The sequence below is a fragment of the Podarcis melisellensis genome (assembly GCF_964234715.1).
Source record: "Podarcis melisellensis genome assembly, chromosome: 6".
NCBI lineage: Eukaryota > Metazoa > Chordata > Lepidosauria > Squamata > Lacertidae > Podarcis > Podarcis melisellensis.
In genome coordinates this window covers 11,811,366-11,883,421 of record NC_138538.1, presented here as the reverse complement: position 1 = coordinate 11,883,421, position 72,056 = coordinate 11,811,366, and the positions used below count along the sequence as shown (strand labels likewise).

At 44.3% G+C, this 72,056-nt stretch overlaps 1 long non-coding RNA gene across 1 annotated transcript; it reads left to right on the top strand.

The window, feature by feature from the left end:
- Positions 1 to 37,842: 37,842 nt before the first annotated feature.
- Positions 37,843 to 62,811, top strand: LOC309373256. The gene is made up of 3 exons (XR_014169908.1): positions 37,843 to 37,953; positions 56,525 to 56,650; positions 62,704 to 62,811. It is a non-coding gene; the product is annotated as an uncharacterized lncRNA (long non-coding RNA).
- Positions 62,812 to 72,056: the final 9,245 nt, after the last annotated feature.

Below are 72,056 nucleotides of genomic sequence, written 5' to 3'. Positions count from 1 at the left end.
TAGTGACAGATGATAGCTGGAGGAAGCGGAGCAACAAATACATTTAACGCCCTTCTGATCACAGTAAGCATGTTGCAACAGAAGCCAAAGTAATTAGACCTGTTGTTCTGAAGGGGCTCTTTTTCCACTCTTCCAACTGGTCTGGTGGAATGGAGGGAGATAGTACTGAGGAGCACAAAGCCCTTAATGGATTAGGCAGTTCTACAAATCTGCAAGGATTTTAGAAGGGGGGGGGGGAATAGTTTACAAAAAAGAAGAAGAAGGTTTGAAATAAACACCCAAGCTAAGAGGAAATAAAGAAAAAGGACAGATATTGGATGTGTTCTTTTATGGAGGGCTGATCCTAGATTTAAAAAGCTCCTTGTTCACAGTTAGTTGGTCTGATCCAACCATATCAAATACCCTCAGGTTCAAGACAGCAAGACAGTTCTCCAGTGGTTTCAGCACAGATTGCTCTGAGTAGGGGATGGGGAGAAAATCAATCCAGTTAGCACGGAAAGGCAAATCTATCAAATTTGCACTTTCTGAAATAATATGGTGACTGAAGCATGGCCATCCTTCAAAATTCACACTTCCCTCAGTTTTGAAATGCAAGTCTCCAACCAATGTTTACCATAAATAAATAAATAAATAAATAAATATGGAAGGCATAGATTAGGGGGAAGTGTGCATAAAAATCAGCATCTTAAAAAGCAGAGACATCACCTTACCAACAAACGTCCGTATAGTTAAAGCCATGGTTTCCCAGTAGTGATGTATGGAAGTGAGAGCTGGACCATGAAGAAGGCTGGTCACTGAAGAATTGATGCTTTTGAATTATGGTGCTGGAGGAGACTCTTGAGAGTCCCATGGACTGCAAGAAGATCAAACATATCCATTCTTAAGGAAATCAGCCCTGAGTGCTCACTGGAAGGACAGATCGTGAAGCTGAAGCTCCAATACTTTGGCCACCTCATGAGAAGAGAAGACTCCCTGGAAAAGAAGGGGATGACAGAGGATGAGATGGCTGGATAGTGTTCTTGAAGCTACCAGCATGAGTTTGACCAAACTGTGGGAGGCAGTGTAAGACAGGAGTGCCTGGCGTGCTCTGGTCCATGGGGTTACGAAGAGTCGGACACGGCTAAACAACTAAGCCACAAATGTGCATAAAAATTAATGCATTGGTGAAAATAACCTTAAACATGCATTGTATGTGGGTGAATTGCTTGCAAAAATGTGCCCATCACTGAAAACAGCTTACAAAGCTGGACTAAGCTTGCACTAAAATGCTAATGATTTTCATGGGGATATTATTATTATTATTATTAGTAGTAGTAGTAGTAGTAGTAGTAGTGAACTGTTGCAGAAATCTAAAAGACAGAGTGGCTGGAAACATATGCTGTCCAACTTTCCATGGCAGGAGAGGGAGAGAAAGAAAGAGAACATTATTTTGCCTCCTGGGTTCCAACATGGCCCCATTCACAGGAGACCGATCGATCCTTTTCATCTTGGCCTGGCTATAAATACATCCAGAGGAGTGCTGGGTTTTTCCTAAGCAACAGTTAGCTGTGGCCTTTCTTTGTAGTTCTTCTGTTACTGCATTTTTAAAAATCTGTGTTTCTTTCTGCCTGCTGCACGAGGTTACTGTTGGGTGGACCAAAGCCAAAGAATATTCACAAATGGTTCCTCAACATCCTGAAAAAGTGACAAGGGTTCTGTCCTGGGCCGATTGTTATTCAACATCTTTAAAAATGACTTGGGTGAAGGAATTGAGGGGATGCTCATCAAATTTGCAGATGACACCAGTCTTGGAAGGTTCAGTGCAGAAGACAGAATCGGTATTCAAGAGGACCATAATGGGTTGGAGAACTGGGTCCAAACTAACAAAATGAAGAGCAATAGGGACAAATGTAAGGTTTGACACTTAAGCAGCAAGAACCAGCTGCACAGATATAAGATGGTAAACACCTGGCTTGCCAGTAGTAAGAAAATGTTTATTTTCAAACATATGAATAAAACAAATACCAAATTTAAAAAGTCAGTTTGTTCCCTTTGATTCTGGTGAAAATATTTGCCAAGAAATGTAATTACCATAGAAAATTATTCTAAAAACATTTGGGGGGGACAACCCAAATGGATGGGTTGTGAGGGCGATCTGGATGTGAGGGCCATCTGGCTGCGACATCTGTCACCCCATTGATCGCCAGGGTTGATTCGGCTGATCTGGCTGGCTAGGCGGGTGTCCCCTTCCTCCCTCACCGCTCCATGTGCGTCCCTCCCGAAGCTGCGCGCTCGGTGGAAGAGGACGACCATCCCAGATAGAAGGAGTGTACCGTTCTTCGGTCAAGGGTATACAATAGCTGCGCTCCCCTGCTGGAACCTCCAAACAAGCTCAAGTAGTACAAGTGAAAAGGATCTAAGAGTCTTAGTAGATCATAAGCTTAACATGACTCTACAGTGTGATGCAGCAGTAGCAGCAGCAAAAAAAAGCTAATGCTATTCTAGGCTGCATCAACAGAAGTTTAGTGTCCTGATCAAGGAAAGTAATAGTACCACTCTATTCTGCCTTAGTCAGACCCCACTTGAAGTACTGTGCCCAGTTCAAGGTACAATATTTTTTCCCCCATCCTGCAAAATGCAGACCACCTAGAGGCAATCTTTATTATTATTTATATATATATAATATTTCATTGAGGCTTTTCATAATACAATGCAATAAAAAACCAAATTAATCTAATGAAAATGAAAACAGAAAAAGGAAGAGGAAGAAAAATGCAGTCTTCTCTCACAGGTAAATATTAACTCTTGTCTAACACAGAAAATGATGGACCCTCCCAACTCACACCTGGGAGCTTCCCTTTCTTCTGTTCCCTCTTACACAGGGTTCTTCACCATCCATTCATCCATCATCTTCATCTGGCTTGGGCACCTAAATCTAGGAAGGATATTGACAAGTTGGAACGTGTGCCATGGAGGGCAACCAAGATGATAAAAGGTCTGGAAGCCAAGCCTTATGAGGAACGGCTGAGGGAGTTGGGTATGTTAAGCCTGGAGAAGAGGAGACTGAGAAGAGATATGATAGCCAGCTTCAAATATCTCAGAGGCTGTCACATGGAAGATGGAGCAAGCTTGTTTTCTCTTGCTCTGGTGGGTAGGACATGAACCAATGGCTTCAAGTTAAAAGAAAAGAGATTCTGACTAAATATCTGGAAGAACCTCCTGACAATAAGAGCTGTTTGACCATGGAACAGTTGCTCCCAACTCTACAATTCTATGATTCTATGCTTCCCCCCTGCCTGGATCTAACTCCCAGTCAACAACAGAGCAGATGGTTGGGCTCATGGTCTGTGGTGTAGCTCAGACAGAACCTGGCTGGATGTGACAGGTCATACTGGCTTTTCAGAATTCCGTACTGTTTACCCATGGGTTTACTGGCCTGTCTAGTATAACAAAGGCAGACTGGCAACCCTACAGATTCCTCAAGTGTGGATGCAGCCAGTGAATGACCATGTTTCTTTTCCTTTCTTCATAGTGCCTTGATCTTTTCTGATCTTTGGAAACGTCAGGCCCTCTCTCTGCATACTGCAACAACTTAGTCCAGCTATGCTGCTGCTGCATATGGCGCAGTGTCAACAACTCAGTTATTATCACTATCATAGTTTTAATCAGGAAGTGATGATTTTGCCTTATACAAAGTCAAATTATTTGTCCACCTGCCCCAGTTATTGTCCATTTTTCACCGGCAGTGGTTTCCCAGGAACTCAGGAAGTGGCTTTTCCTTGTCAGGTCAAGAAAAACAAAGAACTTATTTATGTATGCTACAACAGCGGCAAGAGTCTTGATAGCACAAGGATGGAAGAACGAGGAAATCCCAACGAAAGAACAGTGGCAAGAAAAATTGACGAGCCACGCAGAGCTGGCTAAATTGACATAGAAATTGCGGGACAAGGACAACTGTGACTTTACGGGAGAACGGGAGCTTTCTACAATTTATCTAAAAAGACAACAAAATGAATTGGACTCCTTGGCAGGTTTTGAATAAACATACACAAATTTATTTGTTGATAACATGGTAGATAGATAATGTAAAGATATGTATAATTTTATAACATGCAGAGAATAATATGTGCTGGGAAATCAGAGAGAGGAGCTGAGGGAAGTCGCTGGGGGGGGGAGAGGGAGGGTTTGAAGGGGGGAAGAGGAAAAATGAATATGATATGTTTCGATAATTTGTTATGTTGAAATTGTTAATAAAAACATTTTTTAAAAAAAGGAAGTGGCTTTTCCCAGCATCTGGTAAGCAGTTCTGAAAGCTGGAGATATCAGGGACTGAACCAAGGATCTTCTGCCTGAAAATCGTGTGCTGCACCATCAAGCTATTATTTGGGGGATCATGAATCAAAAATATATGTACATTGATCCCCCCAAATAGTTCCTAGTTTTCCCAGACTAAGGACCCATGTTATATACTTAAATGGCTCAGGACAGCAATATTTCAAAGACCGCCTCTCCCCATATGAACTGACACAAACCCTGCAATCATCATCTGAGGCTCTTCTTCATGTGTCTCCTCCACAAGAGGGGAGTGTGCTCTTTTGCTCGGGTCATGCATGTAGGTTTCCCACAGGTATTTGGGTGGCCACTGTGAGAACAGGATGCTGTACTAGATGGGCCATTGGTCTGATCCAGCTCTTCTTATGTTCCTCCCTATCCCGGTATTTTCAGCATAATATCGGAAACCTGGATTTGACACAGAGAAAGCAAAATGGAATGAAGCAGAACAACTCTCTAAAGACTTGTCTACAATATGGCTTTCCAGATCACAAATATCTTTCTGCTCCGTGATCAGAATACTGGAACAATACTCCACAAGTGTGGTGTGTGTGTGTGTGTGTGTGTGTGTGTGTGTGTGTGAGAGAGAGAGAGAGAGAGAGAGAGAGAGAGAGAGAGAGAGCTGTTCTACCAACTTCAGCAAAATGAAGCCTGATTGCTAGTCTATTTGCCCTTCTCCAGATATTTAGAGAGTGACCATCTGGGAAGTTAGTAATAATTAGACATTGTTTAGCCAAAGTGTGCCAGAATTCGAGTGTCTATACAGATTTGCAAATTGAGCTGAGACTTACCATGCATAATAAGGCGACTCTTGCTGTTGTAGCACAGTGTGTCTGCAGCTAAATGCAGGAATGTCATTCTCATCAGGAAACTGAATTTAGAACTTTATAGTGCAGGGGGTGGAGAAAGTGTGATCATCCAATTGTTGCTGGAATGCAACTCCAATAATCTCTGACCATTAGCCATTATGGGAATTGGGGTACTTTTAAGGTTCTGGGGCAATTTCTGAGGCTCAGCATTCAGAACTTTGGATCCACAAGGGTTGCACCACTTGGCTCCTTCTCCTCCACCCTCCGATGCTAATGGCACACCCCTTGCTGATGCCTCCAGTGCCACCCCCTGATGTTGGCATTCCCCCTCCCTGTACCAGCTTCCTTTTCTCATCCTCCTTGTCCTCGCCAGGGCAGGTGAGAGAGAGTCAGTGGAGGGAGGCGGGCAAGGGAGGAGACTTCAGTGGCAGAGAAGGAGGGGGCACTTTTGTTTTGCCTCACCAACAAAATGTGCTGGGTCGTCCTTGGGAATGTATTTTGAAGTGAAGCTGTCTCACCTACTTGGAGTCAGGGGGCTCAGAGTGGCCTCTCTCAACAACTGAAGAGGAGTAGCCAGGGCCGGATTTAGGTTTGATGAGGCCCTAAGCTACTGAAGGTAATGGGGCCCTTTATATGTCCAGCTGTCCTTTGTCAAAAACAAATTGTTGCTGTTTCTTTGTTTTGAATATATACTATATGGTAATTATGGACCTAATAGGTATCTATTAAAAAGCAGAAGCAGAGACATCACCTTGCCGACAAAAGTCTGTATAGTTAAAGGTATGGTTTTCCCAGTAGTGATGTATGGAAGTGAAAGCTGGACCATAAAGAAGGCTGATCGCTGAAGAATCGATGCTTTTGAATTATGGTGCTGGAGGAGACTCTTGAGAGTCCCATGGACTGCAAGAAGATCAAACCTATCCATTCTGAAGGAAATCAGCCCTGAGTGCTTACTGGAAGGACAGATCCTGAAGCTGAGGCTCCAATACTTTGGCCACCTCATGAGAAGAGAAGACTCCCTGGAAAAGACCCTGATGTTGGGAAAGATGGAGGGCACAAGGAGAAGGGGGTGACAGAGGATGAGATGGTTGGACAGTGTTCTCGAAGCTACCAGCATGAGTTTGACCAAACTGCGGGAGGCAGTAGAAGACAGGAGTGCCTGGCATGCTCTGGTCCATGGGGTCATGAATAGTTGGGCACGACTAAATGACTAAACAAGAACAACAATAGGTATCTGAAGTGATTTGTACATGCAGAATGAAAGCACCCTATTTATTTACATCATAGGAGCCTACACAATACAAAAAAATGTTGCTGTACATAGGTTTTATTTTATTTGTTTTTTATCTTATATTTTGGAAATGTGCATCCAGTGTTTTTTCCCCTTTGCATTTTTTGGGGGGCCCCAAGAGAGTGGGGCCCTAAGCTATAGCTTGTTTAGCTTATACATAAATTTGGCACTGGGAGTAGCCAATGGGAAGAGGGTAGGAATTCAGTCAGGCTCACCTGAAACGTCAGGTAGGTATATTCGTGAGGTGGCTCCTACAACAATATGCAATCTTTCACGGTGTAAGAACTGTTGGACATATTGCTATTATTATAGAGTTGGGGGACCCCCTCTCTAAACCCAATAAATTAATAAAGAATAGGATTTTGGTTACTTGGGATATGGATGAAATTAGAAGCTGCAAAACTGTGCCAGACAAGGAATTCCTGGGCTCGCTTATTCTTGGCTGGCCTAGGGAAGAGCAAATCTGTTATCATGACAAAAGGGCTGCCTGAGACAAATCCTTTGGCCTGGGGAGACAGATGTTGCCAAAGTGGTGGGGGGTGTTTGAAGGGATAGGAAAAGGGACTTTTTGAGCAAGGTGTTCTGGGAAGAAGAAGGAAGAGAAAAGACTGAGATCCATCTTGGGCAGGCTGGCTGAAGGCCGGCCGCACTGCTGTGGGGGACAAGCCCCTTTTGAAATGGCCATGCCTTAAGCTCTGGACTCCCTCCACGCAGACTGAAGGTGTAAATAGGTGAATAAATCATGTCTTAAAGCAATGGCAATCTGTGCCATGTCTCAATTCTCCAAAGGAACACAGACCCTGGGTGAATGCCTGGAACCCCCCTGGGCTCTTGCCACCCCTCAGTGGAGAGAGGGGGAGGCATTCAACTTTTCCAGCAATCTGTTAGGGCTGCTCCAGATGACCTGTTTATTCTGCATTCAGTCTGGCCTGCTTGCACCTATTCTCCTTGGGGAGGCCACTTTGCCAAATATTCACCAGCAGAGGACTGGAATTGTCCCACAATTCGGGAAGACAGAAAATAAACATTTCAAAAGATTTTTTTTTTTAAAAAAAGAAATGTTCTTATGTAAATTTCCAGCTTATCCCTACTTTTGCCCCATTGTCCTATCAGGTTCTTGAAGTGCCAAAATAACCTGTTTATTTTCTTTTTCTTTTATTTCATTTCTCCCTTGCCTTTCTGCCCAGAGGGCCCACAAGGCAATTTGCCAGATACGATAGTGATGGGACTGTGCATATGAAACTGTGATAGCTATATCACACCATCCTCAACATTCAGAAAGAAAGAAAGAAAAAGACTTTCATAGGTCTCCAGGCTTACCTCACAGGGCTCTTGAAAAGAGAGATGAGGATCCATTAGCATATTTATTTTTGAGGTGATAAAATCTGCACATGGTGACTTTAGCACATTATTTTCATGTGGGGAACTATTTTTGAGAAATCACCCCCACATAGGAGGGGAATGAAAAGTTACCACTTCAAGAGGAATGCTGGTTGTTGAGCATTTTCTCTGACACAGTCGTTTTTCATTTTCTCCTGTGAGAGCTGTTTCATACAAAATGGCTCCCCACACGAAAATGAGGTGGCAAATTTGCGAATTAGCCCTCAGATAACAGCTGCAAAACATTTAGCGTGCTAAAAGGGAGGGGGGGGCTGAATAAATGAAAATATAATCTTTTTGAGTCTCATTAACCAGTCTGAAGAAAAAGGGGGGGGGGGACTGTGTCAAAGTCATTTCCTCGTTTGGCCATTACATACAGGGAACATTAGCTGGTAGTTTGAGAGGGGCACTTTGCCTACCCTTCAGTTTTAACAGAGACCTGGACCTTTTCCATATCAGCCAAATTTAATAGGTACAGATGGTGATACAGCAATGAAAGCTGCATCTATTGAACATCTGTATTTCATGCAACTGTTAAAGGCACACAATCCTTTCTTGAAGGAGGGGACAGGAGAAAGAAAAGCTGCAGGCCTGCTCACCAGTTGAAATAATAATGTACGTTCCAGAATCGCTATGACAAAGGGTGTGACTTCTCTGTCCTTTCTGTCACATGGTAGGTACATTTATGTGCTCTAACCAGTGCTTGGTTGGCTTCAGTATGAGATCTATGCCACCGATGCTCTAGCTGCTATCCAACTTGCTTCACTGCCCACAGCTCACTAGAAAAATCACAGGCTCTGCAGCACTGGGGAGGGCACTCGGTATTTCAGATAATAATATTGCACAGTTTGAAGTGACTGGGTGCATAAAAACTGTTCCTTTTGGAACAAAGCATTGTCCAGTCCCATTAGATATTATTCAGAAACTGTACTTGCAGAACTTACTTCAAAACCAAACATCAAATGGTACACCCAAAATGATTCATAAGATCATGTTCAATGTCCAGCACAGCCTCAGCTTCTTAGAAATAACCAAACATCAAATGGTACACCCAAAATGATCCATAAGATCATGTTCAATGTCCAGCACAGCCTCAGCTTCTTAGAAATATCTTTAACTTATAATCAGAACTGACAATCATAGCTGTGTCTCTTGTAGGCTCCATTTTGACTGCATTCTGGCCCCAAGGCTGTATGCTCTGGAGAGCCATTCACACATCCTGACTCCATGGAGTCTGGGAACAAAGAAATCAAAGGCATATCCCTTCAAAATGGTGATTTGCAATTCATCACCTCTCATGTGATCTAAGGTTAAACACTCACATGTTAGCTAACAGAAAACAACAATACTTAATTATAAACTCGGTTAAAGCTCAGAAAGACCTTTTCCCTCTTAATTTAGCTTCAGTGGACTCTTCCAGTTACCGTAAACCCCTTCACCAATACACATAGCCATTCACAATTTCAGTGTCAATTAAATCAAAAATACTTAACACTCAGGAGTGATTGTGACAGTAGTCCTCTACCTCTGTACTCTCTTATTAATATATTAATATCCCACCATTCTCCCAGTCTGGGATACAAACTAGCTTACAACATAAAGCAATGTACAGAGCTACATTATATTGGGGAGGGGATGCATATGAAAATGAGCAACGTGCATGAAAATACATGCCAATTTCCATGCCAATTTTTGAAGAAAAACCTGCAAATTGATGCTGAAAGGAAGGGGGCAGAGGTCTGGAAAAATTAAGAAACAGAGAAAGGAAAAGTGAGAGATTCGTCTGTCCGTAGCTGCAGGACTTGAAGTGTTTACATTCAAACCTTTAATGATGTAGAGAGACACTGGGATTGCTGAAACAGGGTACTGCAAGGATGCCCACATGGTTTTGGCACTGGGATCTGATCACAAATAGATTTTTGCCTCTGTTGCTAAAGAGGCAACACCTCCCACCTCCCAGTTCCAGCTCCATTGTTCTTGTTCATGTTTGTAGCCACAACTCCCTCACTCAATAGCAAATCTTGTAGCACGGTGGCGATGAAATCCTTTTCACACATGCATTCAGCAGGCGCATGAATAACAGTTGATTCCATTAGTAGTTCATTGTGTCAACACTCGTTTCCTAATAACAATAATCTATGATGCTGCCTATTGATTACTAAAAGTAGGATCGAAAAAAGAGCTTTATGCTAAAGGTAGTGGAGAAACCCTTCACTAACCTTGAAACTTTTTTGTGCTATGCATAAAAGATGCTCTTTCCTCCTGAATAGTCACTTGCTTTCTTCAACATTTTCCAAAGGCAGGTTTTCTCCCCTCCTTTTATTCTTGCCCTTTATCTAAGTGTGTCTATTCAAGCAAGTGACGTTCTTCTTCCCTCGAGCCAGAGTCCTAGTATTAGCTCTCACAGGGAGGGGGGAGGAAGCTCTGAGCTTCACAGAGAGTGGGGTATAAATATAATCAACAGATATCAAATGCTGGTATTTTCAGAAAATATATAAACATGAATGCACCTACAAAGCTGCCATTGGCCTGTCTGCTCTGACTAATAGCAGCTCCTCAGATCTTGAGGGGTCTTTCTCAGCTTGCTTGCACTTTTAGCTGGTGGCACAACCTTAATATATCACATTAAGAGGAGGACCACCTGCTGAGGGCCTGAAGGGCCGCACCCTGCCTCTTTCTACCTGGCGTGGTGTGGGGCCTGACAGGCTTCACAAGGACTGTGGTGGCTGCTTAGCACCAAGGGCTCCTCTTTTAAATTGTTTTTAATTTTTATCTGTGTTATTTTAAATGAGACCATCTTGGCTGTGAGCCCTGAAGACCTGCACCCTGTCTTGGTGGCTTTTCCCCATCTGGCTTGGGAGAGTAGAGTGCGGACTGACTCCAGCTACAAACGCTGTTGAACAGATTCTTGGGCTGGAGTATTGCTGTTGCTGTTATTGATATTATTGACATAAGAGTAGGGCTTTGCAGCTTGATTTGTCTGAATCATGAATCACAAACCCAGCTGGGCCAATTTGTAGCAAAAAGGTAAATTTTAAGAAGGGAAGTAAAGTTCCACACGTAAGGAGCAGCAAGGGAAAACGGGTGGAATCATTTCAAAGGGTAAGGTCTGCTGAAGAAGGTAAACCTGGAAGAGTGAACACAGCAGGAAGGGTTATATTGGGAAATAAATAGGGAGGAGCAAAACCATGGAGGGTTTTGAAGGGGTGGATAAGAAACCTGGGCATGATCCAGAAGTGAATGAGAAGCTAGTAATGTAAGGCAAGGTGGTACATCCCATGGTCAGAGTGATGAAAGAAGTGAATAACTTTGACTGGATTTATATATCTCCATGTGTGGGCCTTTCCCAGTCCACAAGATGATATTCTATAATTTAATTAGTGAATCCTACTGCCATGCACAGCTCCAAATCACCTTCAGAAGTCTTTGTCAGTTTGCATTTCTTAGTGCAGAAAGTGTTGATCTGATGTCTAGATATCTTTCCTATTCTAAATCATTCAAGAGGGTTCTGGAAGTTTCTGGAAGTTTCTCTGTATGAAACCAGCTTCATGATTGTTTGGGTTATACCTTAAGGTTACCAGACGTCCCCATTTCTCGGGGACAGTCTCCGGATTTACAAATCAGTCCCCTGACAAAATCCATCTATTTAGTAGGAAGTTGAAAAGTGTCCCCGGATTCATTGGGGGGGAAATCTGGTAACCTTATTATACCTTCAGAGAAGCTGAGTACAGCTGGCTTGAACTGGTTCTCTTATCTCTTCCAGTTAAGGTCACATTGACTATAAATATAGGCCAGAAGGAACCTGGGTTTTACTTTTTCTTTCTATCTCTTTGTTCTGGTGTGGTGTTCTGTACATAAGTTTATAAGTTTGGTAAGTGCTGCAACTCCATTTTTATGGATTGTGCCAATCCTGAAAGTAATGGATTTGTGACCATTATGCTTATTTGCCTTCAGTAGCAAGTAATGTGCTTCTGGATGAGGTAAAATTGCCTCTGGTCTATTTTTGGGAACTCTGCTGCGTGTTTAGGCTTTTTCCTGCTCCTCATAATGGGCGTCAGTCTTTGTTTGCTACTACTTCCCTAGATGGACTGGCCTGTGATGTGGATTTGTTAGACCATCTACAAGATGTGGATGCACATAGGTAGCTATCATAAAGTTATTGTTTTCTTTCCATAGCAGTGTTTTCAACTGGAAGAGATAGAGCACAGAAACTAGGACAGTTCACAGGTACCAGCTAAATCCTAGGTCCTGAAAAGAATCAGGCCAACCCAAGAATTGTCTGGACTGGGCTGAGACAGCCCCAGATCACCCTGGAGCATATTGGGTCCCTGAAGAGTGAACCAGAGTTGTCAAAAGGCAAGTGGTCTGGTGGTGAGGAGGGGGAAAGCGATACAAGCAGGCAGCCTGTATGAGTCGTCTTCTTTCCTCCCCCTCCTGATTGCATGTTTAGTTAGGGCTGAAAAACTTAATTAAACACTTTGTAAGGACCCCAAATCAGTTTGGAGCCCAGATCTGAGGTGGGTGAGCCCCACCTTGTCCTGGGTCAGATTGGGGTCTCTATGAAATGACAGACTGGGCCCCAAACTGGACAGGCCTTGTGCACTGCCTAATGGAAACTCAGAATTATTTTGCGTCTTCCATTTGCATCTTGAGTCTTCCGTGTAGAGTGAAAATGAATGAATCAATCAATTTATTTTGATCACTAACCAGAGTAGAGTAAAAATGGTATCACCACTGGGCTGGTGTTTGTTTTTCTTGGAGGTAATGGAAAATATTTACTGCAATCTGGAACTAGCCCTGCAACAGAGTAGGAAAACAATAGCCAAGTTTAGTTATACGATTCCATTGAAAGCATTCTGAAAGTTGCTATGGTTTTCTTTTTATGTCCCAATCTCTTGACTATTATTGTACATGATACTTGATCCAGGTATTGGTAAACCATACGTGGATTTCATAAGGACCTTCCAAACAAGCATAAAAGGGCAGCTCCATACCATACCATGTTTCAGTTAAGAGGAAGCTAAGAAAACATTCAAAAGTACACAGAACCCTTGCCTGTATATTATTTCCATAACTGTGTATGGAATAAAAGTTACCCATAGAATTTGTGAAGGACACAAGGTTCCTCTTAAGTTCCTTTTCATGAAAATCTCATTATCTTTCCCACTGCTCCTCTTTTCCTTTCTTGTTTTCCTTTCTTCTTAGAAGAGTCCTCAGCAAGTCAAATTTCAAAGTCACGGTGAAGAGGATTCTAATGTAAGCAGCCTTGATGAAGCAAGTCTCTTTGGCGAAGCCCTCAGCATCTGGTTGAGGAACGCTTCCCATTTGACATCAGTTAGAAACACAAATTGAGAGTTGATGATTCTATTGCATGAGTAGCATCTGACAGATCTAAACAGAGAATGGAGAGCCACAAATCTCATTCTAAATCCAAGAGATGAGAGCAGCAAGTCTTAGAGGGGAGAGGCTGAAAGTGGAGGTGGAATTCTCAAACAAATTTGTACTCGACTCCAAGTTCAGTAGGACTATTAGCATTGAAGCTGAAACAACTTTTGTGATGGCAGAGAATCCCCTTACTCAAACTTATTTCTAAAATCTGGATTTTATGTTATTCTGTTTTTATTCATTCCTAACTTTCCCAGTTTGGATTTAGAGAATGTAATTTTATTTTAAAAGGCATCAAAGAAGTGAATTTGAAAAGCTGATACTGAACATCAGAAGAAGTTTATCCCCCCCCCCCTCCACACACACAAAAAGGTAATTTTGAAATTGAATTACAAAAGCAAAATAACCCTGAAAATATCCACAATGGAAAGCATGGATTTTATTTCTAGCATCCAATATTAAAATTAATTTACCCAGATTTTGAATTTATGTGAAACTTTGGACCCGCTCCAGTGGAAGTGAATCTTGGTTTTGTGAATAGTTCAACATGAAATATGATCAAAGGCCAATGCAACCAGGACAGCCTCATTTGGCTGGTAGGAGAGTTGGCCAGTGATCAGAGAGCATGTGCATCCTTTGAGATGAATGTGGCTCATTTCAATCTGCACCAGGAGGAAACGGGGGGGGGGGAGCTGGGGAAAATGAATGCAAATTCATTGTGAAAGACATCTATATTGTGTTCCCAAATATGGGATATTTTGTTCCTCATTAAAAGCTAGTGATTTATGCAGAATTCAGGAAGCAATGAGGGAGTTGGTAACTGTCTGCCCCAGTTAAGAATGGGCATAGCCATCAACGATGTGAGGGATGTCCAACTCCCAAGAGACTGTGATCTACTCACAGAATAAAAAATGGGCAAAGGAAAAAGTTGCTCACCAGAAGATCGCCCAGGAAACAAAAACCTCGCAGCGATAACTCCGGCTTCTGTTTTAGCAATCATGCACGAATGGAGGCCGGGGTGAGGGACAGGGGCCGGATGTTCTTTTCCCCCCGCAAAGGATAAAGAGCCTGCGATCGACTGCTACCTCCCGGGGTTTGACTGGTCGATTGTAGTCGACCGGTTGGACATCCCTGAACGATGTCATCCAGGAGGTATTTTGGATGATATCACATACCTATTATCACTACTTCTTTGAAAACATCATGTTGTTGTTGTTGTTTAGTCGTTTAGTCGTGTCCAACTCTTCGTGACCCCATGGACCAGAGCACGCCAGGCACTCCTGTCTTCCACTGCCTCCCGCAGTTTGGTCAGACTCATGTTTGTAGCTTTGAGAACACTGTCCAACCATCTTGTCCTCTGTTGTCCCCTTCTTCTTATGCCCTCAACCTTTCCCAACATCAGGGTCTTTTCCAGGGAGTCTTCTCTTCTCATGAGGTGGCCAAAGTACTGGAGCCTCAGCTTAACAATCTGTCCTTCCAGTGAGCACTCAGGGCTGATTTCCTTAAGAATAGATACGTTTTATCTTCTTGCAGTCCATGGGACTGAATAAAAACATCATAATAAGGCCTTATTCTTCGTACCAGCCCATTGCAAAAGGGTATTGGATTCTACCCTGAAACATGAACCTCCACAAAGGCACTTTAAAGACACTGTTTGGCAAATAAATGCCACATGTATCTAAGGGCTGGCATTTGTTTCATTTAAAACATTTTAATGAAGCCCTTAATTCAAAATTCCATGGAAGTTTTATGACACATAAATAACAATATAATAGAACAACAATATCCTGTAAGTACAGCAAAAAAAAAAAAAAATACAACATCTGGACAATTCTGCATGGATTGTTATGAAGGACCAACAAAAGCTTGAGTAAGCAGGAGGTGCCAAAAACCCAGCAGAATAGGCGCCTGTCTTATTTCAGAGGAAAGATGACTCCACAACAGAAGAGATTCTGCAGGATGCCGCACAAACTGGAGAACCTCATTTTGAGACCTCAGCAACTAAGCAGGTCTATACAGTATGTTCTTTTGAGGAACCAGGTCTCAAGTCATTTAGGGGTTTTACATCAGCAATGGGCTCTTAAACTGTTACCTATTTGCCCATTCTCAAATGGGCAGCCAATGTCGCTCTTTGAGCAAAGGTACCACATTCTTGTGGTAGGCTGTGCCAGCCGGCAGCTGCATATTCCATAGGCCACAGCTCCCAGACCAACTTTAAAGGCATCCCCAGATCTAGCGCATTGCAGCAATTTAGGCTTGAGGTTACTAATGCATGGATCAACGTGGCCAGACTATTCTCGTCCAGGCATTGACATAGTTGGCAAAAGCTTTAAAAGGCACTCCTAACCGCTATGGCCACTTCAACCTCCAGAGATATATTCAAGAGGGCACCTAGACTGATTTACCTGCTGCTTAAGGGGAAGTGCCACCCAACCCAGAACAAGCATTCTGCATGATATCCATACCTGGAAACCAGTTACCCACATTGTCTCCATCTTTTTTCTTTCTTTCCTAATTTTATTGAATTTGCTTAGTAACGTACAATTATTATATATATTCTATAAAACAAAGAATACAAAACACCATTCGTTCATACTACAATGCATAACTACATAACAATATATATGGTTTCTGAACAATGTCTCCATCTTGACCTCTACACTTTCACCCCACCTTGGAGGCTGGGTAGGAGTTTGCAATGCTATCACAGCAAGTCTCTCAAGGCAAAAAGAAGAAGAAGGAAAAAAGTAGTATAAACACCAGCAATTGGGAAACACTGGCCTACAAGCACTCCAATTGGAGAGCAGCCTTTACCAAAGGTGTCATGGACTTTGAAGATGCTCACACTCAGGATGAAAGGGAGAAACATGCTAAGAGGGAGGCACGTTTGGCAAACCCTCACCGTGATCCTCCTGGGAAACTATGTCCCCACTGTAGAAGGATGTGTGGATCCAGAATTAACCTCCACAGTAACTTACGGACTCACTGTTAAGATTGTGTTCATGGAAGACAATCTTCCTTGGCTACGGGTGATCACCAAAGAAGCTATCACAGCAGGGTATGGTCAAAGTTTTAAAACAAAGAAAGGTTTTCTTCTTGGTGGAAATATATTATATGCCTCTGATTACCTTTACAGAAGTAACCTTAATGGGGTTCATTTTGAATATTTCACACAAATGCTACATACATATGTGCGCGCGCGCGCGCACACACACACACACATACACACAACCGTGTTATTTTCTTATCGATACCCTCCATGCTTTGCCATCCTGTAGCACCTGTTGAAGGATCACTTCCCACATTTTCTCCAGCTCCTCTCTCTTTACAAGAGCTCTTGGGGCATTCCATTGGTAAACCACAGACAGGATAACAGGAGACAAGGCGTTTAGCTCTTCACCAGGCACTTTCTACCTGATTAAATCAAGTTGCATTGTTCGCAGAAATGTCACGCTGACAGACTGGAGAGGGATTCTACCAATCCGGAGAGAAGTGTGCCATATGAAACTGCAAACTTATTAGGATGAGTGGAAATGGACATTTTCACTGACAGTTTCAGAACCGTTGGAAAAAACACACCTCCCTTTTCCAATGATTTCACAGCACTCCTGACTAAAATGCCCACCTGTCCACAAGAAGCTAAATGGGACATGTGGACTTCGTTTAAATACATTTCTTAGAACTCAACGTGCAATTCTGTGCATGACTATTCAGATGTACTCCAGGTAAGTGTGCATGGTATGGTTTGGGAACATCAGGCCAGGGGTAAATGTGACCAGTCCTTTTTGCGGACAGAGAAAAGATTTTCTATCTCCCATAATGCTAGAATTCGTGGACACCCAATAAATGTTGGAAGATTTGTGGCCAAATAAAAGAAGTGCATCTTCACACTGAGCATAGTTAAACTATTGGAACTCGTTCCCAACTTTAAAATAAGTTTGGATAAATTCACAGAGGAAAAGGCTACTGATGACCACTAGACAAGATGGCTTTGCTCTGTCTCCACAGCTGCAGGCTGCAATGCTTCTAAATACAGTGGTACCTCTAGTTGCGGACACGATCCGTTCCCGGGTGCCGTTTGCACCCCAAAAAGTCCACAACTAGAGCGGCGCTTCTGTGCATGTGCAAAGTGTGAAGAATGCTTCTGCACACACGTGTCAAAACCCAGAAGTATACACTTCCAGGTTTGCCACATTTGCAAGCCGAAAAGACTCAACATGAACCTAACACAACATGAGGTATGACTGTACCAGTTGCTGGAAAGCACAGGAGCTCTTGTGCTCAGGTCTTGCTTGCTGATTCTAGGAGCTGTAGTTTGTTAAATTACTAAGGTTTATTACTGAGAGGTCTAAACCCCTCGCATAGCTATAGTTCATAGAATCATAGAGTTTGAAGGGAATCACAGGTCATCTAGTCCAACCCCCTGCAATATGGGAATCTCAGCTAAGGCATCCATGACAGATGGCCATCCAACCTCTGCTTCAAAACCTCCAAGGAAGGAGAGTCTATCACCTCTCATTAGAGTCTGTTCCACTGCTGAACAGCTCTTACTGTCCGAAAGTTCTTCCAGATGTTTAGTCGGAATCGCCTTTCTTTTAACTTGAAGCCAATTGTTCAAGTCCTAAGCTCCAGAGCAGAAGAAAACAAGCTTGTTCCCTCTTCCATGCGGTTTAACAAAAACATGGATTGAAACCACATGGATTGTTAAACCAGAGTGGCTTAACAAACAACCCCTCTTCACAGGGAACTCTGGGAATTGTGGCCCTGGGAGGGAGGGGAAGAGGGGCTTCTTGAAAATTCTTAGCACCTTAAAGAGACTACAAGTCCCAGAATTCTTTGGGGATGCCCTTCTTTAGACTCTAGGGCAGGCTTCCTCAAACTTGGCCCTCCAGATGTTTTGAGACTACAATTCCCATAATCCCTGGCCACTGCTCATGCTAGCTATGGATCATGGTAGTTGTAGGTCAAAAACATCTGGAGGGCTGAGTTTGAGGAAGTCTGCTCCAGAGCTACTTCTTTCTCTGCTTCTACAATGTGAGGCAGAAGGAATCATGGAGATCCTTGCAGGGATTTCTGCCCATCATACTAGGTTTAAGGGAGAAACAAGAAGTGTGTTTTGTGTGGCAGATATATTGGCAATGTAGCTTTTGGATATCCTCCACACCTTCTGACCTTCTATGGAAGAAAAATAATCATTATCAAAGAGTATTCAGACTTGTAAGCCGCACAGCTTCTGGTCATCATGAGTGTGAGGTCAAACACCGATATCTATAGCCTCTAGCCAACTGCAGAAACATCCCCATGTTATCAGATTTTCAGAATATTCTCTGCCCAGACTCAATTTGATTGAACATGGAGACTGCACATTGACCCGCATAAACCGCTATTGTGCTATCATTTAAGTGGGGTGGATGGGTATTGTGAAACATAGCAACTCATCCAGTTACAGGACATTATTGGACATTATGCTATTCTATGGGGAAACCATACAATGAAAATAGCATGTTGCGCTTGTCATGTTGTGGTCTAAACCACCGAGCCTCTTCGACTTGCCGATCGTAAGGTCAGTGGTTCGAATTTGTGTGATGGGGTGAGCTCCCATTGCTCTGTTCCAGCTCCTGCCAACCTAGCAGTTTAAAAGCACGCCAGTGCAAGTAGATAAATAGGTACCGCTGTGGCGGGAAGGTAAACAGTGTTTCTGTACACTCTGGTTTCGGCCACAGTGTTCTGTTGTGCCAGAAGTGGTTTAGTCATGCTGGCCACATGACCCAGAAAGCTGTCTGTGGACAAACACCGGCTCCCTCAGCCTGAAAATGAGATGAGCGCCGTAACCCCAGAGTCAGCTTTGACTGGACTTAACCGTCCAGGAGTTCTTTACCTTTCTTAGTATCATTGAGCTATAAGCTTTCATGCAATTACAAAAGTCAAAATGCCACAGGGCACACACAAACCTTTGCCTTTCCTCCTCCAGCTCTTTGGATCTTTGCCACTACGTGACCATTAATGAAATCCTGGCGCTGTCAACAAATCAATGCGTAGTACACATGGCTTACAATTTTTTCTCCATTTATCTCTCTCTCTCTCTTTAAAAAAGGTAAGCATATTTTTAAGACCATACTCGTCTGAACTGTGAGCTTGACAGAGCAGAGTGTTGCGCACTGCATTTATTTATTTATCTCTCTGAGCTGACACGTTGCGTTGTGGAAAGTCACTTCAGATTGTGTCACTTCCCTCAAATTGTATCCCATAATGAAATGTGACTGATGCAAGCTGACATCACATGCCACCCCCGGGATCCTTCAGCTGAAAAATTTGAGTTAATTTGTTTTCTCAAAAGCTGCAAGATTCTAAAGATTAAGGTCATGCTCCATGGAAGAACTTCATCTTTGGTGGGTCGTAATTAAAAACTGAGGTCCTGGTGAAATTCACTAAATTTGCTTGGGCTCGGATACAGACTTCGGGACTTGTAAAACTCACCTGTTTTCTCTATGAAGTTCAAAATTTGGATTGAAGTCCAAGAAGATGGGGGGGTCATTTCCCCTCCTACTCTTCCTCCCTCTCTCTCTTTCTTTCTCTCTTTCTCTCTCTTTTTTAAATTAATACAATGATACCTCGGTTTTAAAGGGATGCAGGTGGCGCTGTGGTCTAAACCACAGAGCCTAGGACTTGCCGATCAGAAGGTCGGTGGTTCGAATCCCCGTGACGGGGTGAGCTCCCGTTGCTCGGTCCCTGCTGCAGCCAACCTAACAGTTTGAAAACATGTGAAAGTGCAAGTAGATAAATAGGTACCGCTCCAGCGGGAAGGTAAATGACATTTCCATGCACTGCCTTGGTTCGCCAGACGTGGCTTAGTCATGCTGGCCACATGACCCGGAAAAACTGTCTGCGGACAAACGCCTGCTCCGTCAGCCAGTAAAGCAAGATGAGCGCTGCAACCCCAGAGTCATCCATGATTGGACCTAATGGTCAGGGGTCCCTTTACCTTTAACTTTACCTTTACCTCGTTTTAAGAACACCCTGTTTATGAACTATTCGGTATATGAATTCTGCAAAACCGGAAGTAGCTTTCCAGTTAGTGAACTTTACCTCGGTCTATGAATGGAAGCCGAACGGTGGAAGGGCACTGGTGGCGGGAGGCCTCATTAGAGAAAGTGTGCCTCAGTTTAAGAAAGGCTTTTGTTTCAGAACGGAATGAATTAAGTTCATAAACCGAGGTACCACTGTACAACATTTTCCAATTAACAGTCAATTAACACTGGACTTCCCCTGATGGTTTCCCCAAATTTTCAAATATTGCTGCATATTGAACGAATGAATGGATCTTTATTTGCATCAGCCATCAGCCATTAAACAACAGTACGATATACAAAGAATAGAAATAAAAAGTCAATTATATAAAATACATTTTAGGGTTTTGAATCAATAGTTAAAGAGTGGATCTTATTCTAATTGCCCCAGCTAAAAACCTTGCAACCTTTGCTGTCACCTGCTCATCTTGATCTGCCAAGAGAAAGGACAGTGTTGCAGTGGCTGGGCGACCCGGAATGGACAATAAAAGAGGGGTGATAGCCTCATTGCTCAAGTCTTTATAAAGAGTGGAAGGCAGAAGGGCTTGTGCCACTGATTCGGTACAGGGACATAAGCGTTTTTCATGTGGAATCTGTTGGAATCGTCCCTCAAATACAGCCAAGGGCAATACATTCAATCTTGCGAGAGAAAAAGTGCATCTATATTTTAGAATTGCTAGGTTATGCAGATAACCTGCATATTATAGTTATTCCACACCTTATCTCCACCACAATTTTCTCAGATATCTTCCTACTACTTTTCCTCTCAAGCCTTCCTTGTGTCCCAAATATCTTCCACACCAGCCTCCCAATTAAGAACATAAGAAGAGTCATTGGGCTAGGGATTTGGGGTGTAATATTCAAATGAAATCTTGGAAGAAGTTATGGAGAGAAGAAATTAAATTTACTGCATGTTGTTTGCTGAAAGAAAATTATATGAAAATGATGTATTTGGTACCTTACACCAAGTAAAATTGCAAAGATGTATAAAATGAGTTCAGAACTATGTTGGAAATGCAAGGAGAAAGAACAAACTTTTTACCATATGTGGTGGTCTTGCAATAAGGTAAAGGCTTTCTGGGAGATGATTTGTAATGAATTAAAGAAAATGTTTAAAAATACATTTGTTAAAAAAATGTTTAAAAATACATTTGTTAAAAAAAGCCAGAGGCCTTTCTGTTAGGTATAGTAGGTGAAGATAGACTATTTATGTATGTGTCACGGAACTGACATCAGAGCCAGAGGTGGAGGCAAGGCTCCCAAGCGATGCCGGAGAAGGGCCCAGCAGGGAGAGAGGGAGCTCATCAGCTGGGGAAGGAAATCAGCGTAACACCAGGGATAAGGGGGGGGCAGATGGGGGAATCGGCGAGGGGGCTCCAGGACTCCTCGCCGGAGACCAGCAGGGAGAGCACGGGTCCTGCGCTACCCACACCCACCCTGCGCAGAAGACGTCCGTGCAGGGAAAGTAGGCGTAGACTTGGTGTTCAAGTAACGCCCACTGACGGATTCTGCTAGCAACCTAGCCAGGAGTGGCGGCAACTTACGCACGAGCAACCCCATATAACCATTACAGTATGCAACAACATCAGCGAGAGTATTGCTAGCCCAGAATTGGAAAGAAGAAGAAGTACCATCAAAAGAAGAATGACAGACAAAACTGATGGACTATGCAGAGATGGCAAAATTGACAGGGAAGATCCGAAACCAAGAAGATCAGGTATTTGAAGAAGACTGGAATAATTTTTTACATTACTTAAAGGACCACTGTAAACATCTAAAATCACTGGCAGGAATGTGAAAATGCTTGTAATGTGAAATGCTTATCATATGGTGTTTTTAAATGGAAAAAAAATAGTAATTGGATAATTTAAAAGGATGCAGATAACTTTGTATTATAGAAAGGACCCGTGGAGGGAAGTCCGGTGGTTCTAAGGAACCTTTTATTTTTTGGGATGTGTGAGATGGTTAATGTAAAGATATACAAAAATGTGAAAACATATAATGAGAGAACATACGAAGAGTCTGCTGGATGATGCCAACGGCCCATCTAGGCAAGCAGAGGCAGCGTGGTGTAGTGGTTAGCGCTAGAGGACCTGGGAGACCTCAAGTCCTCATTCAGCCAAGAAACTCCCTGGGTGGGCTTTGCCCAGTCACTGTCTCTCTGCCTAACCTACCTCACAGGCTTGTTGTAAGGATTAAATGAGGAGGGGGAGAACCATAAGCTCCTTGGAGGAAAATGTGAATAAGCAAGAAAGTTGTGCCTTTCTTGGGGCTGGCCACTGAAAACAGTGCTTCATATCAGCTCATAGTAAGACTGACCCTGATGAAGGCTGCTATAGAAGTGACAATTTAGAACAAAAAAGCAGGCGATAATCCTTTTGGAAGAAAGCTGTGAATCAAGTCATAACATCATGGCTATTGTCATTCCATTTTGCAGAGACCGCCAAATGTTCCCCTCAAATAAATGAAGCTGAAATGGTTCACTCAGTTGTGCTACAATAAGCACGCTCTAATATTTCTTTGTTCTGCAAAATAGGCCTTAATGCGCACATCAGAAAAGGTAGACGGCTTGATAAAATGTCTAGGCTGTATAATGCTATTAAAGTTGTTATGAGGGAGCAAAACAGAATTTCGTGTCAGATCAAATTGTCTTGAGTTGCAAAAAAAAAAAAAAAAAAAAGAGAGGAAAAAACAGAATCATGGATATTATTAGAGAGGGAAAGTGTACACTCTGGAAGCACAAGTAGCACCAGGCATATTATTCCTGTCCATTTAAAAATAATAAATATAATCTATATAGTAATATGGAACTCGAGGTTGCTAGTTGGAGACCATGTTAAGGGGACAAAGAGGTTTGAATGTGGTCTGCCAGTGACTACAGATAATCATAGTTTTAGAGGAAATTTGCACAGAAATACCATTATTATTTTTAAACACACACACACATACACACAGAGATTTTTACTCCCAATCCTCCCATTAACAGGAACAGCACAATTGCATGTATGTATGGTTTATTTTAAAGAAACAGCAGTAAATTCCCATTACCTACCTATCCCTATGAAGTTCTAGCAGGCAGGACTTCAACCTAGACACTTGCATTGCAGGCAACACAACCTCCAATGGTGCTTAAAGGGAAATGATCCTCAGCCTTCTCATCCCACCAATTTCCTTCATGGCTGTTTCTAAGTGAAGGAGAGGCAGGAAGATGAATGAAGAAGTCTCTCGCCTCTCAAGGTTCATATGGGCTCACTACCTGCCATGTCGTACTACTTATTTCAAAATAGTTATCTACCTCTCTTTAACTGGAGGCTACTTCTTCTGACCCTTGAAGCCACCATTGATGGGTGGCTTCCTGCACCTGCATCTTTTGTGGTCAGCATCGCATGGGGGGCGATTGGACCTCACCCTCTGAAACCAAAAGGTGCAAACGGGTTCTTTGGAACCTCATCTGTGGTTTGCTGCAAAAAATGCCTGGTGTTACTTCACCAGATATCCCAGAGATGTCTCTGGTAACACGGGAGCCTGGAGTCCCCATAACATCTTTGGACTTTGTGACATTAGGGTCCTCACCTGATGAGGAGTCACTTTGGGCAGATGCGCCGAGTTCCGCCCAACATTGTGGGGCCCGTCATGTGTTGTTGTTGTTGTTTAGTCGTTTAGTAGTGTCCGACTCTTCATGACCCCATGGACCAGAGCACGCCAGGCACTCCTGTCTTCCACTGCCTCCCGCAGTTTGGTCAGACTCATGTTTGTAGCTTTGAGAACAGTGTCCAACCATCTTGTCCTCTGTCGTCCCCTTCTCCTTGTGCCCTCCCTCTTTCCCAGCATCAGGGTCTTTTCCAGGGAGTCTTCTCTTATCATGAGGTGGCCAAAGTACTGGAGCCTCAGCTTCATGATCTGTCCTTCCAGTGAGCACTCAGGGCTGATTTCCTTAAGAATGGATATGTTTGATCTTCTTGCAGTCCGTGGGACTCTCAAGAGTCTCCTCCAGCACCATAATTCAAAAGCATAAATTCTTCAGCGATCAGCCTTCTTTATGGTCCAGCTCTCACTTCCATACATCACTACTGGGAAAACCATGGCTTTAACTATACAGACCTTTGTTGGTAAGGTGATGTCTCTGCTTTTTAAGATACTATCTAGGTTTGCCATCGCCTTTCTCCCAAGGAGCAGGCGTCTTTTAATTTCGTAACTGCTGTCACCATCTGCAGTGATCATGGAGCCCAAGAAAATAAAATCTCTCACTGCCTCCATTTCTTCCCTTTCTATTTGTCAGGAGGTGATGGGACCAGTGGCCATGATCTTCGTTTTTTTGATGTTGAGCTTCAGACCATATTTTGTGCTCTTCTCTTTCACCCTCATTAAAAGGTTCTTTAATTCCTCCTCACTTTCTGCCATCAAGGTTGTGTCATCTGCATATCTGAGGTTGTTGATATTTCTTCCGGCGATCTTAATTCCGGCTTGGGATTCATCCAGCCCAGCCTTTCTCATGATGAATTCTGCATATAAGTTAAATAAGCATGCCATGTGTGTGTGGCATATTTAACATAACATGTGCTTTGGCCCTATATTGTGATTCTAAACCAAGGGTCAGCAAACTTTTTCAGCAGGGGGGCTGGACTATATTTGGGGGAGAAAATGAACTAATTCCTATGCCCCACAAATAACCCAGAGATGCATTTTAAATAAAAGGACACATTCTACTCATGTGAAAACATGCTGATTCCAAGACCGTCTGCGGGCCAGATTGAGAAGGCGATTGGGCCAGATCTGGTCCCCGGGCCTTAGTTTGCCTACCCATGTTCTAAACACACAAAGCTGCCAGTTTAAGACCAAACTGGAGACCAGTACATTCACAGCTGTTTCCATGAATAAGGAACTATGTTGTTTTGCTTGCTTACAACTTACCCTTCATACAGTACATCCAAATCCAGACCCAAACCCAGATGAGGAATACATGGGACTGGTAAAGGTACCTCATGCTGTCCTGGTCTTGTGATGCCTTATGAAGCAACTGAAACTTCTTATATTGCTAGAGGAATCTTCATCAGAACATAAGAAGAGCCTGATGGATCGGGACAGTGGCCCATCTAGTCCAGCCTCCTGTTCTCACAGCAGCCAATCAGATGCCTGCGAGGAACCCTGAAGCAGGACCTGAGCACAATAGCATTCTCTTCTCCATGGTGACCTCCATGGGTTCTCCCGTGACCCATATCTGTTTAGAATTGTTTTTGCTACATGCTACTCCTGCACTCGTATAATTTCCAGTGTTAAATCAAAGGAGACATGGCTGTGAGAGTGGTCTTCTACAATTCCTCCAACCACTCACTATGATTTCCATCTTCCTTTCTTTTTCATATCTCAGCTCATGCAGGCCTATTACTTAGTTTAAAGTAAAATTGGAAACATTTCCTCATCTGGGAAAACACAGAATGTATAGCCCCTGTAGCCATAGTTTTATTAGTTTTTAAAACATTCCCAGTGCTGGGTTTTTATATCTCTTTTTTTTTTTAAAAAAGTAGAACATAGTTCTGTTAAATTGGCAACAAATGCTATTGATAAAAAAAAATTCTACATCCATTGGATTAGGCAATATTCTGATCTTGTGTTTGAACGAGGAGAATGCCACTGGGTTTTGAATGCTATTTCTGTCATTTTGCCACAACTCGGAAGCATTCACATCTGAAAACATGACAAATCATGGTGAATTTAGGGGAAAATGTATATTCAATAAATCCCCCAGGTATTTTGCAATGCAACGTATAAAGACGGTATCAGAATGCTTTCAGTCAGCAAGCGTGGCATTTTGCGAGGAAGTCATTTGCATTCATTACCTTTTATACCAGCTTATTTACTGTGTTTCTGAAAAATCATTGATGTATCTGTGCCAAACACAGAAAATAACTTATTAAAGCTTGAGGAAACTATTGATGAGATTGGGGAAAGGATAGTGTTGTTGTTTTTCCATCAATGCTTATGGCTACACTTTTCCAATCATAGCAGAATTACAGGAAAGTAAAATGTAAGACAAACCATTCAACGGGCCTGTCAATTTCCCCATTTTTAAAAGAAGACAGACAAAGAAAGGAAGCTGCCTCATATTGAGGCAACTGCTCCATTTAGCTCAGTACTGCAAAGCCTCTTTAGGGTTTCAGACGGTGTTCTCTCCCAACCCTACTTTGAGATGCTAGGGGTTGAATCTAGGGAGCTTTTGCTTCCAAAGTGGGTGCTGTGGCCCTGCCAATTAACTTTTCAAAAATGGTCTTCCTACCTTCCATTTTGACATTGACTGACCTGGCATTGTCATTGTTCCCTTCAGCTCAACCTCCCCTGGCATTTCCTGAAAACATGAGCATCACTTTGGATTGACTGCTAGTGTCTCCACAACGTCAGTGTTCTATGAGACCACCTCACCTGCCAAGCCTGTCCAACCACGCCTTCCCTTGGCTCCACCCATGCCAAGTACTTCCTACCTGTTCTACTCAAGCTTAGTCCATAGAAGGCCCTCTTGTCAACCATGATAACTATCTGGAGCATCCAAGTACAGAGGCATCAGACTTCTGGTTCTGAATATCTGATATTGCCGAGAAACAGGAAGAGAGGGCTTCCTGTGCAAGGTGGAGTCTGCGCCCCAAACACCAAAGTATTCCTTGTCCCCACATTTTCTGAAATGCTATGGTACACCATGCTGGAAATGGCTTGTGAGAAGGTAAGAGGAGCTTGCTGGATCAGGTTAATGGCCTATCTAGTCCTGTTCTCACAGTGACTAACCAGATGCAACTATGGGGTTGCGGTGCTCACCAAGGGAGCCAGCATTTGTCCACAGACAGCTTTCCAGGTCATGTGGCCAGCATGACTAAACCACTTCTGGCATAACGGAACACAGTGATGGAAACCAGAGCACCTGGAAATACTGTTTACCTTCCCGCCACAGCGGTACCTATTTATCTGGCATGCTTTTGAACTGCTAGGTTGGCAGGAGCTGGGACAGCAACGGGACCTCACCCTGTAATGGGGATTTGAACTGCCAACCTTCTGATCAGCAAGCCCAGGAGGCTCAGTGGTTTAGACCACAGAGCCACCTGCGTCCCTGGCATCCAGACACTGACCAAGTCCCAATCTGTGTGGGCCATGTTCAAACCTTATGCCTTGCATGGAATTTGGAAGCACATCAGGTTCACCTGATAGGCAGATACACTCTCACTCCCCTCCACATTTATGAGCCAAATTGGGGAGAAAACTCTCCAATCCAGCCCCTACTTTGGTCAGGGAGAGGCCAGGTTCAAACTGGATTCTACCTAACTCCAAGCTTTGTCTCTTCACCACTACTCTGAATGTTCAATAAGACTCCAATATCTCTCAAGGGCATTGGACATATCATCACTAGGTCACTGCTGAATGTCAGCTAAGTAGTATTCAAAGCAAATTTGGAAATCCTCGCTAGGGTAAAATACCTGAGAAAAAGGAAAGAGGCTAAACGTTTTTCAGTCAAAAACCAGGAAATTTCACTGCAGTGTTCTGTGCATCCTGTTTTTGTTTTTGTTTTGTTTTTTAAATGCACTGGTCTTTTGAAATAAACATCTGGTCTGATGCCATCAAATGTATGCCTATAGCAATCTTACAGTAGAAGCAGCATCTCTGAATGCCTCACTTACTCGTTCCAACTGGTTTGTATAGAAACCTCCCTGAACAGGATGTCAACATTTCTCTGTGAGCATGAATTTCCTAGAACTTCAGTGAGCTTTGATACAGATGCTTCTAATGTTGTGCCAGTATTATCAGTGGAAAAAAGGTAGCCAATTTATCATTGTTTAGTCATATAAAAACATTGGATTCCTAAGGCATGGAGGAGATAAGGGTATTTCACACTCAAAATAAAAGTAACAAAATCTTTGCAGGTAACGTTGCCATAATCTCCCAAACCAGATCACTAACCGTGAACAGAGATGCAGGAAGAAAAGTCCTGCTGAGCAAAGGATGGGTAATTTTAGAGCTTTTTGTCACCTACCTGGACAACTTTTGTCTGTTTCCCTCTGTGGTGGATCTCTTCATTCTCCATTTTGCCATTTTATTGTATCATATTTTTATTTACTTTATTTACCTCATTTATAGACTGTTCTTTCTTGAATACTTTCAATCCCAGAGCAAGGAATAAATAATAATAATAATAATAATAATAATAATAATAATAATAATAATAATTTATTTATACCCTGCCCACCCTGGGCGGCTTCCAACAGAATATTAAAATACAATAGCCTATTAAACATTAAAAGCTTCCCTAAACAGGGTTGTCTTCAGATGTCTTAATAATAATAATAATAGGAAGTAACAAAAATAGACAAGAAGATACAAAAATTACAAAATCATATAAGCAGATGCAATAAACAACAAATTATCAATTGTGTTGCAAGGTAAGCAAACAAAACTGCAAGGACAATTTAAAAAAAAAATCCAATATAATCACATGCCTAAACAACCAATGGTCTTCGCAGCAGTTCCAACCCCATTTTCCACTTATGACAATGTTCCTGGTCCCTGCTTCTCTGTCTCTCACACGAAAAGGACCACACTCTGTGCCAACACTCTCTCACTCTGTGGCTTTTGGGCAACTGAACACCTTTCACCTCCACTCTCCAGCCCATCCAGGCTCTCACACAGAGTGATAAGAATTGTTGCCCACAGGCACCTGTAGCAATAATCTCTCACAATAATCTCTCTGTTCAGAAGCAACAGAGTAAAACATACAGAGAGAGACAGGAGAGGAAAGCCATAAGCCACAGCTGGTGTCCCAGGTTTAGTAGGGTTCCTAGGGAGTGACATGCAGGTAGCCTTGCTGCTCCTCTCATCTCTCTTCTCCTTACTAGGCCTGGTTTGTTGGGGTGCTGGTGAGGACAGCATCCATAAGAAACTACCGTTTCAAGGATTCTCCATGACTCTTAAAGTAGTACGATAACGCTTTAAGAGTATGGTATGGGTGTGACCCATGTTTTTCCTTGAACACTTCTGTTGTTATCTGGGTCTCTGAAAAATTTTAACACAGTGAATCATACAGAGATGCAGTTGACAGCCTCTTGCTGCAGATGGCATGATCTTCGGTTGACAGGAGCCTTCTGTTATAATTTTGATTGGTTTCTCATTGCACACTAGCAATTGCAAGAACGCTAAGTTTGTACAATGAACTCAAGGTTTCAAACTGGGGGTTTCAGTAGCCACTGTACTCCCTGCCCCACCATGGCATTTCCCCAGAGGAAGAAACTGCTGGCATGTTGTCCACTGCTTTGCAATGAAAATGGACAACCAGTGCTATTAACCCTACTAGGGGGTCAGGTGAGAAAAATGGGCCAATAGGATTCCAGCTGGTCCCATACTAGTGAATAGTTTCTGGGTTGGTATGTCTCTGTCCACCTTTTGGAAACTTTTTGCCCTTCCCTAGGAGTCCCACCAGAACTTGGTTCTGGTTGGTGGGTTGTGATAGCGTTGCTAGTAACTTCCCTGCACTATAGCAATCAAAAGTTCAAATGATGAGTAATTTGAACTGTTTATGTCTCAGAACAATGGTCTTTTCATAACTGTGTGTTTGCAAGCACAGAGAATAATAGAATCACTAGACTGTAGAGTTGTGAGTGACCACAAAGGTCCTATAGTCCAGCCCCTTGCAATGCAGGAATATTTTGCTCTGTGTGGGGTTCAAACTCACATCTGTGACATTAAGCATCTCATGTTCTACTGACTGCACTATCCCAGCTGCACCCAGAAGCATGAAATGAAATCTCTGTATGTCTGTCTGATGCTGGGCCTCAGTTTAGGGCTCTGTATTGTGGAAAAGAACCTGATGTTGGGAAAGATGGAGGGCACAAGGAGAAGGGAACAACAGAGGACGAGATGGTTGGACAGTGTTCTCGAAGCTACCAGCATGAGTTTGACCAAACTGCAGGAGGCAGTGGAAGACAGGAGTGCCTGGCGTGCTCTGGTCCATGGGGTCACGAAGAGTCGGACACGACTAAACGACTAAACAACAACAATTGTGGGGAGGCTTTGTGATTGGGGTCAGGTGTAGGATTTGCTTATCGTGTGACACCAATATTCAGCATTGTTCATGTGTGTCAGGATTTGTGAGCTCTTTGACGCCTCATGTTGGGATAGGCTGGAACGTTCTGATCTAGTATCAAGTATGAGGTAAGATCTAGCATAATGTAAACCTCTTAGCAATTTAAGTGGTATATAAAATTTTAAAAAGAGAAGAAGAAAGTGAAAGGAGAAGATAAAACTGTGAATCCTAGTTTAGTTCCTCAATCTGAGCAGTTTCTCACTCAGGCACGGGCTGAGTTACTCTCAAGCTGTTCATCCCATCTAAAGACCAATCCTGACATTGTGCCCTTACACACAGTTAGGGCATTACTGAACCATGATTATCTCTTGTTGAGATCAACAGTAATTCAGGCAGCCTGTACAACAGCTGAAGGCCTCGGCCAATTGTCCCAAATTGTGAATATACTTTCAGATGCCGTTCCTGACCCCATCTGCTACCCCCAGCCTCTGCTTGACAAGAGGCAACCTAAATTGAGTTCATTACCAGTCATGAATCTTCTGATGATATTGGAGTTTGACCACTGGAGTCCCTCTTTACAGCCAGAGTGTTGTGTTTTCCTTTGCCTTGCCTTGCCTTCCCTCTCTGAAGACCTATCACTAAAGTTGCAGCCTCAAATATATCCTCCGGGAAATCAATAACAAATCAAGCCAGCTATTCACTCAGATTTATTGGCGTAACCAGGTGAGGCTGCCAAAAATCTCCAAGAGTGGGTTGTTGATTACCAAGGAGGCAGCATAAAGCCACTCATGGCTGAATTTCAAGCTGATTTGATAAACTTCACCTGCAGCCCCTGGTAATGCGAGCGCTAAGTCAAATGGACAGATCCTCAACTCGGAGCAATACACTTTATTCTGCTTCCTGCATGGGCCTGTCTGGAGAATGCCTTATCCGTTGTGGGCCAGGGAGGCCTCCTCAGATACACTTTAGGGATTAGAGCACAACTGATTAGAACATAATTGAATATAATTTTAAAATGCAAAAGCGCAGCTCTCATTCTCAAAAATGGCATTGAATATACAAAGCTGCCTTATACTGACTTCGACCACCTGTTGAAGTCAGCATTCTGTTTTACTGGCAAGCCGTGGCTTTGTAGGGTTTGAGACAGTCTATCCTGGCTTTAGTTGGATATGCTAGCGATTGGGCCCTGGTGTTTTCTCTCTCTACCTTCTCTGACTCTTGATCCTCATTGAGAGAATCAGGTCCCATCTACTGTAAATGATTAAAGCAGCATCATAGCCTTGGGTTGTTAGGAGATCTCTATTCCCTCACAGAGCTACAGTGACCAGAGTTCTGTGGAAATCAAAGAAGCATAGAATCCTAGAGTTGGAAGGGACCCCAAGGGTCATCTAGTCCAACTCCCTGCAATTCAGGTATCTCAGCTAAAGCATCCATGACAGGTGGCCATCCAACCTCTGCTTAAAAACCTCCAAGGAAGGAGAGTCCACCACCTTCTGAGGGAGACCATTCCACTATTGAACAGCTCTTGAAAGTTCTTCCTGCTGTTTAGTCAGAATCTCCTTTCTTGTAACTTGAAGCTATTGGTTTGAGTCTGACCCTCTAGACTCACAGCGGTTCTCAACCTATGGGTCCCCAGATGTTGTTGGACTACAACTCCCATCTTCCCTGAGCTCTGGCCTTGCTAGCTAGGGATGATGGGAGTTGTAGTCCAACAACATCTGGGGACCCACAGGTTGAGAACCATTGCGTCTAGAGCAAGAGACAACAAGTTTCTTCCCTCTTCCATGAAGAGAGTGATTTTTAAACCACTCTGGGAATTATAGCTCTGTGGGAGGAACAGGAGTACCCTGACAACTCTTAGCACTCTTAACAAACTAGAGTTCCTGGGATTATTGTGGGGAGGGAACTAGTGAATAGTATTATTGATATTTTACATTATTACCCACCCTTCAACCTGAAGACCCACAGCTTCAAACAGTTTACAAACTTACAATTAAAAATGCATGTATTGTGATAGTGCTTTAAATGTGTTGTACAAATGAGGCCTTTATTTGACAGGGGAAGGACTTTGTGGGATCCAGTGTGTGTGTATATATATAATCTGATTGAAATTGTGGCTTCATGCTATGCTCAGCATATGAAAAGCAGCTCTATAATGTATATCATACCCTGAGTGGCTCTACACACAGGAAAAAACCACTATAAATAAATCAGAAATTAGATCGTTATAGCAAAAGGGGGGAACCCTATGGAAAATCACATAGAAAAATATTCCGCTCTCTGGCACCATCGAGTGTTGCATGTCTACAATGCATTCAATTCATTGTTTTTTGACTAATATAGCTGAGTTCTCTATCGAGAATTCTTAAGTTTCACCTGGAGATGCAGAGAAAGCTGGTTGAGGTATAGAATCACTCTCACCAGTGTTTGCTTCTCTTATTTAGCAGCTTGTTGTCCCTGCTCCACTTCTCTCCCAAGCCCTTGGAACAATGACCTGATTGCATAAAGAAAAGGTAATCATAGTTCAACCTGGTGCCCTTGACGTAGCTCCACTGCAACTTTCATCAGCCCCAGCTGGCATGACTAATGCTCAGAGATCATGGGAGCTGTGGTCCAATGCTAGAGAACCTCTAGTCTGTGGGACAAATTAGGCCCAGTGTCACTCCCATGGGGCCATTTCCCCTAACCATGCCTGCCTGCTCCACACCTGACATATTAATGTGCATGGGGGGTGGCAGGTACTGAATGGGGCCAATGGAAATGGTCATCCAAAACATCTGAAGGTCACCAAGTTGTTGAAGGTTGCAGTGAGAAGTAGTTTCATAATAACATAATGATGTACAAAGAGCTTGCTGGATTGGGTCAGTGACTCATTTATTCCAGCATCCTGTTCTCACAGTGGCCACCCACAATGCCTGTGGGAAATCTGCAAGCAGGACCCAAGCAGAAGACTCTTCTCCTTTCCAGAGTTTTCTAGTAACTGGCTGTGGTGTTTGCCCTCCTAGGTGTGTGACGTCATACTGGGTTCATAAGGAAAGGGTTAACTAATTGTAAAATGACTAACCAATGGGAACCCAAGGGGAGGAGTTAGAGTTGGAGTTAGGGTGGTTGAGAAGACAGTCTGGAGTTAGGAGAGACAGAGAAGATAAGTCTGTGGGCTGGGCTAGACTGGTGTGAGAGAGTGAGAGAATTTGTTAAGAGGAGTCAGTCAAACAGTTGAGATAATCAGTCAGAAGGTATTAGGAAGGTATAGGCTGGTAAAGAAACTAAAGTTAAGATACTGACAGGAATATTATCTGAGAAACCATAAACTTGTTAACGTTTATAAAATAAACTTGTTTATTTGGTTCACTTTTAACAACTCAGTGTTTTACCCAAGAGTAACGGGTTGGTGAGAGCTGGACCATAAAGAAGGCTGATCGCCAAAGAAATGATGCTTTTGAATTATGCTGCTGGAGGAGACTCTGGAGAGTCCCATGGACTGCAAGAAGATCAAACCTCTCCATTCTGAAGGAAATCAGCCCTGAGTGCTCACTGGAAGGACAGAATGTGAAGCTGAGGCTCCAATACTTTGACCACCTCATGAGAAGAGAAGACTCCCTGGAAAAGACCCTGATGCTGGGGAAAATGGAGGGCACAAGGAGAAGGGGACAACAGAGGACAAGATGGTTGGACAGTGTTCTCGAAGCTACAAACATGAGTCTGACCAAACTGCGGGAGGCAGTGGAAGACAGGAGTGCCTGGCGTGCTCTGGTCCATGGGGTCACGAAGAGTCGGACACGACTAAACGACTAAACAACAACAACGGATTGGTGGCAGCGGGGAAGCGAGCACAGTGGTGGCACAGGGATCAATAGACCGTTAAACATCCAGGGACCCTGTGTGATCGCCACACTGACATTCAAAGGCATACACCTCCAAATGTGGAGGGCAAGCATCTTGACTAGCAGTCATGGAGAGACTTCAGCTGCATTGAATCCCAACAATGGTGTTTCTTGGAATCAGGATCTGGGTTTGAATCCAGGGAAGCTTATGGGGGTTGAGTAGACTGCCCCCATCATGGTTTCCAGCTGCCCATTCTAGCCTTGAATGAGTGTGTGAGAGCCAGGAAAATATAATTTGCCTTTGAACAGCTGTATCAAAATACAAAATGTCAAATGAGAAGCAGCCCCAAAGAGGCAGCGTGGTTAAAGGTGGTCTTGTTCCGAATTAATACCAGCAAGGTGGCCACAAACATAATTTGAAAGGCACAGTTAAAAAGGGGGGAGAGATGCCACTCATTTTCATTGGTGGCGAGGCTGCCAAACTGACAATTAATTTTCTATTATCCTTAAACATTGTTAAAGGGCTGGATCCTACCCCCCACCCACTGACATTGTCTCACTTTGTTTGCAATCACTTGTTTGGGTTGGCAGCCTTCTATGTTTCTTAATTGGAAAAAAAATGTCACCTGAATGTTAATTTAATAATTCAATATATCATTACAGTTTCCTTTGGCTAATTGGGCTCCCTTCATTCTTTGCAGGTATAATTAGAAAAAGGGATGACTAATTAGGAAAAGAACCTTCCTGAGAGTATAAAAGAAACTTATTTCATGTCGGTGCACCAAAACACCCTTAACCTAAGCAAGATCAGTTAACTCTTTGTGCTATAGACCAGTGTTCTTCGACCTTGGGTCTGCATATGTTGTTGGACTACAGTTCTCATCATCCTTGACCATTAGCTAAGCTGACTGGGGATGATGGGAGCTGTAGTCCAACAATATATGGGACCCAAGGTTGAAGGACACTGCTGTAGACCAGGGGTAACCATTTTGGGAGTTATATGGAAGGTGCCACTGTTGATCATAACCATCAGGGTTTGTGGCCATTGATAGTTTCAACCTCCATTAATTTTTCTAATCTTCTTTTAAAGCCATCCAACTTAGCGGCCATCACAGCCTCTTGCACAGACAATTTCCATAACCTAGGACTATCTACTGGATTCAGCCAATGCCTGAACCAAAATGGGCCAATTGGGGGAAGGAATCTGGGCATTGTTCAAGTTGGTTTTGGCATGGTCCCAGTTCACCACAGATGAGGTGGTCCAGAGCGATCAGAGGTTCTCAGGCAACAGGGATCAGGTAAGAAGGAAAGGCAGGCATTGAGTGAAAGAATGAGAAACAAGGAGAAGAGACTAGGAGACATTTACCTGGCTTCCTGCATCTTCCTGGGAGGGTAGAGGTGGGTTTGGATGAGTTTGGATATAGGATGCTGGCTTCCCCTGACCTCCTGACCTCTCCTTCTTCCCACCCATGGTCCTACCCTTTACCACCAGTGAGTAATCATCAGGTTGACCTGGGGTGGGAAGGTCTGATCCAAGGCTCCCAAATTGGGTAGATCCAAGACTCCCACAGGGTAGATGGGGGCGGGGGGGCTGGGCTTGCCCTATTTTATATGATGCATGAATATATTTCACACATACCCTGAGTATTGTGTCAATTTTAAGCTGCAGGGCCGTCCCATCAGAATAGCCACATCCTCAATCCTAATTCTAATTCATACAAAGATGCAATAGGATGGTGGGTCTTGCTTTTACACATATGAATTCTGTGTGAAAGCGGACTGTGCAAACACCACGGTGTAATGTTTCACTTACGGCATTGTCCTTGTCTCCAAAGAGATTTTTGCGTCTCCTTTTTAAAAAAGAAAAGAAAAGAAAGATAAGATGCAAACAACACTGAAGAACCAAATAAGGATCAGTACAAAGTGCTGCAATCTGTTTACACACCTATAGCTTTCTCTTAGGAGCCCTCACGAGAAGTGCGTGTTGTGTTTGTAAAAGAAGTTAGTTTATTGGCCCTTGTTTCATGAGAGCTGTTCTTTCAAAATCTAACAAAGAACAAGTAGTGCCAGCTCTCAAGATGCATCTGATGTTATTGTTATTCCTAGTCAATGCATGATTCTTCATTTAACCCCCACATGTGGACCTGAAGCTGCAATTGTAGTAGGCACTCCGAAACAAATTAGCGTCTTTGCAGCATGACAGCCATCGAGCCAAGGACGTTCGTGATATCTCTGCTACGTTTCTTTGTCAGACTGAGATGTACCATCTATGGATAGCCAGAGCATCCCTCCGGAGTCAGTCATAGAATTGAACTCAGTGGGTACAGAAACCTCTCCCAAAACTGGACATGGGCCTTCAAACCTTCTTAACTTTCTCATGGCACCTAAAATCTGAGAACTGGGGAATTGAACTCTCTTGCATTCATTTTGTTTGGGAGGTTTTTATTTTATTTTTATTACAAACTGAAGAGATTGCTTTGCTTCATTAGTTTGAATGGGGGAGCAGAAAAAACTGAAATCAAACAGAGGTTGGGATATATCCAAACTTCAGATTTTGCATATGCAGGTTTGCTTTCCCCTCCTGATTCCAAGGCTGTCTGGAAACCCATCTTCCAAGGATGGACCACCCTAACAGGTCCCCTGCCTCTGCAGAGGTGAAAAGGTGCTGAAAGCCTAAATCTCAACAGGAAGTGAACTGACCATGACAAGGGACGAATAGTCCATTGTGTGTGCTTTGTTGAAGCCTGTGCCCTGTGCCCAAGACAGCTTCTCCATTCAGCAAATGTACCCACGGCCCCCAGAAGGTTGGCAGCTGCTGGCTTAGGGGCTACCTTTCCCCTGCCCGGCCCTCATCCCATGACATGGAGGCTTCTGCCTGACCAAACTTGATAGAGCTATCGACATAACTTGAAAGATGAAGAAGGTTCACTGGCTGATACGAATCAGCTTGTCCGGCCGAGAGGCAAAGATGACAGCTGAAAGATTCAGAAAGCACATTTTCAGTGAAAGGAAACTGCTGACATCCCAACAAGTTAAGAGATGAAAGGATTGGTATCACTGAGCTGATGTACTTTTCTCTCTCTCTCCTGTCCCCACTGTCACCACCTTAACGCAATGGCAATATTTCTATTGATCCTGTGGTCAGGAGAATGATAACAAAGCTTTGTTTATTTCTGTGTGTTCTTTGAGAGCAAATTGAATTAGATTAAATTGACTCCTCTTAATCTTCCCCAGAGTATTTGCCACCCATCTTCTTCAATGTAACTATGCCTTATGTGCTATCTGTTGCATGTACAAGGGAGCAGGGCAACGCCACAGTCTCTGGTCCTAATTATGTGCCACCACTAGCTTTGACAGCTTAACATCCTCATGTTTACCACAGAAACTTGAAAAGGTGTACCTATTCATGAGCAGATGATTGTGCCTCAGTGCTCAATGTGGTTGAGACCCTGTGGGGTGAGGTATCTCAATTGTTTAGAGCCTCTGTAGTGACAGGACTGGAGGAAAATTAGTGTGCTTGAGAAACAGGAGAGAAGCATCAGCATGCTTGAGAGGGCGTCTCAGTCTAATGATAACCAAGCATGATTAGTGTTCTCCATGAGTCATGGCCTCTTAAGCATTGGCTGGAACAGAAGAACAGAACATTGTGGTGGTGATGTCAGTGAATGGAATGACCTGGTTGATCCCCTTGGAACTTAAGAAGGAAAGCTGGTCTGGTCTAGCTAGAACCCTCAAAAGGAGCATGCCCTAAGTTATAAACCCAGAAACATGCAGCAGCTTAGCCGAAACCCTTCAGAGCCACAAGCCCTCCCAGTTTTGTAGAGGTGATGTGGTGAGTCTCTTTATTACTTTGCAAAGGAAGGTCTTTTTATATATAATATTTTTATTAGTTTTCAATTACAGTCCAATAATAGCCTCATTATAAAGGAAGGTCTGGCACTCTTCTCATCACAAGGTTCTTGTGAGGCTTAATTGTATATTATTACTCACCACCCAAAGTTTTTATAGGCACCTGCTTCCTTCCAGGTACCCAAGACTGCGTAGTTTCTTGACTGACAGCCCCCCATTGTAGCAACCCCACCTTAAGTCCACATCTTCTCTTGGATTTCTTCATTGCCTCTGAGGTTGTCCTAAGGTTCACTCTCAGCCTCCATCATTTGCTGCTGCTGCTGCTGTATTTGTTGCTCCCACCCTTCACCTTATATGCAGGCAGGGCTTCCCCAGCCACTCTGGGCAGCTCATAGCTGGGATTATATTCTTTGGGACCATTTTTGTACCAAAGGGTGTTGCTTAGAGGACCCCTTCCCTGTTTGAAGGACATTGCATCTCAAGGGTAGATCAATATCTTCTTGGAATGTATACATGAACTTCAGCAAATTTCAGCGTCTGAGGGAGAGGTAAGAGAGAAACCCCCTTAACTGGTTTGTCTGGGAGTAGGGATGTTGAAGAATTCTGACAAACGTGGAATTGAGAACAGAAATTGCCAATGCTCACTTATTCATCCCATGTCCTTAACAGAAACCAATCTAGTTGATGGTGAGGGACTTGTAACAGATGGGTCTAATAAGACCCACCAAACCCCTTGATTTGGCCTGTGAGGTCACTTATAATGTGCCTAACATCAAACATGGAAAAGTTCAAGCCGTGGCTGCCAAAGGAGAACCAGGTATGTTAAGTTCAAATTTGGCTGCTTTTTTCTGTTGACCTCACTTTGGCAGAGATTACATCCATCAGGGAGTGATAGACAGGAGAAAGGAAATAGCACTGGATTTCTAAAAGTAATGACTTCAAGTGATGACTGCAAAGTTAAAATTGGAAGCACTCTGAAGCCTGAGTGCCTTCCAGTTTCTTCCTTTACAACCATGGCTTGAAATTTCCTGTTGTGGATGTCAGGTGATTGACAGGTGAGGACATTCCACCCAGGGGTGTAGGGAAGGGGGGCGGGCTGCCCCAGGTACCATCATGGAAGGGGTTGACAAATTATCAAGGAACAATTACTGCCCTAATAGGGCGGTTCATAAAAAAACTTTTTTTAAAAAAAATACCTGCTCCAAAGGTCTTATTTTACTACACTAGAGATTATGTAGCTATATATGAAATTTCATGCATATCAGTTAATAACTTGACCTTCCTCCACGAAAATAGCTGTTTACTCGGCCGTTTTCTTATGTCGTGAAGGCTGAAATTTCAATTCAGTGGAGCAGGGTCAAGATATTAACTGATACGCATGAAATTTCAGATATAGCTATATAATCCCTAGTTTAGTAAGATAAGACCTTTGGAGCAGGCAGTTTTAAAAAAAGAAAAAAGAATTATGAACCGCCCTACTGCCCTACCCTCCACTGGGCTTCCTGGGTCCTGGAAAGTCGGCCTATGTGAAGAAAATACAGTGGTGCCTCGCAAGACGAAATTAATTCCTTCTGCGAGTTTCTTCGTCTTGCGGATTTTTCGTCTTGCGAAGCACGGATGCACCCTGGTATTAACGGTTTTAAGAAAACGGAAACAAACTCGCAAGACATTTCGTCTTGTAAAGCAACTAAAAAAATGAAAAACCCTTTCGTCTTGCGCGCTTTTCGTCTTGCGAGGCATTCGTCTTGCGAGGTACCACTGTAAGACTAGGCCGAGTAGATTAGGTAATACAGAGCATGGTGAGATCACAATAAATAAAACCTCCCCTTCAGTAGTTTCAAGCACTACTACAGGTTCCACATAATATCTGTACTGCATTGTTTACTGTGGCAGCACCTGCACTTTGGAACTCCCTACCTATTGCAACAAAGCACGTGCCTTTGCTAGACTTTTTTCAGGCACCTGCTAAAAGGATTGTTCTTTAGGCAAGCATACCTAGATGCTTAGGAAGTTGAAGTAATTTTAATCTTAATATTTTAGCTTTTGTATGTTTTAAAGTAGGATTGTTATTTTTTCTTGATTTTACTGGTGTGTTTGTTTGTTTTTGGGGTAAACCACTTTGCAGGTTTTTTTTTAAAAAAAATATAAATAAATATATAAATATATATATAAATATAAATATAAATATAAATAAATATAAATAAAATAACACAAGCCAAAACACAATCCATCCTGTAGATTTAAGCATCTGTCCATAGTCGCCTACTTGTTATCAGAGGCCACATTCCTTTGTAAGAAAATATGAAATAACGTAAAACCATTTTTGCAGGCAAAAAATAAAAATAAATGTGTGTGTGGGGGGGGGTGACAAGTAATTCTTTGCACCGGGTACCACCTAACCTTCCTCCGCCTCTGATTCTACCCACTTATCAATATGTCTGGGCACTTTGGGATTCAGTCCTTGAGTTGAAAGTGGTTTCCTACCCCTGGGGGTGTAGATAAACACACGCACCACCCTCAGCCCCCTCACAGTGATGGTGAAAAACTGGAGGACAGATTTCGGCACGACCCTAACATGAAATACAGTGGTACCTGTAAATACTTAATTCGTTCTGGAGGTCCGTTCTTAGCCTGAAAGTGTTCTTAACCTGAAGCACCACTTTAGCTAATGGGGCCTCCTGCTGCCGCCATGCCACCAGAGCATGATTTCTGTTCTTATCCTGAAGCAAAATTCTTAACCTAAAGCACTATTTCTGGGTTAGCGGAGTCTGTAACCTGAAGTGTATGTAACCTTAAGCGTATGTAACCCGAGGTACTACTGTAGTACCGCAGATTTTCTAGTTTCCCTCTTTCCTCTCAGCTCCTGTTGCCTTTTGGGCTGCGTCTCTTAGATTCTAAGCCTTTCCTTTCTCGACAAAGAAGTATAAACTTTCTAGAATGCCTTGGCAGAAAAGTGGCCGATAAACAGAGCAAGAAAACGAACCAAGTGCTGGGAAGAGTTCCTAAGCAGGTGCATATTCCGAAAAGCACAAGCTACGGCTGTGCAGAATCGGTGTTTGAAAATGATGCCGACTTCAGCTGGAAATATTAAAACACTCTTTCATGGATGTCTGCAACCGTACATCAGGCTTTCAATCTTCCCCAGAGGGTCTTGGGGCGGGGGGGGGGGGGGACCTCCAGTAACAAGCCTCGTAATTCCGCTCTGCTTATCTTCAGCCGTCTCGCCTTTATTTATTGAGGGACCTTCAGCACCTTTGTCTTTCTTCTTTTGCTTTTTTGCTTAACCTTTCCTTCTTCATCCTCCCGCTGCCTCCCATAAGAAAAAAATTGCATCAGTATTTCATCTCTTCATCCACACTTAAGTGCCTTTGATCTGTTGCTGTGCAAGGGTTATTTATTTGCCTCTACCTCCGGGGGTTGGGTGGGAAGTCACCCAGGAATAGAACAATAGAGATTTCACCCTTTCATGAGTGTTTTGCTGTGCGCAACCATTTATTTTCCCCTGATTGTCTTTGCATTTCATTTTGAAACGGTCTCGACTGAACTTTACCATTTCTGCATATTTGGCATTCTTCTTTTCCCGCAAAGATGAAAAGGCTTCCCCCAAATCTGTATTGTTTTATTATTCATCTCCCTTTGTGCTGGAGTAGCAGAAACATGATTGCCTTTTGTCAGGCGGGCTTCAAGATCTCTTTAATTTTTATTTCCTTCAATGAGAGACCTCTGTTTGTAACGTTAATGTTTTCCCAATTACTTTTGATCATTGCTGAGAAGCAGGCTGGTTTCCCCTTTATTCTAGTGTAGAGTCTCCAGCGCTGGAGACAACAGAAATATTTGTGTGTTTATTTGTTAAATGTATATCCTGCCTATCCTCTGCAGAAGGTGCCCAGGGTGGCTAGCCACATAAAAGGGGTGGAGAACCTCAGGTCTGAAGGTCAAATGTGGCCCTTCAGGTCTCTTCCCCACCCCATTCTCATGCCTTCTCCAAAGGCCATACGCTCACCTGCCTGCTTCACACCCTCCTTGAATGTTTCTGCATGACTGGAATGTGTCCTTCAACTCTGGTCAAGACTTGGACTACTGCAACGCACTCTGCGTGGGGCTACCTTTGAAGGTGACCCAGAAACTGCAATTAATCCAGAATGCAGCAGCTAGACTGGTGACTGGGAGTGGCCGCCGGGACCACATAACACCGGTTCTGAGAGATCTGCATTGGCTCCCAGTACGTTTTCGAGCACAATTCAAAGTGTTGGTGCTGACCTTTAAAGCCCTAAATGGCTTCGGTCCTGTATACCTGAAGGAGTGTCTCCACCCCCATCGTTCAGCCCGGACACTGAGATCCAGCGCCGAGGGCCTTCTGGCGGTTCCCTCATTGCAAGAAGTGAGGTTACAGGGAACCAGGCAGAGGGCCTTCTCGGTAGCGGCGCCCACCCTGTGGAACACCCTCCCTTCAGATGTGAAGGAAATAAGAAGCTATCCTATTTTTAAGACATCTGAAGGCAGCCCTGTTTAGAGAAGTTTTTAATATTTAACGCTGTATCGTTTTTAATACTTGATTGGGAGCTGCCCAGAGTGGCTGGGGAAACTCAGCCAGATGGGAGGGATAATAATAATAATAATAATAATAATAATAATAATAATAATAATAATAATACTTTTGTTTGCCTGGATTAAGGGGCAGCTGTGAGTGTGCATTGCTGCTTTTGTTGTTGGCATCTGTCTGTCTTGAGAGACAATGGAGTTGTCACCTCTGGGGGTGAAGTCAAACTTCTGTGTTAGCAGCACCGAAGTGACTTTCCCTTGGCAGTGTTTATGGAGGTCCTGGGTTGCCCAGACAACAAGACCCCTATCTTGTGGTCCAAAGTAAAGTAGAGTAATATGTTTGGCACCAGGAGTTGCCAGAAGGAGGTGTACAAGGCGTCATCCAACCACCTTAGGGACTCCAGATATTTTTACTCCTTAGCCTTTTCTTCTCCTGAAGATATCCCTCAAGGTGGCAGAAGTTTAGGATCACAGTAGATGACATTAATGGGGCCTCTCCTTGGTCTTCCTACCATTAAACCCCAAGAAGAAGGAGAAGTAAACTATCCATTGGAACTTATTGAAGAAGGTCTCCTTCAGATACTTGGGCTTTGTATATTACTGCCAATACCTTGAACTGGAAGGTCACCAGCAGCCATTGCAGTATTATTATTATTACTATAAGTATTTTTTGCCCACCCTTCACTCTGTGGTCCCAGAACTCTCAGTATGTGCTCTTCTCTGACTGCTTTATGGTCCAGTTCAATGATCTGGCCTAGTTTCAGCCTCATTTCCCCCTGAACTAAGGAGACCCATTTGACATCAACACAATACCAAGCCTTTGGTGTCATTGTCTCACTCATGTGAAACACTCTATCACAGAGATCAGCAGGCACCGTTTGTCTCTCTCCTGACTCAAATTCCCCTCCCTTCCTTCCCAAATTCACAAAATCTCCTCCCCATTTTCACTGCTTGCAAATCCGGCAGCAAAATACAATGTGCAAAGAAAGATTTTTATTTTATTTTTTTGCAACAGCCTTGCCTTTTTTTTTTTTTAACAATAAAAATTGCTGTTTTCATTAAGTGTTATATTTGAACATTTTGATTATTACTTTGAATTCTCTATCTCAGGTACATTTTGCCAAGCAAAGAGAAATGAATTCTTTAATAGGAGCCCAATGAACGTCCTAAATAAATGCGTTATCGACCACCACACAGTACAAAGATCTATGATAACATTTAAGTCCTGAAGAATTATGGGATGAATAATATGTATATCCCTCCCTCGGCTTCAGTTATCAAGTGATTAGCTGAGAAAATTTTCTATGAGAGATTTGCCATGTGAACAAGAGCCCCCAAATTACTTAAACTAATAAGTATATTATTGCGAGACTCTCTATATTATTTAAACATTTCTGGTTACTGCTAGCATGATTTATACATTCAATACGGAAAGTCTCGGATGCTTTGCCTGCTATATTATTAGTCTCTCTTGATAAAACCTCTTTGCTTTCCTTCCATCTCGAGGGAACCTAATTTAAATATGAATACACACACGCACATAGAGAAAAAAATAACAGTTGTTGAAACTGAAATTAATAATGCCCTTTTTTTAGGAAAGGAAGAGATAAAACAAAATTGAACAGTTCTCCCCCCCCCCCTTCCTTTCTTTCTTTGAAATAGCCTGGACAAAAATATGAACAAAATGTTAGTAGTTCCTATTTTAGAAGCAAGAAAATGGTAAAATGTGCCTGTTTGGCATTGCATTTGCCTTATGGGTAATAGATTTAGGATGCAATAAGATTTTGGGTGGAATGCAAGCAACTGCAGGTTAGCAAACTCAAGTCTCATTGGTTTCCGTAGGAGTGGAATGTAGTTACTTCTCTCCCATGAAAATTAATCAGATCTGGGGTGTGCGTTAAAGGTCAGAATCCTAAAGTTGGCAAAAAGGCCTCTGAGAAGCCATTGGGTCCATGGGAAGAATTGAGATCCGTTTGTGCCCTACCATACTCCTTCTTGTAGATGTTGGTCATTTACCAACATCTGGCTTAGGGTCCTCTTATTTACAGGACCGCCTCTCCTGGTCTGCCCCGCAGAGGACCTTAAGGTCCATGAATAATCATAGTTTAGAGGTCCCGGGCCCTAAGGAAGTCAGATTATCCTCCACCAGGGCCAGGGCCTTCTCAGTGATGGCTACAACCTGGTGGAATGCTCTGTCCAATGAGGCCAGGGCCCTGCAGGATTTAACTTCCTTCTGCAGGGCCTGTAAGACAGAGCTATTCCTCCTGGCTTTCAATTTGAACTTAGCCTGATCTTTTATTCCCCTTCCTTCCCTCCCCCTCCCCTTTTTATAAAGATTACCTGCTCTGGGATCCCACAGCTAATTCTCCCCTGGTCTCCTTGTTGGCCCAAATAGGACTAATTTAGCCAGCTAGTCCTGGTGATCATCTAATGTTTATTGGATGGATTTTCCCCCTAAATTGATTTTTGAATTCTGAATTTATTGTTATTCACGGTTTATACTGTATTTTATGCTGTTTTTTTGTTGCATAAATTAAGTGTTTTAAATTTGTTGTTAGCCACCCTGAGCCCAGTTTTCTGAACCGGGAAGGGCGGGGTATATTAAAAAAATTATTATTATTTATTATTATTACCAATTATTTAATCAGTCGATTGATTGATTGATTGATTGATTGATATACCACTGAGGTGTCTAAGCAGAGGTTGGATGGCCATCTGTAATGGATGCTTTAGTTGATGTGATGGCCTGGGATTCCGAGTCTGAGAGAGATCCGGAGGAACCCCAGCCGGCACAGGAGTCCCCGCCTCCAGGGCCGGCTGAACTGGGGCAAGGCCTAGTTGCTGAGGAAACTCAAGAGCAGGCACCAGGTGAAATCATTCAGGCCCCAGAGGTGCTGGAAGACTCAGTGGCTACAGGTGAGCCTCCTCCAGGACCCAGTAACCCTTCGGCCTCTCTTGATCTGCAGAGGCTTAGGGCAGAGAGGCGAAGGGAACTGGTGTCTCCCAGGAGGAGTGCTCGCCTTAAGGCCAAGAGAGGCGGGGCTTCTGGGGGCCGGGACTGCCCCCGGCCTTAGAAGAAGATAAAGGTCAGGCAGCCCGGTCTCAGGTTGCGGGAGCAACGTCGTTGTGAAGTATCTGCTTTACCCAGTCCTTGTTTGGCACTCCCAGTGTGCCTATTCCTCGCCTGGATTCCTGCTTCTGCCTTACCAGTGTTCGTGCTTCCCCGCCTGGATTCCTGCTTCTGCCTTACCAGTGTTCCTGCTTCCCCACCTGGACTCCTGCTTCTGCCCTACCTCCGTTCCTGCTGACCTGCCCGGCTCCCTGTTGATCTTGGCCTACGGTAATAATACCTCATCCCCCCTGGGACCAGCACAGTTTGCTCCCGCCACACCCGCACTCCCTCTTTGTTGGGGTGCGTTTGGGAAGATTCAGAGGCCATGGCTGACCAAGCGGCTACATTGTTGGCAATAGCCCAGGAGAACCAGGCCTTGACGCACACCGTGCAGCAGCTCAGTAACGTGGTTGCGGCACTACAGCAGCGTTTGGACGCCCTACCGGCTCCTGGGGCCGACGCCCCGGCTTCTGGCAAGTACCCAGTGGCCTTGCCTGAGAAGTTTGATGGGGCTCCGGCCAGCTTTCCCATGTTCCTTGCCCAGGCCAAGCTGTATATTCAGGGGCGCGCCCGGAACTTCCCCGACGACCGCACCAAGGTGCATTTTTTGATTAGTTTGTTAAAGGACCAGGCGGCCAAGTGGGCGTTGCCGCTGCTCAGGCAAGACTCCCCCTTGCTGGCAGACTACGGGGGGTTTTGCAATCTGTTGGAGGCCGCGTTCGGCAACCCTTTGAAGGGGAGTCAAGCCAACCGGGCGATTCGGCGGTTGAGACAGGGCAAGTCTAAGGTGGCCGCATACACCACAGAATTCCGGCTGCTGGCACAGGACTTGACCTGGAACGACTCTGCTCTTCGGGACCAGTATCTCGAGGGGCTTTCAGATGAGATACTGGACCAGCTGGCCACAATGGAACGCCCCACCACGCTAGACGCTCTTATTCAGCGGAGTCTACAGATAGACGATCGGCTAGAGGACCGGCGTCAGGCTCGGGGCCGCCGGCACCTCCAGTTCTCGGCCCCGGGGTCCACCAGCAGCCCCACAGGCCCAGCTGAGTCATTGGAGGAACCCATGCAGCTTGGGGCAGTGCGGCCACGCCTCTCCCCCGCAGAGAAGTCGCGGCGTCGGGAGGGGAATCTATGTCTCTATTGTGGCGGAAGCGGACACTATGCACGATCCTGTCCTGAGAAACCGCCAACCCCAGTAGCTGATGGCCCTGGCTCCCTGGGGTCCCAAACAGCACAGAATGGGACCGCACCAATCGAATTACAACACCTTATGGTTCCGGTACATCTATACCCTCCAGGAGGGCCATGGATTCTTACCCTTGCCCTGGTGGATTCAGGGGCAACCCGCTCTTATATGGACGCTGCTTTTGCTGCCCAGCATCGGGTGCCACTTCGGAACAAGCCAGAACCGGTACAGGTGGAGGCAATCGACGGACGGCCACTGCGTTCGGGCGCCGTCACTCGAGAGACCCAGCCCCTGGTCCTGTGCCTCCAGCAGCACCGTGAGATGCGAACTCTGGATATTGCCTCCATGCCCCGGTTCCCCCTGGTGCTTGGGATGGACTGGCTAGAGGATCACAATGTGCAGATTGATTGGGTCAAACGGACTGTACACTTCCCAGACCCCAGTTCGTCTGCTGAGACTGAGATGCTAGCAGCTGCGCCCACTGAGGAGGCTGCTGCAACGCTCCCCGCGGAGTACCGGGACTATCACGACGTGTTCGAGGAACGGGGGGCAGACCAGCTGCCGCCGCATCGGTCCTTTGACTGCGGCATAGACCTCCAGCCCGGAGCGCCTCTACCGGTGAGTCGCTTATACTCGTTAACAGAGCCAGAGCGCGAGGCTTTGCAGGACTTCTTGCGCAAGAACCTGGAGCGAGGGTTCATTAGACCTTCTACCTCGCCCACTGCTGCGCCAGTGCTCTTTGTTAAAAAGAAATGTGGGGAGCTCCGCCTTTGCCATGATTACCGGGCCCTGAACAAGATTACCATCCCGGACCGGTACCCCTTGCCCCTTATTTCGGAGTTACTGGAGCGGGTGCAAGGGGCGCAGGTGTTCACCAGGCTAGACCTCCGGGGAGCCTACAATTTGATTCGGATCCGCGCCGGGGATGAGTGGAAGACAGCATTCGGGACCCGGTACGGACAGTTTGAATACCTGGTTATGCCCTTTGGTTTGTGCAACGCGCCTGCTGTGTTTCAACGGTACATCAACCACGTATTTCAGGACTTGCTAGACAAGTACGTGGTGGTGTACTTGGATGACATTCTGGTTTACTCTCGTGACCCGGCGTGCCACGAGGGCCATGTCCGGACCGTGCTGCAGCGCTTGCGCGAGCATCGTCTGTATGCAAAGCTCAGCAAGTGCGAGTTCCATCAGCAGTCAGTGGACTTCCTGGGTCATCGACTCTCACCAGGTGGGGTGCAGATGGATCCTGGGAAGGTGGCAGCGGTTCGAGAATGGGCGGCACCTCGGAACCGCAAGGACCTACAGCGTTTCCTGGGGTTTGCCAACTATTACCGGACCTTCATTGCGGATTATGCTCACCGCACCACCCCGTTGACCCGGCTTCTGCGCCCCAAGACGCCGTTTTCCTGGGACAAGGAGGCGGAGGAGGCATTTCAAGGGTTGAAGGCCTGTTTCCAGAGAGCGCCAATCTTGCAGCATCCGGATCCTTCTCGACCCTTTGTGGTAGAGACTGACGCCTCCAGTACGGCTCTCGGTGCCGTCTTGTCTCAGCAGCACGAACCGGAAGCGCCACTCTTACCCTGCGCCTTCTATTCCCGCCAGCTCCTTCCAGCGGAGCGTAACTATACCGTGTGGGAGCGGGAACTGCTGGCCATCAAGGTGGCCTTTGAGGTTTGGCGCCACCATCTTGAAGGAGCAAGACACCCGGTGGAGGTGAGAACCGACCACCGGAACCTGGAATACCTCCAGACCACCCGCAAGCTGAACCAAAGGCAGATCCGGTGGGCGTTGTTCTTTTCCCGGTTCCAGTTCCGGATCCGCTACATCCCTAGCTCCCAAAACCAGAAGGCGGATGCCCTGTCCCGGAAACCTGAAGACAACGCAGACACGGTTCAGCAAGCAGCACCCACCACGATCCTACCACCAGCTGCATTCCTGGCCACCCAGGAGGTTGAGCCACTGCAGGCTCAGGTGCGGGAACAGCAACGGGTCGACGCTTGGGCCCAGGAACGACTCCGGGAACTGGCCGAAGGATCATGCCCTCAGTATCCAGGGCTGGTTTCGCATCAGGGTCTTCTGCTGCACCACGGGCGCCTGTACATCCCACCAGGGCCGCTGCGGGCTGAGGTTCTCCGGATGTCCCATGACGCTCCAGCGGCGGGGCACTTTGGGCGGTATCGGACCACCCATCTGGTAAGCCGTGAGTTTTGGTGGCCCCGCTTGAAGGCTGACGTGGCTCGCTACGTCGCTGGTTGTGACGTCTGCAGGCGGGCCAAGGGGCCTACCGGGCGACCCCCCGGCCTTCTTCAGCCGTTGCCGGTTCCACCACGTCCTTGGCACACAGTTTCTCTAGACTTTGTAGTGGAGTTACCCCCGTCTCGTGGCTGCACCTGCCTTCTAGTTTTCTCCGACCACTTCACGAAGATGGTGCACTGTGCCCCCTGCCCATCCATACCCTCAGCTAAGGAAACCGCGCAGCTGTACCTTCAGCATGTCTTCCGCCTGCATGGCCTACCTGAGCGTGTAGTATCCGACCGCGGCGTTCAGTTCACGTCCCGGTTTTGGCGTGCTTTGCACCAGGCCCTCGGAACAGAGGTCTGTCTCTCATCTGCTTACCACCCACAGACTGATGGCCAGACAGAACGGGCGAACGCGGTACTGGAACAGTACCTCCGGTGTTACTGCAGCTACCAGCAGGACGACTGGGTCGACCACCTAGCATTGGCGGAGTTCGCTTATAACAACGCGGTGAATGCGTCCACCCAGCAGACCCCGTTCCAAGCCAGTTATGGCCTTCACCCACGGTTGTTTCCGGATGTGCTGCCGGCATCTGCGGTCCCTGCGGTGACAGAGTGGCTTCAGGAGCTCCAGTCCCAGCAACAGCGGTTGATGGAGCAGCTGCGCCAGGCCAAGGAGGCGTACAAGGTCCAGGCCGACCGCCACCGCCAGGTGGGGCCGGAACTTCACGTCGGTGACTTGGTATGGCTTTCCACTCGCCACCTCCACCCTTCTCGACCTTCGCGGAAGCTGGACGCCCGGTTCACCGGCCCGTTCCCTATTGTGGACCAGGTCTCGCCTGTGGCATTCCGTCTCCAGTTGCCAGCAAACCTGAAGGTTCACCCGGTATTCCACAGGTCCCTTCTGAGTCCGGTGGCCCCACCCGACGAGTTCCACCCAGACCGTCCCCGACCGCAGCCAGTTTTGGTGCAGGGAGAGCCAGAGTACGAGGTGGAACGCATTCTGGACTCCCGATACCGCAGGGGAAGGCTGCAGTATCTCATTGACTGGAAGGGGTATGGGCCAGAGGACCGCTCCTGGGAACCAGCGGTCAACGTCCACGCACCTGCCTGCATCCGGGAGTTTCATGCAGCGTACCCCAGCAAGCCGGGTCCGGGCCCTCAAGTGAGGGGGGGCCTGGGAGGGGGGATGGTGTGATGGCCTGGGATTCCGAGTCTGAGAGCGATCCGGAGGAACCCCAGCCGGCACAGGAGTCCCCGCCTCCAGGGCCGGCTGAACTGGGGCAAGGCCTAGTTGCTGAGGAAACTCAAGAGCAGGCACCAGGTGAAATCATTCAGGCCCCAGAGGTGCTGGAAGACTCAGTGGCTACAGGTGAGCCTCCTCCAGGACCCAGTAACCCTTCGGCCTCTCCTGATCTGCAGAGGCTTAGGGCAGAGAGGCGAAGGGAACTGGTGTCTCCCAGGAGGAGTGCTCGCCTTAAGGCCAAGAGAGGCGGGGCTTCTGGGGGCCGGGACTGCCCCCGGCCTTAGAAGAAGATAAAGGTCAGGCAGCCCGGTCTCAGGTTGCGGGAGCAATGTCGTTGTGAAGTATCTGCTTTACCCAGTCCTTGTTTGGCACTCCCAGTGTGCCTATTCCTCGCCTGGATTCCTGCTTCTGCCTTACCAGTGTTCGTGCTTCCCCGCCTGGATTCCTGCTTCTGCCTTACCAGTGTTCCTGCTTCCCCACCTGGACTCCTGCTTCTGCCCTACCTCCGTTCCTGCTGACCTGCCCGGCTCCCTGTTGATCTTGGCCTACGGTAATAATACCTCATCCCCCCTGGGACCAGCACAGTTGAGTTTCCTGCATTGCAGGGGGTCAGACTAGATGGCCCTTGGGTCCCTTCCAACTCTATGATTCTGTGATATGCTGAAATGGCTTCTAAGCAGTTTAGAGCTAGCTATAAATTTGATCCATGATTATAATATGCAATGGCATTAAAGAACCCATAATGGAAATAAACAATAAAGCAAACAATTCAAAAGTGATTTGAATTGCCACATCCATAGTCAGCATCAGTTGACATCTGCACAACATGCCCCTTCTTGGTGATGTTGCCTTCATTGTCCATTGGTAGCTTCCAGCTCAGGTATGATAGACTGATAACCTTCCCCATTCAAGCTGTTCCCCCCTCTCGTTCTGCCTGTATATCCTTATATTCAAGAGGCACAAAATTTATCAGGTAGAGGCGTGATAAATGAAAATTAGCAATCAGTATTAATGAGCCTACTGTATATGCAAATTCAAAAAAATGACAGCATATCCTGTGGTATAATTATCTAACACCCTTTGCACCATCCTAGATAAGGGAATATCAGTAACGCATGTCTAGCTTATGTCTCTAGAGAGAAAAGTAAAATGTATTTATCCTCAGATTGACTGAATAGGCATGTATTGAAAACTAACAAAGGGATTCTGTTGATAATTTTTTTTCATTCAGTGGGTTTTTTGTTTGTTTGAAGAGAAATAAACAAAAAAATTGAATTACATTGGCTATCGTGCTACGATAGCTGTTATGGTTTCTCACAAATACAAAGGATTAAATGACTATCACCATTAAATATATAAAATGAACTGAAATGCATGTGCCAGAATTGTTTCACAACTTTTTTCACTTATAAAATATTTTCATTGGGTTATAATTGAACAGTTAAATTGCTGTGATATAATTTATAGCAGTTAGCTGATGTGGTTAGACTTCCTGCTTGCTGTTGTTTTTAAAATTCACTTTGGGTTCTGTTTAAGATAGATGATAGATAGATAAATGATAGATAGATAGATGAGAGATGATAGATAGATAGATAGATAGATAGATAGATAGATAGATAGATGATAGATGGATGAGAGAGACAGAGAGACAGAGAGACAGAGAGAGAGAGAGAGAGAGAGAGAGAGAGAGAGAGAGAGAGAGATGGAGATGAGAGAGAGAAAGAGAGAGAGACGTCACCACAATCTTCACCTAGCAGTTCCAGGGGTGCCAGATACTTACCTAGGGTTCATGTTTCCTTCAGAAATAAGGCACAACAGAGACTGTGTTGTCTTTATGATATGTGGTTTTATTTGCAAATATCTACAACCTGCAACTCCTCTGCTACAATTGTTGCTACTAGCCATCTCTGACTTCTCACGTTTCCTTTCCTGCTGTGAGAGCTGCAGCTCAGATTTCTGGCAATGAGCCATCAGGTAGTTTAGGTGCATAGAATCATAGAGCTGGAAGAGATCCCAAAGGCCATCCAATCGAACCCCTGGCAATGTATCTCAACATGCGGTCCCCCATCCAATTCAAAACCATACCCGACCCTGCTTAGCTTTGCAAATGTGCCAGCAGTTTTATTTCTGAAGCACTTGGCAGGGCTTAACTCACTCTTCCGCTCTCACCCAGAGTGGAAGAACTGAATTTAAGATAGGGAAAAGGAATTTAAGATTGGGAAAAGGAGAAACTGGGAGAAATTGAAGCTCACAGATTCACCCCTTCTTTTATTCAATATAAGGCAGCCTTGTGCACTTTGGCAAATCTGTAGGCATATATTTCCATTACTGTGCCACAACACCCCCCCCCCCAAAAAAAAACTTCTATCCAGCAGGATCTAACCAATTCAGCCAACCTAACTATCATGGGTCTCTCTGTGCAGGTTCTTCTGATGATTCCCACCCCCACCCCTGAATAAAACTCGGTAGGACCTTTCGTGCATTGACAGTTTCCCTCATCTTTCAGTTACTCAGACTGTTGCCTTTGATATGTCGGAAGCCATTTCATGTGAGAGTTCTCTCCTTCCCAGACTGAATTTGATTCTCTGAAGGATTACTGTAGCTGTCTTTGAAGTGAGGTCATCATCACAACGGAACCCTCACCATCGATGGTGACAACCACCTAGTTGGCTTGTGCGCTAAGCTTTCACTTCCTCTTTCTTTCTTTCTTTCTTTCTTTCTTTCCAGACACAGACGTTTTTACTTCCAGCCTTCAAAGAAAAGTAGGAAGAGAGACAAAAAAAGCCTCTTGCACTGCCGTTTCCTTGCACCTGTAGTTAAACTTTTCCAGCTGACATGTCACCCTGCAAGATGTCTTTTCAGATTTGATTGAAAAGAGGAGTCAGACATCCTACTGTCGATTAAACCTGAGCCATTCTTCAGGGGCTTAGGGAGCATATGAAAGAGGCAGGGAGCCTTCCTGTCTGAGCTGTGCTCCCAAATCATTCCCGCTAACTCTTTTGTGAGGCTGAGATCCTTTTTCCTGCTCTGAAGCCCTTGTGGTGTTAAAATGTTGTTACAGATAGGCTCCATTAGGGGCCGACAGGGGCATGCATCATTCAGATGCTTGCAAACAAATCCCTTCAGATGTCAGCCATATCCAAAGTTGCAGAGAATGAGGCCCTTATAGATCCTTTTCGTTAAATTGTGTGGCATATTTTGCATTTATATCCCAGCTTTTTCTCCAAAGAGCTCCAAGGCGTACACAGTTCTTCACCTCCCCATTTCATCCTCACAACAGCCCTGTGAGGTAGGTTAGGCTAAAAGACGTTGACGGGCCCAAGGTCACCCAGTGAGCTTCATGGCTGAGTGGGGCTTTGAACCCTGGTCTCCCAGGTCCTAGACCAACATGCCATACCACTATATCCCACTTGAGGCAGTGTCTTTTGTCTGCAACACACTTGCTTCTAAGGCTTTGCAAAATATTCTCCCAGAATTGGTTACAAGGTGATTATAAATATTTCCCAGAAACCCATTTTTTGCTCCAGTGCAGTGTTTCCCTGTTTCCTGTTTCTCCAGATCTAGATAAACTTGTGTGTGTGTTTCCCTCTGATAGACACATTTTGCATTCTGTTTCACCTAATGTATGCATTTTGGCAAGCCATCTTCCAAGTAAATGCCTTGTTATTTTCAGTAAGATACACACCTTATAAACCCTCCCTCCAATATACACATTTTTGTATCTATCTTTGGCTGGAATACTGGATCACAAAATTCAGAGTGCAGCAAATGTCAAAGAGTTGCATGCATCTGTTTCACACATTCTTTCAAGAAGTGTGTACAGTGGTATCTCAGTTTTTGAATGTCTCCATTGACGAATGTTTTGGTTTTCAAACACCATAAACCTGGAAGTAAATGCTTCAGTTTTTAAACACACCTCAGAAGTCAAACATGAAACGTGACTTTCATATTGAGTTTTCCATTTTGAGCAGGCATAGGCAAACTCTGGCCCTCCAGATGTCTGGGACTACAATTCCCATCATCCCTGACCACTGGTCCTGTTAGCTAGGGATGATGGGAATTGTAGTCCCAAACATCTGGAGGGCCGGAGTTGCCTATGCCTGGTTTTGAGGCTTCTGTACTGAGTTTTCAGTTTTTGAAAGTTTCGGAACTTCCGAAATGGATTACTTTTGAAAACCGAGTATTTTGCCAAACTGTATTTGGCAAGACTGCATCTGTATGTAAAGCGAAATTAATTTACCCTCCATCACATGACCTTTCTTTGCAGCCTTCGAAATGGAAGAACAGAGAGGGTGACAGACAATTACAAGACGCATCCCTCGCTTTGGATGAGGAACTAACTTTCCTTGGATGCGAGAAAATGACTGACAGTGGTTCAGTGCATAACAACCTTTGTAGGGCCAGCATCAAACCCAAATGTCCTTTCGATGCATTAGATGAGCCAGGGAATTTGCTATCTCCACTTGCTGTAGATTTTGAGATTATCCTAAAAGCAAGGCAAGTGGGTAACCAGGCCACTCAAGCAAATCTGAAAATTGGTGACATTTACAGCCTAGAGTTCATCAGACTGCTCTCCATGACCCACTAGAGCTAAATTTTGTTCATTAAACCAGAGGACTCTACACGCAGTGCTACCAATTCTGAGATGACCGGCTGTAGGAATCCCCGTGCTTATATAATTGCAGACACTCTGCAAGGAACAATCTATTGCAATTTCACAGGAACAGAAGCTGGGGTTGTGACAGTTCCTTCTGATCCATTGCTGTCCACCCTTGCCTCCCCTGGTTCGTGACAAAGCTGGCAAACTTTTCCACTTGAAGGGAACCCTGCAGTTTTTTAAAAAAAATGGGAAGAAATGTAAATCTACGTCTGTCCCATTTCATCTTCATCATTACGGATTAGGATAACCAGCCAGCCTCAGGTATTGCTGTGTGCAGACATCCCATGACAAATGTAAATTGTAATGCAACATTTAGATGGAAATTCCTGGGAACCAGAGATGCTTATGAGGAACACAACTGGGCCAGAGATGTGTGTGTGTGTGTGTGTGTGTGTGTGTGTGTGTGTGTGTGTGTGCTGTTTCACTTTCAGTAACTACCTCTGTATTCAATGAGCTTTCAAAATTTTGTCTAGTTTTTGACAAGTTCTGACAAAGGCTCTTTTTTAAGATAGTGGGGTACTGAGCTAGCCTACAAAGCACACACCAGGGTTGTTCCTGAGCAAGGAATCCAGTCCCTGCATCTGCTTGATCAGCCTCTCGAGAAGTCTATCCTGAGAGTCAGTAATCTGACAGATCCATCAAGCAGCTTTTATTTCATCTCCAACAGAACCTAGACACAGCTGGTCAGCAGCACAATCCTATACTTGTCAATTTAGAAGCAAGTTCCATTGAATTCAGTGGAATTTATTCCGAAGTAATGGAACAATCCAGACCACCAACCCCTTCATCCAGATTAGGGTGGTGGTGGATTGGGCAAAAGTGACTCATCACCCACCTTTCCCAGAAAACAAGCCAGCCATCACCACCAACAACCACACCATCCAAGTCACACACCCCTTTCCACTCACTGAACACACAGATGGGCAGGATGCCCCCTAGTGGAAGCCCACAAAAGCCCCTCAAATGGGACATTCTAGAGGTAGAGAAGAGCGGAGATGGTTCAGAATCTGTTGATTCCTGAGCCAGTCTCACTGCCATTGTTCAATGGCATCAGACCCGATCCAGGTCTGATCGCTGGTTTGATAGCATCTGGAATTCTGGAAGACATCTGGCTAGCCACACCTAACTAGATGGGACCTCGCTCTGACGCTGCAGAGCTATTCTTGCATTCTTCTTGTGTTTTGTTCCAAGGAAGGATGAAAGACCACATGAGACATAATGAAGAGCATATTTGTCTTTACAGGGGGACAATTTTTAAAATTGTTATCAAGATTGCAGCATTCTGGCAGGAGACGTTTATCCCTTCCTTGCCCAGTCAAAAACTGAGGAACCTGAAACCCCCCAATTTCATTAGGTTTGGTTTCTCATAAATCAATCAATCAATCAATCAATCAATCTCAGGGGATTGTGGTTGGGGAGAGTTAAAGCTTCTTGCCCCATGTACCACAATTCTGATGACAATTAGTCAGGGAAGGGGGATCTCTGGCTGCAAGCCATTAAAGAAAAGCATGAGAGCTGTGCATTTCATGTTAATCGTGACATACAGTTCCCCCCCCCCATAGCTCCTGGGAGCAGTGCAGGAATCCATGCATGACCTCATGCTGATCGGCACATCTGTGGCAGGAGGAAGCCACAAGCGTACAGTAAATTGAGGACAAGACTGCAAGAGCAACTTCTGGGATTCTAAGGTAATGTTTGCTTTTCTCCGCCGGCTGAATTTACGCCAATAAGATTTCCTCTTCCTGCATCTGGAGAACCAAGAAGTGTCTTCAGTGCTGCAAAGCTTCACCTGGTGACATTACGGTTTAATAAATATATAGCTTTCCATTTCCTCTGCCATTGACATAATGTTCTTTGTAGATTTCCTTTGCCTAACTTTTAGTATGCCTGTCAGCACTGAACTGCCCTGTAGCTGCTCCCATAACAAGGGAATTTGTGCCTCCTAATTCCAGTCACATGGCCTCTTGGGCATCGATTCATCACTTAAATTTGTCATAAGTGCATTAAACTGAACATTGAAATTGTTCTTGTCAAATCATCTCCAAGACTTATAGAGCTAGGCTCCACCGCATCCCCGGCATGCAGCTTAGATATCTTTGCTCTGTCAAAATATAGCAGGCATTTTCATCCTTTTAAAAAGTCCTTAAGCCATTAAATTGCATTATCGTTTCTACATTTTGATGCAAGAGCTTATTTGCATTGCATGTAGTTATGGATCTGTCAGGGTGTGTGTGTGTGTTTTCTTTTCACTTATTAAATTCCCTCCCTTTCACCATTGCCAAGGATTCAGGCAGTAACTCAGCCTTAGTCATTTGCTTGAGGCTAAAACTTAAAAATGTAAACTCTCAGATGGAGATACAAAATGAAGCAAAAGTTGGGAAAAAATGCTCGAGCAAATTGGGTTTTGTAGCCTTCAGACAGGATGCTTCCAAAATTTTCATCATCAAAATTGCTCCATGAAGTTTGGGAGTTCTTAATGACCTATTCACAAGTTTTGACTCATGCATTGTCAGGATCTCGCCCAATCTTGGAGTTGGGCCTTGGGGATGCCTTGTAGAGACCTCCTCTGAAGAAGCATCAGGCCTCACTCCAACTGAGGACCCGGAAGAACATCTCAGAAGTACCCAAGGCAGCCTAAAGTGGCTTGGATCCTGCATGTCTCACCTGAGCTCCTGCAATGATCTGTCTAACCACAGGCCTACCTTGATCTCCAATTCTGCCCAATCATCATCTGCTCCTCAAGAGCAAAGGCAACAGTCAGCCCCAATGGAAAACCCACAGTCACAGGAGTGTCCCCTTGGCTGCCAGAAGACTCTACTGCTGGAGGTCTCTTTGGGTTGAAGGATCTACTCAGGAGGAAGAGTGCAAGGGTCTACTCAGGAGGACTCTCTCCACAGAAGGGGAGAATGCTGTTGTAGTTAGTTCAGGCTCATGGGCTTCAGGTCAGAAATAGAAAAGGATGCTGGACTAGATGGGCCATTGGCCTGATTCTGAAGGGCTATCCTCACATTCTTAATGATCCAACAGATGACCAGGAAAAAAGAGGAGTTAACAATGAGAATATAAGCCTCTGAGTCTCCTCTAGACCCCAGTTGGGTTGAAAGCTCACTTCCTCAACTCCAGACCTCTTGCTCTGTCTCCAGAACCCACTCCCACAGTAGATGCAACACATGAGCATGCATTTTCCCAAAGTGTGAGTTGGACAGCACCAAGTAACCTTGTCCCAGACATCACATACTTAGGCATAGCCCTGGCAGCTGGGCAGCTGTGTGAAGTCTCTGTCTCTCTGAACATTCATGCTCTAGGTCCAGGCACCAAGGGATGAGACTGGTTCACACATGCAGTCTTCTTCTTCTTTGGCAATCACTCGTAGCCGAGTAAGATTGTCTTCCATAAACATGGTTTTAACAATGAGTCCGTAAGTGACTGTGGAGGCCAATTCTGGATCCACATGTCCTTCCACAGTGGGGGCAGTTGTTTCTGGGCATGAGGTGATCACGGTGTGGATTTGCCAAGCATGCCTTCCTCTTAGCACGTTTCTCCCTTGCGTCCTGAGTAAATGCTGTTCTCTAATTGGAGTGCTCGCAGGCCAGTGTTTCCCAGTTGTTGGTGTTTATATTACTTTTTTTTTTTTTTAGATTTGCCTTGAGAGAGTCTTTAAACCTCTTTTGTTGACCACCAGCATTACACTTTCCATTTTAAAGTTTGGAATAGAGTAGTTGCTTTGGAAGACGATAATCAGGCATCTGCACAACATGTCCAGTCCAATGAAGTTGATGTTGAAGAATCATTGCTTCAACACTGGTAATCTTTGCTTCTTCCAGTACATTGGCATTAGTTCGCCTGTCTTCCCAAGTGATGTGTAAAATTTTCCGGAGACACCGTTGATGGAATCTTTCAAGGAGTTGGAGGTGGTGTTTATAAGTGATCTATGTTTCACAAGCGTACAGTAAGGTTGGTAGTACAATAGCTTTGTAAAGAAGCATTTTGGTTTCCCTGCAAATGTCCCGGTCCTCAAACACTCTGCACTTCAATCGGGAGAAAGCTGCACTTTCGGATTTCAGCACTTTTGGATTTCGGCATCAATGTTGGCCCTTGTGGAGAGATAACTGCCCAGGTAGGAGAAGTGATCAACATTTTCCAATGTTACACCATTGAGTTGGATTTGTGGCGCTGCAGGGGGGGTATTTTGTACTTGTTGGTACAGCACTTTGGTTTTTTGGATGTTGAGTGATAGGCCTCAGGGACATAGCTAATCAGTGCAGTCCCACTCAGTGGGTAACAGGAGGCATGCGTTAGAATTCTGAACAGGGCAATAATTCTATTTCCAAGGTGGAGCTGATACATCAAGAAGCCCCAGTGGTTCTGATTTACTGTATATGTATATGCATATGACCTGCAGGTATAGGGCGGTATATAAATTCAATAAATAAAAATAAATAAAAATACATATATGTATATGTACATCTAAGCAAACTGAATATTTTAGAACTTAGGTCATATGAATGAATGAATCGATTTATTTTGGTCACCGACCAGAGTGCAACATAGGCAACAACAGATACTAAGCAAGCATAAATATGTTAAAATTAAGCTCCGTGAGCTAATACACGATAAATAATTCAGATAAAAACAGCTAAAATATGTAAGTTGAAACCTTAATTGCTAATTTAAGGCATCGGCGGTAAGATTCCTTCAAGGCTTGTGTCATTAATTTTATAGCAGCAGCACAGAACTGAGCCACTTTTAAGGTAATCTCTGGTCATAGGCAGTTTGCACATATTTCATTTCCTTCTGGGGACAGGTGACTTTGAGTTCTCCCTATTTTAATTCAAAATGGATTTCAATACCCCGCCCCCCCCCAAATGGGAGAAACCGGAATTTTTTTTCAGAGCCCAAATGGGAGTGGGTTGAAAAATGCCCACTAACTACCTGTAGCTTTGCTACGGTATGCTTCCTTTAAAAAAAAATATTATTATTATTAACCGGCCAATCAAATCAAATTAAATCACATCACATAAATTCCGAATTACAAAGCCGAATTTTAAATTTTGTTGGGGGGACCCATATTTCAAGATCCGAAGAGGGATTCTGATCATCTTCTTGCTACTGCGTTAATGTCCAAATCAATCCAAATCAGTCCAAACAGAGTTCATAATTCTATCCAGTCTTATCTTGCTGTTTCCACATCACATCTTGTTCATATATTTTCTCTTTTTTCCTTACAATCTCTTCTGATAGTCTCCTTAAACACCAATAATAATCCTGTGTGAATTTTCCGTTCTTCCAATCCTCAAATCAAGATGGTTTCCATATATCATCACCTTCATAGATAACATCGCTCTTTCCATCATTGATCTCGTAAAACTGTCGCTCTTAAGTCCCACTGAGGAGTTTCACCCACAATATAAAAACAGCTCTATTTCTCTCTTTCTCCTCCCAGACTCAAGACCTCCGACAGAACTTCCCAATATGGCGACGGCATTTTAAACTGCGCCATTCCAAAGCTCTTATACATTCCACGCACTTCTTAAAACATGCTCTGGTTCGAAAGTTTATCTCCACACAGCCTTAAATCCACAGCTTAAGTCCTTAAAATGACAATTCTGACTCGTGAGGGGAGGGGATTCTTGTTTAATCACATAAGGAAAGAAAGGAAAGTTTTCCCCCTCCCCCATCAGTCATTTGCCATACCGTATCTTGGTGTATCTTCTCATGTTTTATTCTTGTCTTGTTTTATCAGAGATCTCTTCTGTTAGCAGTCTTTACTCCCCCTTCTTCCTTGAGATATGTGCATTCCTTCATCCAAATTGTTTCTTTTGAAGTTCTTGCAGCTAGTGGATCAGGGACGGGCGGATCAGGGACGGCGTCCAGGAGTGCCGGAATCCCACTGGAGGGCTTTGTGCCTAGTGCCCCCATCCCCACAAATTCGAGGGTGGTATAGGGCACAGCAGGCAAGGGCAGTCCCCCCACCACCATCCTGGGGGGGGTAGGGAGGCTAATTACTCCCATCATAATCTCCAAATTACCTCGTGTGGGTCGGAGAGATGTTATTGTCAGCCATCTTCCGATGCGCCCCCTAGTGGCTCCCTCGCTCCGGTATGCTTCCTGCTCCCTCTGCCTCTGTTCCACAGGCAGTGATAGCAGAAGCATTAGAGAAGTTTTGAAATGAAGACTTCACCCCTTCTTCTTCTCCCTTATGCACTGATTAGCAACTTGTGGGGCAGAAGATCCCAGTGAATGGTGTCTGAAATTTGCACTGCAATCCTGCACCCATTTACCTTGGGTGGAGGCTCAATTGATTTCAGTGGGGTTTCCTCCTACAAAGTCGACCTGTATAGGATTGCATTTTTAGGCTGCGAGGCGGGCAGGGTAACGACTATTCTCAGCTTACATTACTCCATAAAATGCCAAATGCACTGATAGTTTTAGAAGATGATGATGATTATGATGTGTGAGAGAGAACCATAATGTCTGCAAGAGTGAAATGGCAGTATTGATTTTTAAAAGTTTGTTTCTAAGGGTTTCGTGGCAGAAAGCTCTTGCTGAAAAGGATCTTGGATGAGATCGAGATTTCAGGCAGAAGAATCCAAACCCCGCTTACCTCGAAGCAAGCTCCATTCAATTCAGTAGGACATCTCTGCCTGAGATAAGACATCACACCACCGAAACACCCTTCATCTAACTTTAGCTGTTATTTCCTCATCATTACCATCCCTTTTCCCCAAATTATGGTTGTGCAGAGAATGGCATTTTGGCAGATTACATTTTTCAAACACTTGCTTACAGTCGAGAGTAATATGTCAAGGAGCACATACTAAAATCCTCACCTCTGTGCAATTATTAATGATAAAGAGCCCTAACAAAAGCACAAGAAAATTGTCCATTCTGCATAATAGGTCTCAAACGTGCTGAGGAATGGGTCTGCTTTTATAATGGACCTTCCTCCAATCCAAGTGTCTACAGTTGTCAGAAAACTGATTACATGCTTAGAGTTGTTGTTTAGTTGTTTAGTCGTGTCTGACTCTTCGTGACCCCATGGACCAGAGCACGCCAGGCACTCCTGTCTTCCACTGCCTCCCACAGTTTGGTCAAACTCATGTTGGTAGCTTCGAGAACACTGTCCAACCATCTCGTCCTCTGTTGTCCCCTTCTCCTTGTGCCCTCCATCTTCCCCAACATCAGGGTCTTCTCCAGGGAGTCTGTTCTTCTCATGAGGTGGCCAAAGTATTGGAGCCTCAGCTTCACGATCTGTCCTTCCACTGAGCACTCAGGGCTGATTTCCTTAACAATGGAGAGGTTTGATCTTCTTGCAGTCCATGGGGCTCTCAAGAGTCTCCTCCAGCACCATAATTCAAAAGCATCAATTCTTTGGCGATCAGCCTTCTTTATGGTCCAGCTCTCACTTCCATACATCACTACTGGGAAAACCATAGCTTTAACTATACAGACCTTTGTTGGCAAGGTGATGTCTCTACTTTTTAAGATGCTGACTAGGTTTGTCATTGCTTTTCATGCTTAGAGTAGACCCATTGAAATCAATGGAGCTTAAGCTGATCAGAATGATGCCCCACCAAGTACAACAGGCAGAGTCTGTGTCTACCCCTCTGTCTCCATTTTACATGTTTCCTTTTAATCATTTCAAAGATTCGCAGTGACATTTAACCATTCTTGAAACGAGGACATCTCTAGAACCAAAAGTATTACGGCATCCATTAAATGGTCCCCATTTTCTTCTTAGGAGAATGAGAGAAGAAATGAGGAGGAGAATCGGGGGGGGGGGATGCAGAAATAAGGTTAGAATTGACCTTGTTGCTACGAAGACTTCTGCCAGCTTTTGAGGATGGGGAAAAAATAAAATAAAATTTATTAACCTTGTTCTTTTGCATCTGCACTGCCTGAAGAAGGCCTCTTGGCACACACATCACTTCTAATCTTATTTCCATTTCTTCTTGTACATATTGTATTAAGCACAGTTTGCATTTGCCTTGTTTTTAGCTTTTTAAAAAGCATCACATGAGGGTTTGGCACCCCCACCCCACCGCTTTGCCCAGTCAACAGCAATTTAAATCTTCAGTGTCACGACAGATTAATTCAGTTGGAGGGTAGGGCTTGTGGCTGCCAGGTTAAACATGAAAATGAGTTTTTGGGAAAGCTGATGCAACATCTGCATGTATTTGTGGTTGGAGTTGGGGGCGGGTGTCAGCTGGCCAACAGCCACCACTTCCACTGAAGGGACATACCTGAATTTGGAAACATAGCTCCATGCATGAATTTATGAATACAAACCCCAACGTAGAGGCAGAGAACCTTCCCTTGCAAGGGCATTCATTTTTCAAGAGCAGGGAAAACGCTGGGCACACATGTTTATTCCACTTATTTATTTATCAGGCTTATACCTTGCCCTTTCTTCACAAAGGTCAGTGCTTCTTATACAAGTTTCCCAGGTGGCCTCCTAGCCAGACAGCTAGCAGGGCTGGGCCTGGCTAGCTTGACTTATAAAAGCACACAGGTTCTTGTAGAGAATTATCTGAGGGGCGGAATGGGAAAACAAAGAGGTATCTCCAGAATGTATTAGAGATAAGTACTATACAGAGCAGTTTATAGGTGGCTGCATTCTATCATCCCTAGGGATGGTGACAAAGTTTGTGGAAATTGAACAAGAAAGTGAACTTAGTGGAGTTCACTTGTCCACAAGCAGAATGATTCTCGGACTGCCCTGTGAATCCTCCCAATAAGGCTGCAGTACCAAATTTTTTTTTAAAAAAACTTTTTCACACCAAAATTCCAATTGCTGAGTTTTGGAGCATTCTGACCCAGCCTGACGAAACCTACTAGCACTAACTGAGCACAGAGAAGCAACATGCCCCATCCCTAAACATCACAACAGCTCTGTGAAGTGGGTTGTGTTGAACGATAATGGGTTGTATCTAGCCCTGTGCAAGCAGCATCTCAAACAACAGGACTCCACTTCTGTGCACCTCCAAAAACTGCAGTAGGGAGAAGTCCCATTGAGCAAGTCTGTTTTATCACTATCTGTCATGGATGCTTTAGCCGAGATTCTTGCATTGCAAGGGGTTGACTAGATGGCCTTTGGGGTCCCTTCCAACTCTAGGATTCTATGATCCTAAATCCATCCATTTTTGTTTCTCTCAGCTTCTCGTTTTTCTTCAGGTCTCCACATTTCCACATCAGGTTGCATTTTTTCCCTTTTAGTCCTGAAAATTCATCATGATTTTAGTGTGCTTAAGATACACATTTTCAGAAAGCATTTCCACCTGATACAATCCATTACTTTGTTTTATTTTCATGAATGCATGCACTTTTATGCACACTTTACCCTGCCACATGCATTTTTGTACGCATTACTTAGCTGGAAAGCTACAATGCAAAATTCGGGGAAGTCCAAATTTCAGAGGCTGTGTTTCAGATTGGGTACTGTTTCAGAAAGTGAGAATTTGCTGGGCTCACCTTTAAGTGTGAACTGAATTGAATTTCTCTCCCCAACCCCCCAGCGTAGGATATATGGCATACATAGGCAGTTTTTATTCAACTCCTATACTTTCCTGTTGCATTCAGTGGGCATGTATTAATTTAACATCTAGGTACCCCACATTTTATCTTCAAAACAACCCTGTGAATGATACTTAGTGGTCTGAGAGGCATTGAAGGATGAAGGTTATCTGAACCCAGGTTTGTGAACACAGCAAAATTTCATTCAGGTAGGCAATAGGTTAGGCAGCTGGATGGAACATCAGAGAACTAGTTGGAAAAAATGTGTGTGCATCTTTGCTTTGCTCTGTTGTACCATTTTCTTTATTATTGAGTTTTAAATATATTGTAAGCTGCCTCAAGAACTTTTGTTGGTAGGTATAAAATAAATCCTAAATAAAGTAAGCCATGGCATGCTTTTGTTTACTGCATGTCTTTTAATGTATTTGAATCTCTATCCTGACAAACCACTTTGAGTTTGCCTTGTTTATACTAATTGGCATATAAATATTATGGCATGAAAAAAAATATTAGGTGGGCTTCAAGAAACAAGCCTTGTCCATGGAAGGTGGCACAAAGGTTTCTGCTAGCACAATGGGGCTTTTCCAACTTTCCTCATCGCATGCCCCCCATTTATTGGGTGGGTGTGTTGGGGGCAAACCCTGAGCAATGCACAGTGAGATGAGAAGGCAGATCATTCCATCATGCTAGCAGAAATGTTTGCACTGTCTGACCGATCTGCTTATTGGTAGACTGAATTCCTAAGATCAAATAAAATTTTCAACCCAGAGGGGAAAGCCCTCTACAAAGGCAGGTTGAACCAGGTTTCTTTGGACTACCATCCTCAAACCATTCACAAGGCTGATTCAACTAATACAAATCCACTTAAAATGTGTTTGACGTCAAACCCAGTGATCTCTGTCTGTTTGCACAATCAAAATCTGTTTGCATACAGAGAATTCTACTTTCTCTTCTCTCTCTCTCCAGTTTCCCCAGACCATAGCTGTCAACTTACAGATTTGAAAATAAGGGACCAGCAGCCTCGAAAATAAGGGATCAACAGCCAAAATAAGGGATTTTCCAAGCACAGGAATGTTCAACTTCTGAGCCCCTCCGAGCCAAAGGCAGAAAGCCCAACCAGCAGCCAAACGAAGCCTCAAGCCTCAAGGAAAACCACCGTCACCTCTCCGCTGGGAAGCGCTGAGCAAAGGCGAGTCCCTGGCAATGCAGCCGATTTGATCAGCGCAAGGCATGCAAGCTCCACTCCCCAGTCGTTCTTAGACTCCTTATTGGGTGAGTAACACAGCCAAGCAACACATTTGAAGCCTCCCTCCTCCCTGGCCAGCAAGGAGGGAGGGAGAGGAGCTGCTTCCTTTGAAACCCAGGAAATTTAAGGGACATCAGCAATAAGGGACAGCAGCAGGACATGGCGCTGGGATAAGGGACTGTCCCGCCAAATAAGGGACGCTTGACAGCTATGCCCCAGACATGCCTCCAAAATCTACTCTGGAGGGTCTACTTATGAAGCAGATATTGTGGGTGGGACACACAGGGAGATTCAGGTAGGGAGGAAAAGAAAGAGAAGCATTCTCATGTGAGTGGATGCCTGGCTTGTGCTGAAACACTTCCCTCCCCTTCAAAAAAGCCATCAATGTGATTCTTATTTGGATACATGGACATGCTTGCATTTATCAAAGCTACTAGGCAGCTCAGCCCACACGCCAATGTGTTGTCGTTTAATGCACACAGTCTCCTGATGAGGGTGAACAGCTGCATCAACCGGAGAGAGAGGATATTTGTCACTTTCCCCACCCTGCCATGTGCTTTGTGTGGTTTCTCAATGGAACGTTGTGGCCAGCTACGTTTGTTTCTTTAAGCTGTTCATGTCCTGCCTCTCAGCCATAGCTGCAACAACATTTCAAAGTATCTACAAGAAATGCAACCGCAAAAGCTAGAGCAGCAATTAAAATGAAGACGTGGAAGAAATAGTAAATGCAAGGAGTAATGAAACTGCTATGAAAACATTTCAGAAGCAACACCACGAGTAACAAGCGTATCTCAAAACAGAGGTTGAGCCAAAGTTTTCCGCAGAGAACTTCGAGTTCAAATTTAAGACTCATAGTAGGGTGAATGGGGAGTCATCAAATTTGAGAGCGGCGACTGGCCAGAGGTGAAATTGACTTTGTGGGCTGGACTCACTCCCATTCCCAGGTACCATCTCTTTCTCAAAATCCCTCTGGAGCATCACTCTAATATGATGTTGCATCACTCTGATTGGGGCTTCCGGAAATTTGGTCTCTGTGAGCCAATCATGTTTTTTATATATTATTATTATATTATTATTGAAATTTCTATCCAGCCCTCTTTCCTCCCAAGAGATCCGAGGGTGGAAAACAAACAAAGGAACATCATGAAACCATGAAAGATAGAATGAAAACACATTTAAAGCATTTAAAGATGGGGACATACTGCCCCAGCTACTAATTCCAAGGTTGCCAGGAACTGTATCTTTCAGCCAGGGTGAACAGGAATGCTTTAAAATCACTCCTGAAAGTTAACAATTAAGGAGACAGATGTAATTCACCAGGAGGAGCATTCCGCAGATGGGAAAACCACAAGCTAGAAGGTCAATTCTTCTGGGAATCAGTGCCCTAAGCGCCTTCTCGTCCTTCGCCCTACTTTTGGAAGTTACTGCTGGGTGAATCCAGACCAGAGTTTTCTTTCACTGTCCTGAGCGAAGTAACTGAAGCAGATTCTTCTAATGTTTCAGTGCAGCAGTAGCCAACATGGTGCCCTCCAGAAGCAGTGGACTACAACTCCCATCAGCCCCAGTCAGCATGGTGGGCAATCCAGGATGATAGGAGTTATAGTCTAAAATATCACCTTCCACTTCTTTAAAAAACCTCAGCAAACCAGGAAGATCTTCTGGGACATTTTCAACCCTGTCTTCAACTCAGACCCTTTCTCAAAATGAAAAGGCTTTTTTTTCAGGACCAGGACACATGTCAAAAGTTAAAAGGAACCATCACTGAATGCAGTGTCTCAGTGTGATTCATTATTATTTATGAATCACTTACAATAACAAAAATTTCCAAAGTGGTTTTAAAAGAATGGATAAAGGTAAAGGTAAAGGGACCCCTGACCATTAGGTCCAGTTGTGGCCGACTCTGGGTTTGCGGCGCTCATCTCACTTTATTGGATGAGGGAGCCGGTGTACAGCTTCCGGGTCATGTGGCCAGCATGACTAAGCCACTTCTGGCGAACCAGAGCAACGCACGGAAACACCGTGTACCTTCCTGGTGAAGAGGTACCTATTTATCTACTTGCCCTTTGACGTGCTTTCGAACTGCTAGGTTGGCAGGAGCAGGGCCTGAGCAACGGGAGCTCACCCCGTCACGGGGATTTGAACCGCCAACCTTCTGATCGGCAAGACCTAGGCTCTGTGGTTTAACCCACAGCGCCACCCAATACATAAAATTGACATATAAAACTATAGGGTTGCATTCAAAATTGCATGTGCAGACTGAAGTTCTTCTCCCTCTCGTTGCCCCAATGCCCCCAATATTGCCCCAAAAATTACTACAGGAGGTTGGGGGGGGGATCACCTAGAGTAGACTGGGAAGGAGGAGAGATATGTAACATTTTGTAACATTTTGTTGCACTCATGGAAGTTGTTCCATGTAGACAACAATTTTGTGGATACAGCTCACTGTCAGAGTAAAATTTCTCTGAGAAAAAAAAATTAGTAGTCTTTTGAGAAACTAGCAATATAAAATATATTAGTACTTTTTAAAATGGCAGTTATGAGAAGGCCATGGTGTATGGGGTTGCCATATGCCTTTTGCAGCGAGAGTAGGGTTGTTAATCCTGAAGACTGTTGGCTTAAGGGCAGGATTTATTTTCTTGAAGGAAATGGGAAATATTGGGCAATGAACTGGAAAAGTTTGAGGCAATTTCCCTCTACCTTTCCCCTCAGACGTGTGTGTGATGAAGATGCACCATACATTGTTTGCCACCATGAGAGCGGAGGCTGAGGACGGATCCTAAACTGTACTTCTGTATCAAGAAAAGATGACAGGAGAAATCAATAAAAAGGGAATTGCTTGCCTTGTTTTTGCTTTCTTCCCTTCCCATTATTTTCTTTAGTTCCCTCCCCCCCCCCTCCAAGAAAATAATACTCAGAGAAAATATGATAACGCATCTTGAAGGGAGGTCAGTCAGGGCAAGTTTAACTGAACAGAGCCATAGAGGAAACAAAGGGTGTGACTAATCCAAGGATTCCTTTATGGTCGGGTCTCTCCAGCTCCTTGAGGCTGCCGGATTGGATTCAAGCAAAACCGATTGTGGAGATTGCATTTTGTTTCCTTCGCCTGCGCCACAGCAGGGGGCTCATCACCATTAAGTTAGCAGAGGTTCTTTGGTCAGCAGAGCAAACCTGCATGTTGGGAATATGTATTATCCATCCAAACCTGCTTGAAATCCCATGGTGTTTCGGACAACCTGAAAGAAAGACCGAGATAAATAAATAACATCAAGCCACCCTTTCCTCCAGGACTCTCCTTCAGTGTCGCCCCCCCCCCCAAGCCTATCACCAGCCCTGCTTTAGTACTTCCTTGACAATTTTTGCCTGCCTGGAATCTGTCCTTGAACCATGCTAATGCCTCTTGCTTACCCATCTGGAGAATAGAGAGATGTGTATTTGTGTAAAGGTAAAGGTAAAGGGGCCCCTGACCATTAGGGCCAGTCGTGGCTGACTCTGGGGTTGCGGCGCTCATCTCGTTTTATTGGCCAAGGGAGCCAGTGTACAGCTTCTGGGTCATGTGGCCAGCATGACTAAGCCGCTTCTGGCGAACCAGAGCAGCACACGGAAATGCTGTTTACCTTCCCGCCAGAGCGGGAACCTATTTATCTACTTGCACTTTCGAACTCCTAGGTTGGCAGGAGCAGGGACCGAGCAATGGGAGCTCACACAGTCGCGGGGATTCGAACTGCCGACCTTCTGATCGGCAAGTCCTAGGCTCTGTGGTTTAACCCACAGCGCCACCCGCGTCTGGAGAATAGAGAGATGTATTTTGCATGGCTAGGATATATAATGCTCAGCCATTGTTCAACCTCCTTTTGCCTCTGGCCCCATCTGCCACCAACATGTGGTCCCCAGAAGGTTCTCTGTGTGGCAATGTGCTCCTCAGCTGGAAAATGTTCCCCACTTCTGATTTAGGCGTCCATAGATCTGGGAGAATTCATAATGTTCCACCTTCTGGCATCCAAAAAGCTGAGCTGCAAGTATTATTTTCTACAAGCATCTGTAGGAAAAGAGAAATTTTGGATTTGAAGCTCCTTCTTAAAGCCACCACAACCCTTTATATATTTGACCATGGCTCCCTCAGACTCCTCTTTACCAGGGTAAACATACCCAATTCTTTCAATCATTCCTCATAAGACTTGGTTTCCAAACCATTTATCATGTGGTATAAACACCAACAACTGGGAGACACTTGCCTGTGAACGCTCCAATTGGAGAACAACCTTTATCAAAGGTGTTGTAGGCTTTGAAGACACTTGAACTCAGGATGCAAGGAAGAAATGTGCTAAGAGGAAGGCAAGCTTGGCAAATCCACACCATGATCAACTCCCACCCAGAAACCAATGTCCCCACTGTGGAAGGAATCGTGGATCCAGAATTGGCCTCCACAGTTACGGACTTATTGTTAAAACTGTGTTTATGGAAGACAATCTTACTCGGCTATGAGTGATTGCCAAAGAAGAAGAAGAAGAAGAGCTCTGCACATGTTCCAGCTTCTCAATATCCTTCTTAAATTGTGGCGCCCTCAATACCTTCATCCAAGTTGTTTATGAACAAATAGTTCAATATTCATTGATTCATATATATATATATATATATATATATATATATATATATATATATATGAATATCTGATCCACACTCCTCAGTTGAATATGAGGATCAGAACTTGCAATCCTACAAACACTTTCTTGGGAAAGAGCCCTGTTGTAATCAATGAGACTTACTTCTGAGTAGACATGTGTACGATTGTGTTTTCATCCCCGGGCTTTCGCTGTGTTTCAACAGAGTTTGAGGCTCAAAAATTGCAACTAAACTATTTATTTCTTTGTTCGTGAACCAGTGAATGCAAGAACAGGTCTCTAAGCAGCTTACAAGCATAAAAACCAATTACGGAAGCATTAAAATATGAACATTTATGATTTCAAAAATGTAATAAAACAGTTCCATTCAAACATTAATATACAAACTTTCATAATTTAAATATGCAATAATTTTTTTATTAAAAAGTACATTAATTAAAAAGGGAGGCTCAGGTCCAGAGATCAAAGGAATTCCTGGTAAACAGGTACATCATGAGAAGCCGACGGAATGCCAATACAGATGGGGCCTCTCATATTTCAGCAGCGAGTTCATCCCATAATACTGGTGCCATGAGTGGAAAAGCTATTTTTACATATATATTTCAAAATGTAAATTTGGAGAGAATATATGCTTTAAAATATGTATTTTTTTATTTGGAGAGAAGATACAATTAAAATACATATTTAAATATGTTTTGTGCTGATTCTTTTTTTAAAAGATATTGATACAGAAATTAATTTGAAACACCCACCTTATGAAATGATCTCTCTCTGGAGGTCTGGCAGGCACCTAAGCACTGGTATTTCACCACTTATTAAAAACTCATCTGTTTACTCAGGCATTATGAAGCCATTAATTCTTCGTAACAGCATTTAATAAGCCTGGATATTTTTTGTGTGTGTATTTTAGTTCATTGTAAATCACCCTGTAATCATTCTGGTGAAAGGTGACATAGAAACTGTTTTAAATAAATAGAATGGAAATATGGGTGAGCAAATGCAAAAGTGCCAAAGACCATAGATAGATTGATTTGTCCAACCAGAACCAGAACTCTATGGGGCAAAGTACGCATTGCTTGTAAAAGAGTACAACAAAGCCCTATTATACTCTTTTTCAATGAAAAGCAGTCTTGCTGATCAGAGGAGCATTCGGGACAGGTAACTCCTTCCCTCATTGGCTGATTGCATGTTTCCAAGATTAAGTATGCATCTGCTTCCCTGTAGAAGGGAAAGTTGCTTGGGGTACATGCGCTTTCAATTGGAAAATCAGCCATTTGGGAAAGAACTAAGCACATAGACGTCCACACACACAAATGGGCTCCCAGCCAATCAGCACTCCTGCATAGCTGGCTCCCAGCCAATCAGCATCAAGCACAGCTCATCAGTGCTATGCCGAAGACGCGACAGAACCAGCCTTTCTGTTCCAAAAAGGAATAATATGTGAGTCAACAATGCAGTATGTGCATTCCAGAACACAGTGAATTCTGTCCCTTAAATCCATTTTACTGCTTTCTGTATTACCAGTGAGATTCTATAGAAGTGTTTCCCTTTCTCCTTCAGAATGTATATTTTAATAAAGCTATTGACACCATGCTCCCCACTCTAAACCATAATCTTCTCTTTTTCCACTGCATAACTCATAAATTGCATCTACTCCTCCACTCCCCAATCACTGACTTCTTCCCTGGTCTAGTTTAGGAGATTCATCTCGACTCA